The following is a 72,089-nucleotide window of genomic DNA, read 5'->3' on the forward strand; positions in this document are numbered from 1 at the left end:
GGGTTTTTACATTAGCGGCGTAACATGAGAAATTGACCCATTTTCTTTAACCTTTGGTCGTCGAGTTAACGTTACAGGTTATACTCAACAGTGGCTTTAAATGTAACAGAAAATTATACTGCAGGGGAACAACAATTTGTGCTGATGCTTTATTTGAAAATGTAACTAATGGGAAACATTAGGCACAAGTATCCCCTATGTTTGAGCACTGTACTACTTGAAGCAGCACTGCATAACATTGGTATTTTTTGTGACAACAATTCTAGCCAGCTCATATTACTTACTTATACAACAGCAAGGCGGCCAAATTGGCTTCTGTCTTGCAGCTACTGTAGTTATGGGTAGTATGACCAACATATTTTATCCTGATATAGCTAATTTCATATGTTGATATACAGTATATCACAATAAAGCATGTTTTCTGGTATATTCCTAAATGAATAGTCTATGTAAAATAAACACATGATACCACCTATAGTGTGTACTCATGTGTGAATTATCTACTTGACCAATGAAGTACTGATTTCTCCTCATCTTAGAACAAAACTTTCAAGTGAAGTTATAGAGAAAAAATCCGACTATACTCTGACTAGGTTTACATGCAGGCACACAAATAGTTGGATGTAATCTTCAGCTGGCAATCGCTCAAAATACTTTATAACTGATTTTCTGAGTAATTTTAATTAGCATGGGCTTGTTATTATCAATGCAGATGACGTAATTGTGTATTACGATATCTTGATATGTGATTGCATCATGACACAATTCCACTGAAAGATGATAAATGATCTTACTGATAATTAGTTCTGCACCACCAGCACTGCTCCCCACCAGCATTCACCTCCACCTCGGCCTGAAATCACCAATACTGTGATCTGAGCTCCCATTTGTGCAGCTAACTGAGCTAAAGGCAGCTGAAGGCAGCTACAGTTAGCAGCAGTTAGTGGTTAGCCTTGCCTTAGCAAAGAGTGGCTTTTTGTCCATCAAGAAACTAAGTACATTACAGAGAGTCGAGGCAGAGCAGCTGGAGGACATCAGAGGGAAAACCAGAAAACATTTTATCCATAAGATATGATCACCATCAGTGGCAGTGGTAAAACATCCCTAGGATATCCAACCCACTCAACTAAGTTACATAGTGGGAGAACAGGTGACAGAGGCACCTTTTACAAGTCAGTGTAACATCAACTTTATGCTGAAGCTGTTATTTTAAGGTACTCAATGTTGCATTAATATTTTCAGATATTAAATGTATTAAGGCATTAGTGACCAATACAGGGAAGGATGACAATAAAAGCAAACTGACTGAAACAAAACCCTGATTTATTGTTTTACTTATTAAGTTTACTTCTAGCTGTCAGCACTTCCTCTGCAGTGAAGAGCACATGGCATCAAATCTGCAGAGAAAACTAAACAAGAGAAACATCTTTGATCTACATACAAACCTTGAATTGTTGTATGTATAAACCCATTTCACTTGGGGTTATTTTATTTGACCAGTTACTCTTCCGACATGTTATTCTATAATTTTCTTGAAGAAGTAGTAAGGGGGCCTGCAGATATTTATACATGTTTAAATAACTTGTTACATCAGACTAAGCACGGCAAATGCACGGCAAATGCACATAAATGCGTCAGTCATGTGAGTTCCAGCACACAGCAAAGACCTTCAAAACATCACCTCCCAATGATGTGATGCTTCCACATATAGATCTTATATAATAAGGCAATATGCTGCATCCACAGTCACATGATGTTATCATACATAACTCGATCTCATGATACATTCCTTCGCTTGCTTGTGGGTAACAGAAGCTGTTCTGTGTAACTGCTGTGCTGTATGATAGTCATTTTCGCGGTGGCGCTCTGCTCTCTGATTGACAGGCTTCTCAATTTTGTCAGCAAATTGTGGAGCTGTCAAATATAAATGCCACAATGTATTTTGCTTTGCATGTCAAAAAGCTGTTTGGACAACTTTGTTTGTGTGTTTGGGACCAGTCACTGGAAAGATTGTCATGTACTATGTCAAACAACTCCATTTTTGATTTTCTAGCTTCTATTATTTCTACAATTGAGTCCAACACACTGATACCAACAGTCTTCCAGAAGTACCTACCAGAACAAATTAAACATGTCTGGTTAAAAATGTATAACTCTGCAAGATCTAAATGCCTGTGGTGCTAGCTGTCACTTGCTAACCTTACTGTGCCAGATGGATTGATTTGCATGATTCACATTTGCTCAGCATATCCATCTGGGAAGTCTTGTTTGGAGATATTTTGGGAAGGGGCAAAAATACTGGTTGCTGATTGGCTAAACCACTCGTCTATTGGGCCGAATCAACCAATCAGATCAACTCAGTGTATGACGTAGTAACAGCATCGAGGCAAGGCTCAGAAAGTAAACAACATGTCAGTAAAGGATATATTCCGTTTGTGTAACGCAAATTTCTGGCTAAAAGGCACAAATTCAGTTGCCCGGTCCATATTCCAACAGAAAGATCCAAGAGAAAAAAGCGTTAGCAAGTGGCTAACAGAATTAGGGCTATGGCTGTCTGAAAATGTGTCTCGATCAGGTCCGATCTGCATGTGTTGCGTCACACTTAAACTCTCCTTAAAACCATCGCTGAATTTTCTCGGTGGCACGTTGCCAGACTGATCTGTGAAATAAATACAATAAAGCTTGTGAGATCAGGATGGTCTCGCGAGGCTCCTCATTTGCATTTCTGTGGTCAAACCAGACGTCACTAAAGGTGACGACCGATACAGGCAGAGCGGAGTAAGTAATATAATTATATTATTTAAATGAAATAAGCTGGTTTGGATGGAGATATAAGAGAGAGCTAGCTTGAACGTAGTCAGAAACATGCACTTGTCACACCTCTAAACCACTAGAACACACCTTTGTCCTGTATTTACTTTCTTCCTCCCACCGTAGACACATTTGAAGTCGAATGGACGTTCTAGTGATGCATTGTGGTTCACTTTTACTCAGTGTAAAAAGAAACCTAGAGGAAAAAGCTCCAAGTTTACAAACTCATCAAGTGATTCAGACAAGAGGAAACTACAAGTAACTTCTGCATTGGTTTGAAAAGGTCTTGACATCACACTTCACAGGACAATCACATGAGCTCTCATTTGTGTCTGTCAGATAAGAGAAAGGGTGATGGCAACACGAGGTCTTTAACTCCGTAGAGGTAAATCCTATTTTCCCTGTTTTCTGGTGAACCCAGGTAATAATTATTAGCTGTATTGAAATTCATAGCTTTACTTATATGACATTGTTTGTTTTAGTTCCCCCTTCTTTTCCTGCTTCATATGTTTCAATTCCTTGTAGTTGTTTTTTCCCCCCCCTTGTTCCTCATATCCTCTTTACTTCCTTTTTGCGTCTGTGCTGGTTCATGATACATACTTGTGCTGCAACCTTGGCCAAAGTTCCTTCAAAAAAGAGATTTAGATCTTAAGAGACCATGCTGCTTAAATAAACATCAAGTAAAAGATGTTGATATTGATTTTCCTCATGCTAGTATCAATCATGCAATTCTTTTGCAACGGAGGAATGTGCCCTGCATATTAATCATGTCCACAACAGCCTATCCATATTTCACATTTGGAGGCTATTTAACAAAATTTTCTGATACTGTTGAATCCCAACCACTTACTTGGAGTCATAAGTCAGGTCATTTAGGTCACAGCTTTTGACAAATCACCTGCCACGTAAGTCCCAATACCTGTCTTTCCATCAAATCCGGTCATTTGGCCCTTTATTTAAAACCCATTCAATACTGCAGCCAGTTAGTCACCTCATGCACTTAGTCTTTACTGAAAAATACAGAGCAGTCACCATCTAACCGAGAGGCTATTGCTGATTACAAAATCTATGGAGAAAAGCATTTCTCTCGCCTTCGTCTGAACCTTTATTGATCGAACGAGGGACTATTTGTTTGAAATGATCGAGAAGATTACATGACCCCGATCATGCAGCAGTATTGCAGAGTGTGATTTATGGATAATCCATCCGCCTACATGTTTTTACAAGATAATATTGGATTTGGGAAGCCCTCTCATATTGGCAAGAGGAGGAGGGGCAGCTGATTGAGTTCACAGTGAAAATGTATGTATGGTACAATGATTGCGTTTTTAAACTGCAGTTTCAGCTGGCCTCTGATGGCAAAACCTATCCCAGTTCATTTGTCATAACTGCATGACTCCTAAATGCATTATTTTGACCATAAACAAACAAAATGCCCTGTAGTGTGCTTTGCTAAATGAGGTGAATTACCATTAGGAAATAGCCTCCTAGACACTATTGACTGGTATTATGGAGTTAATGTGACAAAACATCATACAAGCAAAAGAGCAACACCTGCTTTAGTCACACCCACAGTGCTCTCACATTGTTTCTCATGCTGAGGCATTTCATGGAGCATCACGCTTCTGTGTTTTCTTCCCTCAAGGATGTATGGTTGTATGGTTTCTCCTCTCCACTAACTAATTATCCTGAGACCAAAACAACAACCAAAGCACCCCTGGGGGTAACCATACCCCCAGGGGTGCTTTTGAGTATTGCTAAAGTACTACTAAATTTGAAAAATATATCAGTCATGTGTTATTCCTAAAATAATACAAAATGTAAACGTGAGTTTGGTAAACCTCATTTTACTGACGCAACACACGCAATCACGTTGCCATACTTGTCGTTTATTTATTTTATTTATACACAAGCGGTTATTGTTTGTTTGTTTGTTGGAATTGTTGATTTTGTTGAGCGTATTAAAATTTTTTATAAATAAATAAATTAATAAATAAACACATTAAAAAAAATGTAAAAAAAAAATAAAATAAAATAAAAGAAACAGGATAAACAGGAAGTAAGAAAACTTATAGTATAGATACTAAGTGGAGAAAGGGTAGGAATGAATAAGCTTATGCTTCTTCCTGCTCCTTTTCAAACATACAAAGTGTTTTTAATGACTCGTGTTTCAAGTGTAATTTTTTTTTTTTTCATATGTTTGAAATAAAGCATTCATTCATTCATTCATTCATTCATTCATTCATTCATTCACAATAACATTTTCTTCACTCTCAGCGGGAAGTCATTTTTGTTATTGGATGAGAAAATGGATTTGCGGATGAAACGTAGCAGCACTACAGCTGAAAACATGGAGAATGATAGAGATAGCGCCAGCCTATGATTCTCACTAATTGCACAACATATCATATACAGTTCATTGCCACTACGATGCTGTCTTACGTGCCCTTTTGTAATGCTAAAAATACCTGCACGATGAAAAAACAGGTGCAGCGCTGCATTGTTCCTCTTCATATAGGCTTTTTTTCTACCAAAAATGTTTCGCACTGGTCAGGGGGTACTTAAACAAAATTTCAAAGAACCACTTTTGTTACTAATTGATTGTACCAGGTAGCTGTCTGGCTCTGTTTCATGTCTCATGGCTACTGGTAAGAGCCTCATATTTACTACATAGACATGAAAGCTCTCATATAACCCTGCAACAAAGTGAGGCATATTTCCCAATTTGCAGCACTGAATTGAACTGACTCAGTCCAACTCATATTTTGTAACGCTCAAATAATAACTATAATCAGCCTGACAATCATGTGTGTCCCTGCCATCTCGTCTGTGGTTTTTCATGATAACAAAGATTTCTATGTGCTTTCTCTTCCCATTATCAGATGACCCTGAGACTACAACACTCTAAATGCTTTCCCAACTACATGGAAATAGCAGCTTGTCAGAAGTCTTTCAAACATACTCATAGTTTTGCTATTTGGCAATGTATCTGAACTACTGAGGAAATACAACATGAAAAATGTTGTAGAAATATGTAGAAAAAACAGGTGGAAACATTCAAAAGTTTGCTTTCACGAGGCAGCCAGGTTGTGCTGGTAATTCACTGGAAACTAGTTGTGCATCTAATGTTCTTTAAAGAACAAAAGGAAAGAGCCACTTCCTCTGGTAAACTCCTGAGTGGTGATGATGATGACGGACCAATTAGCCTGACTCATTAGCTTTCGGAGAGCATTAGAAAATAAAGCTGTGGCAGGATGGACTTCGCTCTGAGTGTTTTTGCATTATTGATTGAGAATTAATGGCGGAAACAGCTGTCATTAAAAGGGTAAGGGATGGCTCCAGAAAACCTTAGTAATGGCAATCTGGGCCATTTAAGAGTCAGCTAGATGGCTGTTAACCACTTAAGGGTTGGAGCAGAGCACGGGGTGGAGAAACGGGAGGTTAGAAAGAGCTGCAAGATGGATTATCTGATAGTGTGGTGACAGATTCGAAAGTTCTTTGCTAAATTTATTTGTGTTTTTTCTTTTAAATTATTCTTTTAAATGATTGCAACAGATACTTGTAGCTTTAAATAGATAGATAAAGTTTTGAATACATGTTGTATTCACTTTAGTTCTGTGATTAGATCTTACTAAATCTGTGTTTTGCATAGGTTAAAACAATATCTTATATCACTGGTAACAAGACATATGTGATTTTATGATGGGCTAAACATAAAAACCTTATACCAACAAAAAAAAAACTGCAGTCAGAAACTTTGGTCTTTGGCAGGAGCTGGGCACAGATGCAAGAGGGACCTCTGTGGTTACAGATGGCTAGAAGTCTTATAATACATGTATTAGGGGTTTGGGGTTCGGTGCCTTGCTCAACAGCACCTCGGCAGTGCCCAGGAGATGAGCTGGCACCTCTCAAGCCACCAGTCCACACTCCATTCATGGTCCACACAGGGACGGCAGCAACCCTCCAGTTCCCAGCTGAGTCCCCTATGGACTGAGCCACTGCCGCCCCAGTGGACAAACGTGTAAAACCACAGAAGTCTTTTTTTAAACTTAGCGTCCAGTGGCCTCCGCACAATAACACACTAAATTTTCCCGGGGCTGCTCAGATTCCATCAGGCTTAAAACCCAAACCTGTTTTTTGTCTTAGTGAATATAGTTCAGTTTGCAACCGCACCACCCACGCATTGCTCTAACATTCATTTGGTTTACAAGTTCAAAGGCGACAGTGGGTGGTTAGCTGTGTTAAAGGTGTGTTTTTGTTTGTAAAGGTGTGTTTTTGCTGCACGGCAGCAGTGTGCACAGTGAGGTATAGAGGCTGCATTGAGTCAGTGGCCGGCCCCATTGAGAAACAGGAAAAACAAAACAGGCAGATACTTGCAGAGGAGGAGGGCTCTGCAGGCAGAGGTATGCACCGTAGTAAGGCACATTTTTAGGAGAGATTCACCTGTAAGGACATGCTTATACACACAACTACGCACACACATACATCAACATCAGTGCATGAACCCAAAAAGAATAAAATATTCACACACATGTTTTCACAGTAGAAAATAGTGCCCAACTGCACTAAATTACATGCTCTTATGCACACACCACACACACACACACACACACACACACACACACACACACACACACACTTGCTCTGTGTACACAACATCCTTGATAAACAAAGTGCTGGCTTGTATGACATCTGCATTTCTGACATTTTCTTGTGCATACCAGCAGCATGGCTGTCATTTACTCCTCCATAATTACACAGCTGGCGGAAGATGCAAAGCTGTTATTTATTTATTTATGTTTTTTTTAAAGAATGCCAGCGTGTACCTGAGTTAGACAACAACAAACTCTGGAATGAAGAGGAACCTCAGTGACTATCATAACAAAGAAGGTTATAATAATAAATTTGTCTGCCGTCATTCACCAATCAATTACTCTGTTTGTCAGTGCCATATACCAGCCCATATATAAAGGTAATAATGTGTGACATTTCTTTCAAAGAAATGTTTATTAAAGTCTGCAACACAAATGTCAAAGCAAATGTCAATGCTGACATGTCTGGGGTTAGGCTTTGTTTCGTTGTCTATCTGTCTTATGTGGCCTGTTTAATGCTTATTAGCTTCATTTATCATTTAGAAAACCAATAATAAAGCATTGCTAAACATAAAGGAAATTGTTTTACTTTTTAAGAAGTGAGCCTGATGTGAGTAACATAGGTGAGTCATAATAGTGACAATTCTCACCATAGATTTCACTTCCTCCACAGTTATCTCCTTAACTGTAGTTAACAACTACTGACAGAATCATTGTGACTAACAACAATGATCACTGTGAAAGAGCTGGGAAATCTGATTTCTATTGTCATTTTCAGCCGTAGGGTGGCGCGGTGATGTGGTGGTTAGTACTGTCGCCTCACAGCAAGAGGGTTCCAGGTTTGAATCTCTGTTGGGGCCCTTCTGTGTGGAGTTGCTGGTTCTCCCCGTGTCTGCGTGGCTTTTCTCCGGGTTCTACGGTTTCCTCCCACAGTCCAAAGACGTGCAGGTGTTCGGTTCATTGATGACTCTAAATTGCACGTAGGTGTGAATGTGAGTGTGAATGGTTGTCTGTCTCTATGTGTCCTGTGATAGACTGGCGTCGTGTCCAGGGTGTACCCCGCCTCACGCCCGATGTCAGCTGGGATCGGCTGCAGCCCCTCGCGACCCCGTTAGGGACAAGTGGTTGAAGATGGATGGATGGATTTTCAGCCGTAAATGTAAAATTTCAAGACATATAGTTAAACACAGTCGTCCGACCTACTGTGCTTATTTTATGGACTTATGGATTTGATGGTTTTTTTAACAGCGTCTTTGAAAAACCAAATCTATCTTTACGAATGGCGTGGCAATGACATCTCACCGGTCGGACTAACTGCTGGTTTTGGGTGGTGTCATTTACTTAGGCTGTCTCTAACCTAACCTTAGTCAATGTGTTGTTATTAAGGAGATTGGGTCCATATAATTCTGCTCTCATATCTAACAAGCAAAATAATTTCAGATGGAGGTTCCTGAGGCAAAAATAGTCTTGAATGGGTGTCTGTGACCTAATAATTTAGGGGTCCTTGACAAGAAAAAGGTTGAGGATCACTGATCTGTAGTACAGTTATACTAAAGCATTCCTATACTGACCCAGGAAAGCTAAATTGGCAAGCCAAAGACCAACAGTTTAGCTAAGGATCACTCCTACCTTCACTTTATGCTACAGGCTTGCGTGTGGCTTTGTTGTAATAAAAGGCACTAAAGATTGAGAAAAGGCAAATAACACAGACACATACATTTGCACATAACTGTCATTTATTTTCTGTCTGTCATGGCTCTTTAGTGCTCTGTCAAATGCTTATTTGGCCTTGATTTATTTGACCCCCACCCCCACTGATGCACCCAACATCAATTCTCAGTTATTTTAAGTACTTGGGGTCTGCCATTGACATTTGGCTACAAATAATGATGTCCGTCATTCAGAATGTACATCCATCTGCGACACATGATGAATTCCTCTTTGGCACACCTACGCCCAGTCACATGGAAAGGACAAATGCAGCAGTATGTGATCTCTCCACGACTTGAGTAATGGCTGATGAGCAACGTCCTCACTTCTCACTCCCACGTAGGACACACACAGAAACACACACCATATCATCCCTCTTCTGCTCTTTTCACGTCTGCTCTACTACCTCACCTCCCTCGTCCTCTAATTTACCCCAACCCCTCCATCCCTCCCCCATCTCCCCCTCCATCCCTCACTTATTCCTAATCTCTCAACAACCCTCGTCCCACCCCGACCAGCGGGTGCGCCCTCCAATCAATTAGTGAATGTTCTGTAATGACAGCAGCTGTGGCGTGGTGGGGCTCCTTCATGTAAGAATGTTTTACTGCCTGCGAAAAATCTCCGGATGGGTTGCCTCCCGTTTATTCGCCCTGGGGAGGGATAAAAGGAAGCTTGCATATGTTCCATCTCTGTGCTTATATTTTTTACAGCATCTGGTCTGTCTCATTGCTGGATGGGCACTATAACTAGATCAGTTTGAGAGAGAGTAGCAAGAATTGAAAACTTAATATTTCAATTCACCTTTAAAGGTTTTAGATCGTCTCATTCCGATTTTGGGGGATTTAAAAATCAATGAGAACGTGTCACATGATGCAGTGTGATGATGAGAACAAGGATAGTACGACAAAAGTGGCAAATAACCACTAAAACTCAAATATTGCAGCAGCAAAAATCACTGATATGCAAGGTCTTAACAACTGACAGATGTTGACTTGGTAGTCAGTTGTACAGGAGAACCAGGAAACATCACTGCCAGAATCGCTGACCTGGTAGGATGACAAAACTCTTTCCAATATTGCTTACAAATTCAGTACAGCAGTGTGAACCTAGACAAAACAACAACCTAAGCAACAAATTAAAAGATAAAGACAAGTTAAAGTTCTCCACTAAGATCTCTAAGGAGCCTTAATGTTTAATGTTTAATGGTTTGTGTCTGTGGATATGAGGAAATGGTCCGATCCTCAATGGTGTGTCCAGGTCTTCTGCACAAAGGACCTGCTGATGATCTGACCTGCTCTACTGGCCCCATTTGTCTCTTTCTATGGTGTGAAAGCATGTCCCTCATAGCAGTGACCCTACTTGAACCTGATTTGATTTGGGCAAATAAGATGGATCTACAGGCTCTGAGGGGGTTGTTGGGGTTGAAGCCGATGGCTTACTTTCCTCTGCTACAGACCCGCTTTGTGATTTAAGGTCATAGACTGTAAAAAAAGAACTGGATGTTCTGTAACTCTTGGTCCTGAAAACTGAAGCCAATGGTGACGTGCCTTAAACCTGCATTATGTTAAATGTCCAGCAGGGGGCAACTCGACTGGTTGCAAAAAGAAGTCTGATTGTATAGAAGTCAATGGGAAAACGGCCCTACTTCTCACTTGATTTGTTACATGACTAAACAGTTAGTAACTTGTTGTTACTAACTTCTAATGGATTTATGGTCTTAACTAGTTTCAAGGCTTCTTCAGCATGATGTTCATTTTGTACATTATGGTCCCAGTTAGAGCAAAACAGACAGTAAAAGACACATAAAGCAGTACTTAGTACTACAATACTTTGTGATTGGCTGGTCGCTGTGTACACAAAAGGATATAGGCTTAATGTGTTTTGACGTCACTGTGTACATTAAAATAGCCTTAAGCTTGTTTTGACTTCAACCCTCCCACAGTGTGTTTTCACTTCAATAAAGTGTAACTGTAACATTTGGTCACCTAAAAATGTCTTGTTAGCATTGAAATGAGACTGGCTTTGTGCTCAGCTCTGCACTCTAGTTCAAATGTGATCACATCCTGGTAAAAAACAAACAGGATGAACATGACCAGATTGCCAAACTCAAGGCTTCAGAACCACAGTCCACACACCAGTGGATGACAACATGGTAGATTTGTCCATTTCTGTTAGATGCAAAGTTGCATTTTTCACATTTCATCACATGCTTTTTGGATGATCTGATATTTTTTGTCTGCAGATTCTAAAAAATGCAATGCTTAATATCTCTGGTACCAATAGAAACAGCAGTCTTATGTGTTTTTTTCCAGCTCTCCTTTTTCATGAGCCACAACACATCTGAACTCTGGTCACAGCACCAAAACATTCTCCCATTTTTACCGTTTCAGCTCCTCTCTGTCATCCTGCCTCTGCGGAGATAGGTTGATCCATCATGCACACACACTCTCTTTCTCTCTCTCTCACACACACACACGCACACACACACATGCACACGCACACAGATACAATACATTCACATATATATACAGATATAAACACAAACACACAGGTAGTCGCCCACCAGAAGGTTGATAGCTTGATCCATCACAGATGCGCCTAGACATACAGACATGCTCACACATGGTACACACACTTACGACACAAGCACGCTTTTCCACACGTACTTTCCCACATGTATGTAATTCCAGCAGCTTTATCCATCACTCACACTCTTAGTTATTTTCAGACACACACATACACACACACACACACACACACACACACACACACACACACACACACACACACAGCAGGTACGGTGGATAACAAAGAGTAATTGGGCCGTATGTCAATAGTCGGTTATGAGTTCTGAAGGAATGTCAGGGGTGTCACAGACTCATCAGTCTGAATCTGCTCATCAACTCCCATCAACTGCCAAGAGGACACAGTTCAGCCTGATCAACCCAATGGAATAATGTGACGCTTTCATTAAAATGTATATTTTTGGAAGAAAACATACTAACCACCAACCTGACTCCTGCAGCATTTGACAAAGACTGAAATAATATGGACTCAGCCGGACTACCCTTCTAATTTGAGTCTAGGTTAGGAAGTATCACCATATTCTCTTTAACTAATATTCGCTCTGCATTGAATAATTATGTCTAAGACCAAGTGTTCACACTGCCCAAGGTGTCGGGCAGTCTTTCCTTTCTTCAAATTCTCATCTCTTCATTTGGAAGCTCTGAAGCATCCAAAAGGAGCATTTACCGTGGAGCACACACAAGGAGGAAGTTACATGAGCTGCTGCTTCCCAAAGGCTCGATTCTCCTCACCTACTCTGTTCCCATGAGACCGCTCACCCACTCTTTAAACCCTCCCCCCACATACAAAACTCACCCATTTCATTTTTCATTTTCAGCAAATGTCTGTGGCTTTGCAGCAATATTGATATAAAAAGACTGTGGGCTTGTGAGCTCGGGCTGGGAATGAAGGCACCCAGCCGTAGTGCACCAGGGAGCTCAACGTTCAACCTCTGAAAAAAAATATTACAAGGTCCTTTGACAATGCCAATACAGCAGAGAGGTGACACAGTGGCAGACGTGATGTTTAAATGTCTGTTCATGCGTTGCGACAACGCGGGTGTGAGAATTCAGCCTGGCGGTTTTGAGTCGTTTTGATTGGCTGTCTAAAATTGAAGCCCCCTCCGTGGTCAATCACAATTTGTTTATATAATTTGCAAAAATATAGCGTTTTGAAGCGGGGTACCCACTGCGAATTTTGATGTGAAGTCAGTGGTTTATCCAGCGCTTTAGAACAGCATGTAGCCTCCATGAACAGCATGTTTATATGGTACTAGTGCACTATGGTATCCATACAGTATAGATGATTTTTCATGACATTTTTGCTTCATTTGATAGCATGCAGTGAAAAGAGAGGACGTCAGGAGAGGATGATATATAAAAGTGATGAAAAACACACAGGTTGCCTTCTGATCTTCATCATTTTTGCAAACAAATAACAATTTCAGATTCACCACCAAAGATCAGTTGTTGAGAAAAAAGAGAAGATGCTGCTTGAAGCTTGGTGACATAGCCGTGTTTCCAGTCATATGTTTAAATGCACATTTTTGAAGTACTGCATTGGAAGGTATCTGCCAGCGCCCCTTCCCTACACACATACAGATGTGTTGCGCTCATAGACTGTATAAAACATGGATGTAGCATACCCGTCGGGGTCCGTTCTTTCAACTTGAGCCATTCATACTCTCCTATCGAAGTCGCCATCTTGTCAGACTTTGACTCTGCCTTATTTCCTCTTACCAAAAAAGGGCATTGATGTGACGTTGGGGGGAGGGAGATATGTCTACCTCTGATGAGAATGGAGGGCCAAGGGCTAGTTGTCACTCAAGAGGCCACTTCCCTAGTTATTCATAAACTTTAGCCTCCAATAAAATAAAAATTAGCCTTGTACAAAAAAAACCCACCCCCCTCAGTGTTGTCATGGAGATATGACATAAACATACAGACTAGAATGTTTTCTTGTACCAGGCCTTAAATAGGTTTAATTATGCTGTGAAAACGGCCTATTTAACATGGGGGTTAATGAGACATTGCGCAAACTACTCTAGTGGCCACTCAGAGAACTGCAGTTTTTGGCACTTCCGTATTGGATCAACAGGAAGTCGCTGTGGTGGGGGCTTGGTTGCGTTCTGCTCTCTCTCACACACACACACAGAGCAGCCCTCTGTTTGGATTCTCGTGGGAGGTCTTACAGGATGTAGAAATCTTTGCGTTCCCCAGTCCATGTCCGAGCGCCAAGAACGAAACAACGCAAAAAAAAAAAATAGAAAAAACATTGGACACAATATTTTAAAAGTCTAAGGAGAAGAGTTGTGTCTCTGCTGGAGCCTTGCACTGAGCCCTTACGGAGATAGGTGCTACGCTGCCCGAGTTGTTTCACTGCAGCTCTTTTTAGCTGCGCACCCTCCTTCTCCGGCCCATGATTCGATTTTGATTGGTATCCAAAAAAAAATCGGAGGTGATCTGCTATTACCCGCATGTATGGGAGTGAAAGAGTGAATGTGCTTCCGGGCACAGGACAGCCACACAAACAGGCAAGTGCTGCAGTAGCGCGCTTGACCGCTAAGCCCATGGTGGCTCTCCCTCTCTCTCTTGAGTATGAAAATTGTTGTTCATTGCATTTTACTTCATAATTGCAAACGCATGTGTTGTATTCATTGTTGCAAAACTTGTTGTGTACTGTAAATAGTTTTGTGTGTTATCGTGGTCAAGACCATTGATCTGAAGCTTAATGCTGATGCTGTCCTATAAATAGTTTTCTAATCAGCAATAAATATATTACTAATTTCTGATCAACCATATCAATTACATGCTTAAACTAACAAACAGGTTAAAGCCCCGCCCATTTCAAGACAAGTCGACCCACTTCTGCGTTAAGCCCGCCCACTTGAAGGGTTAGGTCCCGCCCACTTCGAGTACAGATACGGAAAACTCATATGGTTAACAGATACAGCTATATTTGATAATGCTGTATTTTCTCATCCCTAAAAACGACATAATTCAACCAAAGTTTTTTCTGCTCTCTTGAGGTGGTTTTTGCGTGGGTGTTGTTATTGGGATATAGAAACACCTTTTCTGAAAAAGTTCTGATGTTGCGGACATTTAACTCATATGACTCACATCAGCTATTTCCACTCTCAGCATCTTTTGGGATATTCCATAATGTGTCTTTGTGTCCAGACAGCATGAAATGTAGTCAATACTAGCTGACTTTAAAGAACAATTCCTGAATTCCTGAAGACTTCTCCATTTTTCACTCGTAGATGGCTAGATGGCCAAGCCAGGGCCCTAACTGCAAAAGCCTGGTCACCATTGGTCTTCAGTCTAGATCCAGGGATGGCCATAAGAACTCAATTCAGCAACAACATACTGAATGGCCTTACAAGGCAGCGCATTCCAGAAGAATTAAACACAGATTGATACTACTGAAACACTGCCTACTGTTTCTGTCTGTCATTAAAACCAGCAGTTAAACAGAAAAAGGAATGTGAAATTTTACTTCAGACGGTTAAACAGCTATCTTGTAGGCTGTAAAATCTAATTCCATGTCGGATTCATAGCCCTACTTCACACGTCTGGTTCTCTGCAGTCAACAGGCTCGATGCCAAATTCCCACAGTTGGACTTCAGCAGTCCCTTGATGAAAACAGATTAACCTTTAATGCAGAGAATAAGAATACGGAGCCATATATCAGCTGTATGAAGAGAGTTTAAATTATGAGCATATTAGTGGAAGTTCATAACACCAGTTTGCATTGCAAATCAGATGAAATGGATGTTTTTGGTTATGCAGATTGCCAGGTTGAGCAATATACAAAGCTACAGAAATTCCATCACAGTATTTAAAACCTAATATTCATTTTTTTTTCACTTTGAAGTCTATCTGATCTGATTATGATTATTTTCCTTTTATGGTTTGTAGTTTAAGTAGGTTCATTACATCAGGCTGCTCTGCTGATAAGATGAAACAAATCAGATCTTTTAGTTTTTCAGAAGAAATGTTTTGCATCAGATATGTTGAGCTAAAGTTGCTCTCTTTGTTGTGAAGAGATGTTACTTTACTGGGAATTTTTTTTTTTTTAAATGGGATTTCTGCTCAGGTAAGGCATTGGACAAAGTTAAACACCAGTGATTGTTCTTTACAGCACAGAGACAAAAAGGCATTTCTGTGTTCCAACTCTGAATACTTCAACATCACCACAACTAATAAAAGCCCTTGTTGTGATGACCTCTTCTTCTGAAGTATATTGTCTTATTTCCTGTGGCCTAGTCAGCAGGAGGTATGTCCTGTTTCCTCCCTGAGTGGTGGTGAAGTTTTTTGGGGGCAGGATCTATGTTCCACTGCTTACAAAAAGAGCCTCGAGTGTCAAAATCAAATACACTGACAAGGAATGAATCATTTTTTTTTAACTGTAAATAATTCTAACCTCTCACAATGAAGACGATCTTGTACAAAATATCCTGCCTTCTTGTTAGCACCAAACAAAAGTCCACAGCCATGCTAGTGAATCTGACTGCAGTGCTTCAAGCTGCATACCAATGCATATGATGCTAACATGCTCACAATGACAGTGCTAGCATGCTGATGTTTAGCGGGTATACTGTTTACTATATCAACATATGCATCATTTTTGGTGTCTGCCGTATATGCAGGGATCTTAACCAAAGTTCAAAGTTTCACCTCCATTATTGTACGGTGTAGGCTGCAGTATGAGTTTTACTGATGGAAAAATCACAAAAATAAAATAAAAATCCTTGTGAAAACAATAGGGTTCTCAGCACTGCTGGTACTAGAAGCCACGCTGCTGCTTGCATCGCATGGCCCTGGCCCCCTAAGGCTTGGACCCCAACTAATTTAACAAATTTGCTCCCTAGAAACATGTAGCAAGGATCTGGCGTAATCCAGATCTTCTTTAAAGACACAGAACCTTTTGGATTTGGGAATTTGTGTGAAAAGATTGAACTAGTGGTAAACTGGGAACTATGTGTATTATTTACAACAAAGGATTGCAAAAGGGATGTGACAGGAAAATGATCGAAGCAGCGTTTCACATTTGTTAAGGAGACTGTTTGTATCTCACTCCGTAGCTTTGATCTATCACTTCCTGCAGATGGTGAAGATTTCCTGCCCTCGTCCATATCTAATATGAAAATTTCATTTGGACACATGAGGAAATTCATCCAAGTTTTTCAGAATGGGAGGGGTTGTAGCTCAACTTCAAGAAAGGTTTGCATACTTCTGCATAAAATCCCTACAAAGTGCATGTGGCAGACTAAGTGACTTGTTCTGAAGGACATTTTTTTTACAGTTTGTGCAGGGAATGAAAGCCATGAGGGGGCGTGGGTGAAAACTGTGCACACATTCTGCAGGCTCTGTCACTCTGGGACCGGGCTTGTCTCATCACAGCTGTTCCACGCCCACATACAGACAGAGCAAGGAATATAAAGTATTCAAGCCAGCTACAGTACCAGCAAACTTTGGCTAACTTCTCAGCCATGTGTTGCTGCAACAGGAAGGAGCATCTGCGTTTAAGTGTTTGATGATTTTACACTCAAGGTTTGTGTAATGTGCAATATGAATACTGGTGGATGGGTGGAGTCTGTTGGACACTGGCAACACTGCAGGATTATAGACAATGTTTTCAACACAATGTCAGCTGTAAATGACTGCAACAGTTGAATAAGTGTCATGCTTTCACTTTACTCTATTTTTTTATCCCGATTTGCTTCCACAAATTGGTGACTGCTTGTCTTCTTTGGTTCCATATTAAACATCAACATAAAAAACAAAACATAAACAAATGTAAATTAAACAACAAAAGAAACTAAGCAAGAACAACCTGGTTTTATAAATGTATTGTTCCTCAGTGAAAATGTATAATTTGAGCAGCACAAAAACATATGTATAAGAACTCAATAGAGATGAGCACTGAAACAAAGTTTGTTCTAGTAAGTTAAACTGAAAACATAATATAGTATATCAATATGCATATGAATCAATTGCAAAGTTATTAATAATAATTACTTACTGTTTAAAAAAAGACACCTAGAAGAAAGTCATGACATCGAGTATCTGAATGGAAATGGGTTCTATGGGTACCCTTGAGTCTCCCTTTACAGACATGATAATCCAGTTTTTCTTATGCAGAAGAAATGTGTTATTTCTGCCTATTCTTACATGGATTATTTGAATATTTCGGCATTTTAGGGTCCCTTCAAAGTCTTGAATTACATAAATTGTGTAACCAAAGAGCTGATACTCTTGTGGATTCAGTGAGCACAATTGTATTCATGTGTGATGAACTTAGTCTCCATAGTAGCCATTTCCTTGTAGTGAGACAAATTGTGAAAAAACTGAGCTCACTGTATAAAATACGCTGTTGTGACCTTTAGGATCACATCCCCATGAAACTGCACAACTACAAAGTTGTCATCAGATGATGGATGGATGTCCTAGGTATACTGACAAGGGGGTTTCCGAGCAGTTTACAGAACAGAAGTGCTCGCAAAAAAAATCGATTCTTGCAGAAATCTCCAAATGTCAAAAGTTTTTGATTCCACATCTGCATGGATTATTCTATGGTGCTCCTCAAGGTCTGGGTGCCTTAATGTGGCCTTAAGGGGTTAAAAATGGCAAACAAATGGCATCTCAAAAATTGCTGCCAAATCCGACATAATAGAGCATGAGAATGGGAATCATAAACTCACATTACAATATTCTAAGCCCTTTAACACTTTTTTCACAGTTAAGTTTTAATGATTAATCCTTTTTGTTCCTGATTTATGGCCAGAAGAACTAGACACAGTGCTGCATCTCCAATTTATCTTCAGGATTACAGCTTTCAGATGATGCCACTTCTATGTGGCATCTACTATCGATCTCTTATCTTAGGCTGGACATCCCCTGTATTCCAGCTCATCTCTTTTAAAGAAAGGGGGGCAGCTGAATGATATTACAATGACAATTGATGATGACCAAACTGATCAAGGTCTGTTCTTTACATACATCTGTTGAATGTCTGTCATGGAAAAGGGATTCCTCCTCTGCTGCCACTCCTGAGGTCTCTTCCATCTTTTTCCCAACATTAAAAAGGTATTTTTAGAGGCAGTTTCCTTTTCCGAATCAAGGGTCTAAGGACTGAGGGTGTATATGATACACAGATTGTAAAGCCCTTTGAGGAAAATTTGTGATATTGGGCTATAAAATGAATTTATTGACTTGATTTTGAAGTTTCTTATGTTGTGTGGCATATTCCAGGCAGAACAGGCTATATAAAACATTCCTATCCTACAAGGCACAGGCACAGCACAGCTTTATGAATAATGAAAGGTTAAGGCTGAAGCTCTCCAAAAAATAATGTCGAAATCCTCCTGTCACTCCATCTTGTTGATGGATGACAGAGAAGTGCCAGGTTTAGAAGTCAGAGTCAGGCGGAACAGGAATGCCTGTCCTGCAAGTGGAGACCTCACATAACTGTCAAAACCACAATACCTACACTTGATTTGTGATTTAGTCAAATTGTACAGCTGGCTAAGTGGGCAACTCATTTTCATTTTATCTTCAGAACCACTTTGCACAGGCTCTCCATATTCCACCCAAACTACTGACTCAGTAAGTACCAATCAGCTGCCATTGTGCTCCCAACGCACCTCCCTGCCCCACCAAGCTGCCTCATTTGTCGGAGCAACTGAGGTCTGTGGTAGCTTAAATATGAGTCCCTGTACTGTTGCCATTGGACTGGCATGGCTCTCTAAAGATAGCAGTCTTCTGCTTAATGCTGCCGTTGTGGAAAATACATGTAACTGCAAATTTGGTGTTTTTTTTTCCTCCTGTTTAAGAAATTCAGCTGGCACATTTTTTTTTTTATTCCAAAGTGGCTTACAAGGATTACCTCAAGGGCTGACGTCGACCATGTTGTGGTCTCCAGAGGGAAATAAACTCAGCAAGCATTTTAAAGACAGCAACAACAGTTCAGGGAGCATCCATATTCACTCTCTGCCAAATGTCGGTATAGTATTTTATGAAGTAAATTTCATAAATTGAAATCTAAAGTTCATACCAAGATGCAGGCAATATAAAAAGTATTTTGCAGGACATAAGAACATAACTATGCCAACATTACTGGCAATGTTTTGTTCCACTGTAGTAAGTACTATGGCGTTCTTAAACAGTACAGCAGTGAAGTCATAAAAATGTACAATATTTATATATACATTTAAATATATTAACATACCATACTTTCAGAATTAGGGGTGTGACAAGACCCTCCGCTCACGAGACGAGAAAGAGAAAGAGATATTAACACTATTTTAAATGTCAGTATTTTCTTTTCAGGGGGGGTAATTTTAGCAGAGAGCTCTGGTGGTGTTACAGGTGTCTTTGTATAGTACTACTTGTGTTAGCAGCAATGTAGCCTACGGCACTCACGGCGGTAAAGCTTGGGAACAGCCGACGGAGACCGTCACATACGGAGGCTTCAGGTCATGTGTTACATGTTTGTGTTACGGTGCTGACGGCACTATCTTCTTACAGTACTTACAAAATATTCCTGTCTTTTCTGTCACTCTGTTGTTGTTTATCCACTTACATATTGAAATGGAGAAACATCTGGTCTCAGTCTGGAACCCTGTGTGTGCTTCAAGAGTCTGGAGACGAGTAGAAAGCATGGACATAGAAAAAGAACGGACAGAGGAACAAAAATGGTGCCCCGTTAATTCCTATGGAAAGCTGCTCAGTGGTAGAAGGAGGCTTAGTCACCAATCAAAGATGGCGGTAGCTCTGGGGGTATGGGTAGGCACATGCGAGTAAAATCTGGCGTGCTCTATGAGTAGCGCAGCTCCATAGCCTTGGTCTATGTGTTGAAATTTGCAGCCCGGTTACAGCAAAAAGAGGGTCAAAATTGAAACTTCTAAAGCCACAAATGCAGTATAAACCTCCTTCCTGCCAAACGCATCCAAAATGGCATTTTTAAACCACTAATGCTGCTCAAAATAGCACCAAACCTCTGCAGTAGCACGATTAGGATCCCTACACATAAAACAAAGCACCAACAATGTAGTTATTGAACCTGGAATTTATTAAAAAAGGCTGTTTTAAAAGACTTACCAGCTCCTTTCGTAGTAAAGTATGTACAATTCTATTATCAAATGCATCCAAAAGGAAGGCAGATTGATGATTTGTTCCAGCAAAACACGTAAACTTTGTGGTTTGTGGCAGTTTGGAGAAATATAAACTTATTTTCAATTTTCTCCCCCCGCCCAATAGATGTTAGAAGGTTTGGAATAGTTTGTAAAAACTTTGTACTTTCTCTGCAGCACTGAAATGTCACGTGGGATCTCAGGGGTGGGGACAAATCTGTTGTTGGTAGGGGCTTCAGGTAGTGTTAGGTCACTATAGGTCGTGGGGTCGTGTTAGTGTCCAAGCATTACTGGACAGCAAGATTGAACACTTATACATAGGAACCGAAATGGCTACAGATTTCGATCAGACTTCTCTGATTTCAATTGGCACCCATACTGTACCTTTTTGAGCCAGAATACACAGTGGAAGAGCTGCAGGAACAGGATGAAAAGAGGTCGGAGGATAGGTGAACAGCCAGCAGAGGAGGTCGAGCAGTCTCGGTGTGCAGGCATTTTTTGATGTGCCTGTGGGTACTTTGAGCCCATCGGCACCGTAGAAGAATGTTTATGCTGCCAACAGAGTGACATTTTTCGTCAACTTTTCTCCTTGGACTGAACTCCAGTGCATTCTGTAATCGACCTGTATGGACTACCTGTCAACAGGGACCTACTGGTAAGGCACATAAACTGTGGGTTCGTTGTTACGTTGTTGGTGCTTTGTTTTATGTGTATTGATCCTAATCATGCTACTGCAGAGGTTTGGTGCTATTTTGAGCAGCATTAGTGGTTCTATGGGTACCCTTGAGTCTCCCTTTACTCCTCTTTGGGGCTGCTAGTGTCTCTCCGGGCATTGTCTATACATGGTTGAGCAACAAAAAAAACTGTCTCAACGGCTTATGTTTTTTCACGCCAGACTTACACTTTAAGGGAACTTTTAAACATTATAGTGCAGGCTGTTTTTGCACACAGCCTAGATTTATACGTTGAATAGGTTAGCATTTTTCTTGGAACCTTGAAATCAGCTGACAGCTCCATTGTGTATCATCAAGAACAATAGATAAAAGCTACATAGCAACAGCCTTACATGGGTGGTCACACAGCACACAAAGTAGCACACAAACAGCCCTCCAGGCTCCCCCAGTGTCAGTGGTGCTTCAATGAGACTCTCAGACGTGCAGACCATGGAGGTTAAGTGGAGCTCAGAGGGAGAGCCCAGCTGTGATGAGGGACCGCAAATCCCATAAGCCACCAGTCTCAGGGCAGGTTGGCACCACGGGAAGCTTTCACAAGAGATGTGGCGAGAGTGGCTCTGTGTGTCGAGCACAAGGGAATATTGGTTGTGAAGAGAGGAATGTCTTGGCTGGCCTCGCTGACGTGAGAAGAATACCGTATTGTCTTGTTTTGAACAAGCTGAGCACTGTGCAGAGCTGAGAGTGCACACAGTGACATTTCACTGTGAGATATTGAATTAAAATTTCTCAAATTGTACAGTGCTGAGCTAATTCTGACCAATGTACCCACCTCATGTAATGTCTTGAACAACATCAGATTATTTTCTTCCCTAAAATCAGAACATACTGAGAGTTATAACACAGTAGAGTAAGTCGTCTTGTCTTAGAGCTGGCTGCTTGTTTGTTTGCTCCTGAGTTATTAAATCAAGAGGAATGCTGACTTAGCATAACCATTATTGATTACCATAACTTTTGTTTAATACCATTGAGACTGAGATCTCTTTTGTAAAACGGGCCTAAGTACAGAAGGGGAAAGGATCATCATAAATAACAACAAACTTATCTATATTTATTATATGCTAAATCAAATGTTTATATTATCAAATTGAATATTCAAGGTTTCTAATGATTTTTGCTCCATTTATCTCTCATCTCTCTCATCTTCATCCGCTTATCCGGGGTCGGGTCGTGGGGGCAGCAGCTTTAGCAGGGGACCCCAAACTTCCCTTTCCCGGGCCACATTAACCAGCTCTAACTGGGGGATCCTGAGGCGTTCCCAGGCCAGTGTGGAGATATAATCTCTCCACCTGGTCCTGGGTCTTCCCCGAGGCCTCCTCCCAGCTGGACGTGCCTGGAACACCTGCCTAGGGAGGCGCCCAGGGGGCATCCTTACTAGATGATCCTGAACCACCTCAACTGGCTCCTTTCAAAGCAAAAGGAGCAGCGGCTCTACTCCGAGTTCCTCACGGATGCTGAACTTCTCACCCTCTCTCTAAGGGAGACTCCAGCCCCCCTCCTGAGAAAACACATTTCAGCCGCTTGTACCCGCGACCTCGTTCTTTCGGTCATGAAAGACCGACACCGTTCCCGGTGTCAACCTCTTTAGTTTAGATATTTTCTGGTTTCTTTCCAACTCTCTGACAGAAAACTGAATATCTTTGCAGCCCTAATATCAATCTCAGCGGACAAGCGTCATAGAAGGAAGTAACACTGAAAAATGTCAGCCTTACCAATGATTTAAATAAATGTGTTATGGTTATGTTCAAAGGATTCCACAGCGGTCACCTCTTCAAAGTTCTACCACATCTATTAGTCTATTACAGAATCACTTTCCTCATAAAGAAATTGTTTGTTCAGAGGAATCAAATTTGTCATCATCTAAAGTGAATCCACCAGCCGATCACTTTGAAGGCCAACAGGCTGACACTGTGACACTGACTCAGTTATTTGTGGCTGAGCAGATAGCAGAAGCAAACTTTTCCTCCACCAAATGCCCCTGGCAAAGACAGCCTCTGTGTACAAATGCTTCATTATTCACTTAATTCCTGTTGCACTGCATCAGGAATCATTTCCCTGCAGACTGATAGAGCAAAGAATGAGTTCAGACCAAAGCTGAGAGGCATGACTGTCTGAGCTTTGTATTTGAACAGCAAACAGCGCAGCAGGGGACACAATTTCCAGCCCGCAGGCGAGGAGGCTAATCTCCCAATTAGGTATTAAATGTGCTCATTAAAAACAGCAAAGGCAAATGTCCTGGAATAATACGCAAAAACAAAAACAAAAGATGTCTTCTCATACGTCTTTGAGGCAACCAACATAAATTGAGCAACATTACTACTGTTTGTCAGAGACTCTTTGAAGTAGCTGTTTGCATTCGGCACAAGCACTGCATTGTGTTTGTGTATTATTTTACAGGCTGTACTTGGCTCCTGTGGTGCATATTATACTTGAGTGGATAGTTTGTTTGATTCTCAGAATTGAACTAAAATGACTCTTGCCCTACTCGGCACACTGAAACAATCCACCGTGGAATAAGCATCAATGTGTCACATGAAGTGTTTGGTTGAAAGTTTGAATGGCAGTATTTCTATATCTATGGTGTATTATTTCCACAGTTAACACAAGAGATGGTAATGACTCATTTCTAATAACTGTTAAAATTTGACTTACTTTCATACATATCATTTAACACGAACTGGTAAAACTTTCCCACGGGTTTACAAGGTTATACAACAGAGGAAGGTAGAGAAGTGTTTAACAGAACAGTATGTGTTTGCGAGGTAAAGCTATCCCTGTAGAAATTGTTTCTTTTACATGCATTTTTGTTGTCATTGTTTTTGTCATATAATCTGTACATATGACATCATGTCCATCCTAAAAAGACAGCTATCTCTGTCACAGGTTTCTTTCTTTTCAGCCAGAATGCATGTCTAAGGATAGAAGGTGTTGTACGGTATGTTGTATGTTTGGCTATATAAATGAAATTGACTCATAGGTTTTATATAAACTCTGTTATGGAGGAATCTTATCTGGCTTTGGTATCATGTAATGAAATGACCACATTTGGCATGATGGATGGATATATGAATGGGCGGGCGGGTCGGTGTGTACTTAGATAGGTAGGTTGAGACACTAATACATGCAGAATCTTGCTGTGATAACATTTTCGAGCTAGAAAGGCAATCAGAGAGCCAGACCTCCACCAATCTTGCAATGTTGACAATAGTAAAAAATGATTTGTATATCCAGCCCGTGATTTGGATCCACTCCAAAACTGTACAGGTTCTTCCTGGGCCCATGTTACAACCTTTCGCCAAGTTTAATTGAAATCGGGAAAGTAGTTCTTCCGTTAGCCTGCCGACAAAAAGACAAACAAACCAAACCGAAAAAACCTATAATTATCTTCATCGCCTTGGTGGTATAGCATTTATAGTATTTAATGTTTTTGGACAAACAATAATGGCTGAAATTCAATTTTGACTGTCCACAAAAATAAATACTTTTTTTCATGTCTGTGCAATTCTACATACACATTGAAATTGTAAGGAAATTGCTGTTATGATGTCAACATGACTGTCAAAAGACAATTTCACTTTTTCTTTTTGTTGCCAACCATGCAGCACATGGAAAAAAAAATAGACGAGACTTTGAATCTCTAGGTGTTCTGCAGCAGAAGCAGTCCAGCCAGGGAGTAAATGTATTGTCTGGACCAACGGACCGACAGACGTTTTACATTTCCAGAAAATGTAAATCATCTAAATATTTCTCTATGTCACTAAAGGTAAAGCAACATGAAGTTGAATATCTTGCATAGCACAATGAAAATGTTAATATCACAATGTTTACAAAAAAGACCTTGTAAGGTTTTCTCTGCCATCCCTGTAAATTGTGGAAATGAAACATGTATTAACAAGAACTGATCTTTATTTTAAGTCACTCAAGGAATGATGCTTCATCCTAGCATGGAGCACCCAGAACCTGTGTAGATTAAGGCAGCATGTCAGACAGTCTGACTTGTAGCTAAACAGGACACGGTGGTCAACAGTGAACCAACAGAGTGCCAGATCAGATTTCAAATGTTTCAAATGCGTTGAAAGGAGCCAGCTGAGGTGGTTCGGGCATCTAGTAAGGATGCCCCCTGGGCGCCTCCCTAGGGAGGTGTTCCAGGCACGTCCAGCTGGGAGGAGGCCTCGGGGAAGACCCAGGACTAGGTGGAGAGACTATATCTCCACGCTGGCCTGGGAACGCCTTGGGATCCCCCAGTTAGAGCTGGTTAATGTGGCCCGGGAAAGGGAAGTTTGGGGTCCCCTGCTAAAGCTGCTGCCCCCACGACCCGACCCTGGATAAGCGGATGAAGATGAGATGAGAGGAGACGATCTTTATTTTGAGTCACTCAAGGAATGATGCTTCATCCTAGCATTGAGCATCCGGAACCTGTGTAGATTAAGGCAGCCAGCATGACAGACAGTCTGACTTGTAGCTAAACAGGACACGGTTGTCAACAGTGAACCAACAGAGTGCCAGATCAGATTTCAAATGAGGCCGATCAGGTGTGGAGGACCACAACATATGTTTGAGCACGTTTCCATGTCTTGCCACGCTGCCATGTCTTTACAGATTACCATATTATGATAATCACATCTCTTTCCTTTACATCTGCATTTTTCAATGTTTTTTATTACAAATATTTCACATACATGTAACCGAGTTGTGTTTATATGAATACCAGTAAAATGAGTTCACATGCAGCCAAAGAAAGAGGTTATACTTCTCTATGATGCATGATGTGTGTTGGTATCTATACTATGTGAACTTTAAAGTAGAACAATGTACTCATCATTTTGACATTTCAACCAAAAGCCAAATGCATTGATGAAGAAAGTTCTAACTGTCAAGTTCATCACAGGGCAACGGAGGACATAAATAGAGATAAAACCAAGGGGGAAACAAACATCAAGATACGAGGCTGGTCATTGGAGATATCACATAAATCATGGACGAGATGTGATTACTAGGAAAAGGACAAATGTAATTCTGCTCTATTTTCTGGTCTGTTTTAAATACCGTTTGTCCCTGTCTGTTATAAAAAATATTTTGCTTACAAATGAAGAACAACTCCGCATTTAGCATCAGTTATTGCATTTACTTTCTAGGCATATAGGCACATCAAGAACATATATCACATGATTTTGCCTCAAGTAAAACAATAGCATGACATGACAATTTCTTTTGATTCAGATTGACCAGCAACCTAATTTAACTGTTGGACATGTCCTGGGTGTGTTTCCTGTGAACCCAGAGTAATCAATCACAAATAAGAAAAAGATAATGATACAAAGCAGACCAGAAAATCCAGAAGAAGTACTTCTGCTTATTATTTTTCATATGGAGAGCCATCAGTTATTTATGGTTCTTCAGTAGTGAATTGCAAGACAATTTTCATTTTGGAGGAACGTTTTGTAGGAAAACGTGTTGAATAATTTCTCTGTGCTGAAGCATGTTGCACAGTAAGCACATCTAAAAAACTTAGTTGTATAGTGCTCACATCTGTAAATGCTCGATGCCATATTTACAGAAGACTAATGGGTCCTCTGCTAATTACCCCGCAGATGTTGTGTGCCATAAAACACATTTGCACTAGTCTGGTTACCAGATCTTATGAATCACTGGCAGAATTTTTGGTTTTTCCCAATTCATGGTGTCTGGCACCTCTTCTCTGACTTAATAGCTTTTGCTTGCCCCAACGGATTGGTCAGTGTTGATCCAGTCACAGAAACAAAGAAATCAAACCAAAAAACAAACAAGCACAACCATAACTCTGTTGCCATGACTTAACCAGACATCTCAGTCGCATCCTGTAAACTCCCAAGAGCAGCACTGAGCTGTGTAGCAATTTTGGCATAATGGCCAGAGCATGTGAGATGTTACCCTCCTTGCTTGTAAAGAGGTTTGTTCCCCCCACTCAAAACCGCTTCAAAATTGCTCACTACTTGCTCTTAAAAAAAGAAAAAAACGGTGTCGTATTCATCAGATGAACAGCGCTCGCTGTGAGTGAAGGCAGAGGTGCTGTTCCTCTGCTGTGACATTATGTACCTTAACTACAGATTCTATGGACAGAACAACAGCTAGGTAAGCTTATACGAAATACAATATGCATTGATTTGCACCCAGGTGAGAATATTTACACCAGACCCCTCACTCACCGCCTTCTAGTAAAATTCAACAATGACTTGTTCACAGAACGTACTTCGTCTACGTCACCTACATAACATATAATAACATCTAATATAGAAGAGAGTAAACCTGCGTCATGTAAAAGGCAGCGCCCCCTTGCCGGTGAAAAGAGCTCAGTGTTGTATAGGCGCTAATACGAAAACCGGAGTGAGTACTCAGATGACAGAATAATGTCAAAAAGATGGCAGTGAACTTGCCATAACTCAATTTGACCTGAATACCATACAAAGGTTAGCCTACGCCTACTACTACCTTCAATACAGCAACAATTTCACAATGTGTGTTGGCCACTGGAAGATGTGTTTGCCTCAAAACATAATTAACAGTGTAGTTTTTTTGTGTGGGAACATCATTCTTAGAAGACAGGGTAGGCCAAGGTTGGTTACATGATGCCATTGGATCCAGAAGTCTGTAAAGATTCCTATTCATCCAGTTCATGGTATATCAAGACGTGCTTAGTCGAAGGTAGGATTCTTGAAAACATTTCACAGATCCTTGAATCTTTAAATCATCAACTGCTAAACCATGAAGTAAAAGCCATGTGTGGAGGAGGAGGAGGATAAGAAGCATGAGATCCAAAAAACAAATCACATCTGAAATTAGTTTTCATTCACACAACTGAGTATTGTCAGTATTATCAGCAACAGTCTGTCTTTATCATAATGCAGTAGTAATCTGTTCTTTTTTCATTGCAGATTTTATTAAAATGACACTTGTCTATTGAAGAAATGATTAAATATTCCCAGACTGATAATATCGATCCATTGTGAATGGCACTCAAGATGCAAACTGTAAATGTTGGTTGTTCATACCAAGAGGTGACAAGACAGTGGGATTCATGTGAAAAATGGAGGACGTGTGTCGGGTGATAGAGAAAGAAAGAAAAACACCATGAAAATAAAAGCTGTCTTACTCTTTAATTTAAAGGCGTTCTCCCGTCTGTCATGACCCTGCCTCAGGCAGCTTGGGGTCAACCTGCAGTCAGGGTCATAAAAAGCAGAGGTTGTCACTGGCCCGCGGGCCTGTGGAGGAGGTGACCCTGCAGGCGAAGCTAACCAGGTGAACAGAAAAAAAAACAAAAATGCCAAAGTGATTCAGTCCCTCCTTTGTTGCAGTCACCTCGAGCAGCTTTCAAAGCCGGACTGACAGCAGTTTACCTTCCTGTGCCTGACACATCTGTCATCTTCCTGCAAATTCCAAACCCCGATTTTTATAACACCACCACGACAGCCGAGTTTACCCCAGCAGAGTATCAGTGACGGAGCGTCCAAGGCCTCGTCTCTGCATCCGCCCTGTAATAACTGTTCCTGACAGGCACTTTGTGCTGCTGAATAGCTTGTCTGTTTGACTAATTCTACAGCGTTTGGCGTGTAAAGCAGCTGTCAGCAAAGCCTTTCTCAAATTACATATCTGTGAAGTAATTGATAAGAGCCGTTTGGTTGTGGTGTGTGTGTTTTCAGGTGTGTGAAGAGGTCATTGTTGGCATATCTGAGAGTGTGAAACAATGATTGAGTGTGTTGTGGAGAGGGGATGGTTGCTTTGAAGAATTTAATTTACATAAAAAGCTGTAAACTTTATGATTGAATTGTGTAACTTTGTAGGTGAGCAGTGATTCTTTGCTTTGAAAATGTTGTGAGTTATTTTACTTCGATTTTGACCAAGAAGGGAAGAGAAATAGCTCAAAATAAGCCAACAGGATACCTACCACAATATCTGGCTCTGTAGCTGCCAGACGTTCCTCTTTCTTCAGCCGCCAGTGACTTCATTTTTCTTCAGAACCTGAATGTCCTGTTCAAACATGATGCACTGGGCTAAACTAGGTTAAAAACGCTCTGTACACCTGCAGGGTTGGTGATAGTTATGTTACTTTAGACGTACAAGTGACCACTTTAACATTCCAAATTCCTTGTGTTCATGTTAGTATGAATGCGTTGGTAATTTCACTCCCTAATGCTTTGGCAAATTACATAGTGCACACAATGATGTGTTGTTGTTTAATCTTTGTTATATTTGTTCAACAAAAGACAAATCCTTCAGCATGTTGTCATTAAACACCGGGGCCACTGATTGCCTAGATTGAAGACACCTGTTGCAGTGATGTTGAAACAGCACCACATGGGACATTTGTAGAAGCTCCATGAATGTTTAAGTCTGCTTTACCTTTTTTGTCTCTTGAACACATAATTACCAAAACCTCCTACTAAATTAAATTATTATGGCAAAGGTAATTTGTCGACAATAATATATTTATACTAAATCTTTTTTTTATTATTTATTATTTATTACTTTGAGGGCCAACTCTTCAGTCAGCATCTGGACCTGCATTTCATTGTATTGGACATAAAGTGAAATGATAGTTGTACTTCCATGAACTCATTTTGAAGCACATTGGGAAGATAAAGAAGCATTAGAAAAGCTTTATGTGACAAATCATAGACTGTGAAGATGGAAAGTTTGACATCTCCCCAAAAGTGAGGCCAAAATGTTTGGTTCGCCCTCTGGCTGCAGTATAAGTCAAAAGTCCCGTCCTCCAACTGAACAGATATTTTTCCCATAGATGGTTTCTGTCGATGTAGGTAGTTTTTACTTTGTTGACGTATGCTAAAGTTATCATTTTTCTGATACATTTTGTTTAAATTTGATGTTATAAAAATGGGGTGAAATGTCACGGTTAATAGCTGTGATTGGTCGGGTTGGTGAATGGACAAGACTTCAATGACGTGACTGTACAGCGGACTATGGTTGTAAGAATGCAACTTGCAAAATTACAACCATAGCGCGTATACGGGATAGTTTGGTTTAACTTTTGTACAGAGGGAGGAAGTGGAGCCATGCCATCCATCCACTTGAGGTGTGTTTTGCCTTTTCTAAAACAGGGTTGATGCAAGAGCCCCGGACAAGATGCACATTAAACGTTTCCTTTAGTAGCCAAAGAACAGATAATGATCCTTCATCTGAGCCAAACCACCAGCAGAATATTCTGACCGTCCTTCACAATTTTCCAAATCCAAACACTGCCACAAAGCCTGCCATCAACAGGCTGCAAATGTCCTGTGTTTTAAGCAGATAATTGAGGAGTGGGGTGCATGTGGTGGCTTATGGGGAAATGGAAAAGGCACCCAAGACTAGTAAGGAATGTTCACGTATGCCCTTCAAAGTTTTTTTTCATTGTTTCTCCTGACACGCTTTTGTAAATCCCTCGGGGTCTCTTTTTATCTCATTTGCACAAACTGTAAATATTTTATGTTGTAGGATGTTTTATCATTTTATATGTGCAAATTAATAATTCAACAAAGCTTAGGAGAAAGTCTGTTTGTCTTTTTGAACTTTGTGCCCGTATGTGTGTTCATGTATCTGTATGACTGTGTAAATCGCTCTGTGTGTGTGTGTGTGTGCGTGTGTGTGTGTGTGTGTGTGTGTGTGTGTGTGTGTGTGTGTGTGTGTGTGTGTGTGTGTGTGTGTGTGTGTGTGTGTGTGTGTGTGTGTGTGTGTGTGTGTGTGTGTGTGTGTGTGTGTGTGTGTGAGCGCACACATGCCTGAGGACTTTGCAGTGATACCAGTCTAAACTGTTGAGGTGTTGGACATGACCTCATGACCCTGTCTGCAGCGGGTTCAGCCGCCTGTGGATTGTTGACCCCATCAGGTAAAAACCTGTGTCCAAATCTTACCAACACAGCTGTGATCTTCAAACCTCAGACAGAAAAACAATAAGTCTGAAAGTCACAAAACAGCCCCAAACTTGTTTAAAAAGCATAGAGGTATATATTTTGATGATGGAGATTTTTAGTTGTATTCAACGCAGCCCTTGCATCTTCATACCACTGTCAACCACTGTCTGTTTTATTACAGAAGATAAGTTCCCGACTTACCACTGTGATTTATGTCTCAAAGATGTGTCTGGTTTTTAACATGAACATAAATGTGCTGTGTTATCTGTATGACTGCATTTACATCACTTGCCTGAGTGCTTATCTGTTTGTTACATTGAATGACTTGGTTTAGAAATATATAGCATAATGTCTTACCAGTACATCTCTTCCCTTGTATGAACATCTGTACAACAGTATGTTTTAATGCATATAACTGTTGTAAGTATGTCCAAAACTGGAGATAATAACACAACACTCCGCATTGTACGTCTATGTTGAGACTTCAAGTCCGCTAGATTTTGCGGATAATCCATACTTTTACTAAAAAACAAGTAACGGGTCGTCAGACTTATGAGAGTATCTTTAAATTGGGGTATTACTAGTTTACTTAACTAAAAGTAGTTCTTCTACCACTGAAAAAAAAAAACCATAAAGTTCTTCTATTAGGACTTTGATTTATTGTAGAGCATAAAGATCCCATTTCCAGTCTCTCCATCACCAGAAACTACGACAGCTCCAGAACAGTTTGGAGGATCAGTGTCCTCTCTTTTGATTTGGTCATTAAAGCAAACCAACAGATTTACCTCCAACGGTCCCGAAAGCACAAAGTGTAAATCTCAATGTAAGAACTGCTGGAGGCCCTTTGGTGATGGTCCTGCATGTGTGCTCTAATTTAATGTCTAAAAACAAGGTTATCAGGTCAAATGAGGAACAGCTGGGCCACAAGGTCAACGTCTGACAGATATTTCACATCTCGAGGCAGGAGAGTCCTGACCTTATCTTCTGAATCTGCTTCGATCTGTTATGCAAGATAAGGAATATAGCTACAACAACGTTTTTCTCTCTCAGTCTCTCATGGTTGTAGCTATTGATTGATTGAATGTGTTAGAACAGGAGAACAGCTGGTTCGCATTGTGCCCTGGCGTCGAGCCTGCTCTCCCAAGATTGCGTACGTGGGTGTAAGGCTTGTATGACCCAGTCAGGGTGGTTGGCCGGGTCTGCAGCTTTTGGTCCAGAAGCTGGAAACTGAAAACAGATGGGTGAAGAGCCAGGACTCAGTCTGCAGGGATTCACTTTGTTCTAGTTTATTGTTCTCAAGTCAAATTGTTTGTTTTCCTGCTTGTGTTGTTTTCTCAGTAAGACTTGATTTGATTTGACTCCTGTCTTGTCTTTTGCTCTCCACACGTCTTTTTTTTTTCTCTTACCTTATTTTTTTACACTTGGACTCTCTTCTTTTCTTACCTTCCCCTCCCTCCTTCTTGTCTCAGCTTACCTTCTCACCTATCCTTCCACTCACCCGCTCCTCTCTCCTGATTTACCCCACCACACACACACACACACACACACACCTTTTTGCACTCTTTTTCACCTCTCTTCTCCATCTCTTTCTTTTCTCCTTTCCTCTGTCCCTCTCATCAATCGCCTTAATTCCTCCCTCCCCTGCCCTCTCCTCCTCCTTGACTCTCCTTCCTTCCTCACCCTCTCCATCCTCTCATAACAGCTCATGGTATGACAGGACAACATATGAAGCCAATCATTCCTGGGAGCGGCTCAGAAATGTTTTCTATTTTCTATTTCTATTTTCTCCCCACCCTGATTCTCTGTCAGTATCTCCAACAACTTCTCTGTTTTCTGAACAGAATGTTGCCCAATTATTTTCATTATGAACATTTGATGCATGGATATTAATTTCAATGTGAACAACTGTCAAATGTACCAACATCAGGGATGTAGGGCTGGAAAAGAAAGGTGCAAAAACTATGAGCTCTGGATGTCAATTTAAAGAGACCAATGTTTAAGAATGCACTCAAAGACTTGATTATCATTAAAGGTTCTGTGATTAGCGACACCGGTGGCCGTTGTTTGCAAAACACTCCATCGGCCAACTCACAGTTTTGGGTGAACTAACATTAAAAAGCCAGCTAGCTATATCTTAGTTAAGCGGCACTGATCCTGCGTCGCTTGCTTTGTAACGTTAGCTGATAAAGTAAGTTTTAAGTGGCAAGCTAGCTGTTACAGGCAACCGAGAGAGTTCAAGTCAAGTCAAGTCAGTTTTATTGTGAAAAATTGCAATATGCATGACATACAAAATGCAAAAAATGAAATTACAGTCCTCTCAGACCCAGTGCAATTGGTGTACGTCTCAATTTTTAAGTTACGTAAAAACCTTATATTCCTTTGGCTACTGTTATCACAGGATATATACAGAGCACAACCTAAAATCCCAAGGGAAATTGTGTTTTCAAAACAGCCAGAAGCAAAGTCATTGATTTTGTCTTTTCATCTAAATTCATCAGCATCTAAACAAACTTTCAGAGCTGTCACACTGTGACTCATCATATTTAAATCCTAAATCAGATTTTAAACCTGACTGTGTTTCACATAAGATGCGTTTTACCTGAACAATTGTCAGCTTTTCATCAGTCAGTCAGAGGAGATCATGTCAAAGTCTTAGTCTGTTGTATAGTGTTTCACAGCGATTGTCATGTACACCAAACAACTTTTAAAATGGAGTCAAAGAGCAAGTAAACTACTGCACAAATGAAAAGACGTGGGCACATTGAATGGATTCATACAGATGTGTTATATGGATTCATCCTGTAATAGTTTCTGACTTACATCAAAATGTATTTGCCGATAAAGGTGCATTTCTACTCTGCTAGAGAGTGTGCGTGTGTGTGTGTGTGCGTGTGTGTGTGTGTGTGTGTTTGTGTGTTAAAGAGAAAGAGAGAGAGAGAGTAGCCTATTATCTGGGCCAGGAGTGTGTGTGCATGCTGCAGTACCTCTTTAATGAGAGATCTGGGTTGCTGCACGCTCACCCTCCATATGCAGACCACCCCCCCACCCCCCCTCTCTCTCTCTCTCTCTCTCTCTGTTTCTCTCCCCTGACAGGTCTGGGTAGCAGGTCTTAACAGGGGTCCCTGTTGCCCAGCAATGCAGGCGCTTCATATCGGCACTACTCTGTCTTTTCAAATTCATATCTCCCTCGGGTACCGTGGGTGGCAGCTTTGGATGCAGCCTAATCAGAATTCTCCTCCTTGTGAGTCCATGTTGTGTGTGTGTGTGTGTGTGTGTGTGTGTGTGTGTGTGTGTGTGTGTGTGTGTGTGTGTGTGTGTGTGTGTGTGTGTGTGTGTGTGTGTGTGTGTGTGTGTGTGTGTGTGTGTGTGTGTGTGTGTGTGTGCGTGCATGTAAAGGATAAGTATAAGAGGATAGAGCTATCTCAAAGGTCTCACATGTGGGAGCTGAGACTCCGCAGAGATAATTCTTGCTGTGTTGTGCAAGAATTCGTCTCGACAGAAAAGGTTGGGATCATATATTTCAGAGTGTGTGATAAGCAGGGGTGTGGCTGATTATCGGCTTGTAGGTGGGAACAGCAGAACCTGAGCCTTGTGAAACACGTTTGTAGATGTTTGTTATAACCTGAAGCATTTGCCTCCTAAAGCTCAGCCCACCAATCATTCATCCTGACACCTGAATATGTAAGTCTCACTTTCATGAACTGAAGTGTGGTTCATTAAAAGGGAGAATGTAAACCAATCCCTCTGCAGGAGATGACCCTCAATTGAAATATTTTAGGAGACAGATGTTGACATCTGTTAGCCTGTAGTCCCAGATACCATAAGGACGCAAAAATGAATTAAAAGCAAACTGCAGACATTTCTTCACCTGATACCTGCACCAGAGAAGGTGGTACACCATGCTGTGAAATTCAAATGTAGACTTGAAGATTTTAGATGGTTTTAGAACAAACATCAGTCAATTTATCAATTTATCAATCAACCAATCAATCAATCAAAAATGTTGTTATTGTACATTTATTTAAACCACAGAGACCTTAATATTTTAGACGTATATTTGCATTTTGCATTCGTATTTGGAACCCTTTACGACTGTATGGGACACACCAGGCTTTCAGATAACTCCATGACGTAGTATAACAAGCCCCAAACTCCACTTAGGGTGGAAGTCAGGGTGGATGATTTGGTCAAACACACACCAGACTTTAGCCCAGGAGACTGCAGCTCACCTCCTGTCCCATGAGAAAGTAAAACTTAATTATATGACGATCATACTTATTTTAACCCAAACTACAATCTTTTCCTTAACCTAACCAAGTTGTTTTGATGCCTTAACCTAAGCAGAGACTGTTTAGAAGTAGTTTTTGTATGAATTCACAATGGTAACCATGCGTTTAAAAGCGTACCGTGGACCACCAAAAAGGGACTGAAGAGGAAATGAGAACAGGTTGCAGTGGTTTTTAAACATTGAGATTCAACATATCTGTGTGTGTTTGCGGAAATGTAAAATGCCAACATTTTGTTCTGGCGAGTGGGTTGAGACGCTCGTCCACGTGCACAGTTTTTGCTAAAAATGTGTCCAGTAGATGCTTGATACCCTGCTACGTATCAAAACATAGTAACTGAAATACTTTCGATAAGTTTTAGCTTGTGAGCCAAGTCGTTTAGGTTATGAGCCCTTATTGGGAAATACGAACCTTAACCACCAAATAGAAACATACAGAAAAACGAATTTCCAGATAAAACCGACTGTAGGTCAGATACCTTGGGAATATGTTCTAGCAAATATGAATAGATAGTTTCTGGAGGTAAGCAGCCTTGAAACAGCAGAGCACATAGTGAACTCTTTATACACAGAATATTATTGAATATATGAATAGTTTCCTCTCCATTTTGTTCCTGAAGGTGATTGGTGCACATATTTTAATCACAGATTGATTATTGCAGCAAGCTACATACAAACGTATTCACTCCAAAATGAGATGTTAAATGAATGAATACATTGATGTTACTTCATTCCGAAAAAATAAAATAGTTGCTTATTCAAATTAAGCTTTTATTTATTCCTTAATTTGCAGGTTTGGTTATGAATCCTGTGGGTCTTAGAGTGTTTTTGCATTTAAATTTTGGAGTGCCTACACAGTATAACTTTTCTCATTTTATCCATTAGTGCTATAAGATGAATAATGTTCACCTTGATATTTTACTTATTATAGCTATAGTTATTATAGTATAGTTATAGTTTTTCTTCAGTATGATGCCGATTTAAGTAGTGATATGTCCCTCTCTGCATTCTGTACTACACACACACACACACACACACACACACACACACACACACACACACACACACACACACACACACACACACACACACACACACACACACACACACACACACACACACACACACACACACACAAACACACACACACACTTCATCTGAGGGGTCAGAGGTTCTTATCTGAAAAACAACATAGTCATTTGTTGGAGGGCTTAAAATGAATGTTCACTTTTCCTTGACTGTCTCTCTCCAGAAAAAAAACGCAGCATTGGTTGTTTATTCAAATGACATATGTTTGCAAAGCGCATATTGAAAATGTATATGTTTAGCATAGGTTGCGTGATGTTATACCACCGTAAAAAGTCTTAACCTTTGAGCAAATTGGTAAGTGGCATGATTGCGTTGAGAATAACAAGAGAAATAACATTTCTCACAACAATTCACAGAAAGAACTTGATAATGATAATTCAGTGAGAGCCTGAGTCATGTTTAATATCTATGGTCGGAGCAGTCACACAAACATATACACTTGTTCTACTACACTGGACTGGACTACATTAAGTGTGTGATTTCAACATTGTTAGCCTCACATTGCCAGACTTTTCTCCAGTGCTGACAGTATTTAACATGCTGGTATAGGGTGAAAGTGTTCTGAGTGGTTTGTGTATCTTTAAACCAATTTTCTGCAGATGCATTAAAAAAGATAGTGGAATGAGAATTTCGACTGAAATAGGCGACCAATGGAAGGCTTTGAAGAAGAGCTGCTCTTAGGGCGCACTTACACTGTCCTTCCGCACTGCGCCCCGTGTTTTGGGGTACTTGTCCCCCCCCTCCCTCTCTCCCCGTGCCCCAGGCCCGTTTGTACTCACACTGCCTGGGCCTCGCGCAAATGCTTCTTGCTGTCCATACGTCATCACGTCGTAACACGTCACACGCATTGATTGACGTCATCGCGATGCGTCACTTTGTTTACAAATCTTTCCATAGACCTCTGAGTTTTTGTGCGTCTTGTCGACTGTTTTTGAATATTTTCATCCGACCAAATCTGCAGTAAACACTCCACCTCCGCATCACACCAACGTGAACCTTTCGCCGCCATTGTTATTGTTGTTAAATGTCCGCGCATGGGCCGTCCTTCTATTTTCTATGTCCGAAGGCATAGAGGCGCACATAAATGACGTCAGAACCGTCGTAGGCCTCAAGCTCGTACATGTACAAATGCGCTCTACAAAAGCCGTGGACGGCCCGCTGTCCGCAGTTATGCGCGGAGCGGGTGCACTCACACTGGTCGAACGCACTAGGCTTTAGCTGAAAAACCGTCCTCAGCACTGATGTCCTGGGCACCAGCTCTCATCGTGAGCACCCGGTCATGAGGCTGATGGTCATACACTCTCAACCAACTCTAAGTACTAAAGTATTCCTCAACTGGATTGAGAAAGGGTGATTAGGCTGGCAGGAATTGTACAATCATCGGGCGATGTGCTGTGAACCATTTAGTGATTAGACGCAAGTGGAACGCCACATTGTCCCATATGACGACATACATGCCAGGCCTCTGCTGGTCTTTCTCCACCATGCAATTCATAAATCCTATAAGGCGCTCTGTGCTGTATGGGCCAACCAAAGGTAAGTTGCAGAGGACACCTTGGCTGGAGATTGCAGCACACATTGATGTTTGCACTAGTGGTGGGAAAAAATCTAATTAATTAGAGGCTCTGTAATTAATTAATCACGATTAATGGCATATCAATGTTTGACACAAGTAGCAACCTTTTTCCGGTTAAAAGGTCCTTACTTGCACATACTGAATCTAGCCTCTTTCACATTACCAGCATTCCTTATGAAAGCAAGGTAATATCAATCCAACTTGTTGTAGTCAATTACAGCATGGCGTGAATGTGAAAGCATTGCCAACAATTAAACACTTACGAAGGGTTTTTCGGCTAACTCTGCCGCTATACAGAGCGTTTTAACTTATTTTAGGGCTTTATCTGGTTATACAGCATGTTTACTTCATGCTTGCTAATTAAAATAAAATCTCACTGTACTTACCTTGCATAGCAGCTGAATCCTTGCAATATCACAAGATGACACTACTGGGGGGAAGGGGGTCGTGCGTGACGAAGACACGGAGGCCACAACAATGGAGTATTAATTGAAGAAAGGAAAGACAATGAAGATGAAAAAAGGTGTTTTTGCTCTTCTCCAAACTGACTTCACAAGAGTTTGATAGACTGATGGTTTATCCAATGGCATGCCAGGTATGTTTTTAATGCATCTTACCTTTTTACAAACAGTTTCCAATGATGGCTTCTCAAATGGTTCTGTGTAAAACACTTCTCTACCTGCCCAGCAACTAAGCAGGCAGACAAAATAAGCCAAAGAGTCAGTTATTTATTACACCTTTAAATATGATCTGTAGCCTACATCTTGTATTGACTAGGCCATCAATATTAAGCGTTTTTGTTTTATTATGGCTAGAATCCGTATTGGCATATTGAAAGCCTCTGACTGTCCACATGAGCTAATTTCTTTTTACAGTCATATGATCAGATGATCACACTCTCAGTTCCCAGCGATGATGCTCCTGGCATTATTGCTTCACAGTGATGCCAGGCTCTGGCTGCCCTGATAATGGACAAGAAGAGAGTAGAAAAGACAGGAAAAGGGGGAGAGGAGTGTAGGATAATGAAAACATCATTGTATGGGAGGAGGCCCTGATCTAATCACTGAGGAAATGAGGCCTGTGAAAGCCCAGTCGTTTGGACTCATTTACACATCTCCTTTAATGCAGCTCACCCATCGATTAGCCACAGAGGAGTTCAGGAAAAGAAGAGGGAGACAAGTAAATCCGTTCCCTGTTTGAGCTCTTTACTTATGCTCTGAGTTGAGGAAACAATAAAACTCACTGATGTCAAAATTACTAAGAAGAAGTCAAGGAGACAAAAAGGAAGATATTTGCTGGTAAAGTTATGTATTGTTGGTTGAATTTGAATTTATGTTATGTTTATGTATGTTAACACATACTGTATTTTTTGATTGACATCTAAATGAGTGAATCAGCGATCTTGAAGAATAAACATCCATCGGAGCATTTTCCAAGTTTTTCATTCTGTTGTTCTGAACTGATTCGGAGACTTTACCGATCTCCAGCGACTTTGTCTTTGTTAAAAACGACTAGCGTTGTGTTTGGAGACTCTGTTCTGTCACTCTGCGGCTTCTTTCCCCAACGAGCTGCGGCAGCTGCGGAATTTCTCCCCCCATCGCAATCACTCACACTCACAGGCGGTCACACTTCACAGTAGCCTGGCGCAGCAGCTCCAGCTGGGCCAAGGCCGTTTAAGCACTCTAGCTCTGCTGCCATTGAGAGGACACTGGTCAAGTCCCTGGGAAAGACGCCTAGTTGGTACAACAAGGTCACAGATTATTTTCTGAAAAGGAACGAAGGGTAGAATTTACATATAAATAAACAAACACATTTATGATGTAGGCCGGAAAAATCAGCTTCCCCTCCTTGAATACCAGCAGCCGCCACTGATTGAAAAGATGTTACAATTTTTCCCGATTGCTTTTTCCTGCTTATTGAAACACGTCGTCCTCATCATTCCTTCCAAAGCACAACTGAAGTGATCCCTTGCAAATGCATACATACTTTCTCATTGGGTTCACTCGTTTTTCACAGTCTTCTGAAAAATATTTCACACAGATGTCATTCGAGCAGCCCACAATCCATTGGTTTCACTATGGCATACAAAAGCAAACAATCTGCTCAAAGCTGTAAGAAATTACCTGCATTAGTGTGAAATCACTAGTGACAAGCAAGAGGTCCCAGGTAATAGGGTGAGTACACGCTCTATATTAGACCATGTCATCAGCCACGGTATGTCATTCAGAGGAGCTGGACAAAGAGTCCAACCAATTTTGAGTAGGAGCACTGTTGCCTCCATCATCACAAGTTTTCAGAGAGAACAGGTACATAAATCAATGTTGCAGTACTGTGAACCAACACATATTGCTCTGTTGGCAAAGAACAACAGTATAGAGTATTTACAGTACTGTAATTGTAGTGTTTTCTCATTGTCATATTGTTATTCTTTATAGAACCCAAAGGCCCTGACCTAGAGGTGGCAGATGAAAACTCTTTAATGCTCAACAGGAGGCTGCACTTGTGCCATAAGACAGCGCTGAATACAAGCAGCACTCACAGCAGATCAGGCTACGTTTCGAAATATCAATAATGTCAGTTTATAAACTATAGACGGGGCACTCAAAGGGACCATATGGCCATGAAACAACTTGCATAAAAAAGAAAAGAGATTTATTATCAAAACAACCCAACACCAATTTGATTGATATTCCCTGGATTGGACAAAAAAAGAAAAAACATGATTTAGTAAAGTAATTAAAAAGATATCAGTTTTTGCAAATTAACTTTTCAAATTATGAATTCCCCACTCTGTCACTCCACGCATCTACAGCAATAAGACACATGCACACTCAAACAGAATGAAAATGTCAGGAACATAATCAACACCTTAACTCACCCAAGTATAGGAAACTGATGTAAGTATGTACAAATTTCCACACATTATTCACAAGAAAGCAGTGAGAAGCTCAGCTATTAGATAACTTCTTCTTGAAAACTGTATTTTCAGAGTTGTTGTTTTGTTGCCAGTGTTGTTTACTTCCTTCGCTCTCTATCTTTCATCTTCTATAAATGTTCAGCTCAATCTCTCCCTATGTCTTTTACCCAATTTAATATCCTTTATTGGCATGAGCGTTATTATATAAGCAATACTGCCAAACTCTCTGACTGTGTGTCCCCAGCCACGCAGTGTTAGTTCCTGTTACAGACTATATTTACCTGACTGCACCACAGAAATATCTGACAGCCTCAGATATCTTCCGTCGGTAGCCGACCTGCTCGTTGTAATGGGGAGATTGTTCCTGATTGCATTGATCTGAAATTATATTTAGAAGCCCACAATGTACAAAACGTTTATTAGTGTCTGCGAGCTTCGGCTCTGGAGAATACTCTGATTTATTTTTTTTCTGCTTTTGGCATTTGTTTTCTGCCTTTTTTATGTGTCTCCAAGGAACAGCAGTGATGTTTTTGTTCAGTGGCTGTGTGTTGTTTTAGGTTTGAACCCAGTGACTGTGGGAAAAAGGACGAATCCCAATGAGTTCTTGTTCTGATGGAGGAGATGGGAAGCTTTTAAAGAGCATCCACGTGGGCTGCTGGATTCAGTTTCATCAAATATCAAGTATCAGATATCAGCCAGTCAGTGCAGCTCTCTGCTGATATGATCAAGGTTAAAGATAAAAGCAGCCTTTCAATCTTGGCAGTGATTATTTATTTAATTTATTAACCATTTTCTAAAATGTATTTACTCCATTCCTTTAAAGACCTTGTGTTGGTCAGAATGGTGTCCCATGATGTTTTAGATGTGGATTCCCTGAGAATCTGGGGTAAACATAGAATACTAAACACACACACACACACACACACACACACAATTATTTGAGGTCATAGTAAAAGATCATTGTTTGGGCGGTCAAAAATGTCGATTACTGCCATCTCTAACATGAAAGAAGTCAATGTCTGTCTTTAAAAACAACAACGATCGCCTGCACGCACACATGCAAAATCAAACCAACTTGCACAAACATAACCAGTCATACGCAGATACATACACACAGTCATAGATTTCAATCTAAAAGGATTAAGATGCCGGGTCTCGTCTATGCACATTAAGATAGCATGAATAACCTAATCTCATTCTAACTACAAGAGACTCATATAAATGAAGACGTCTGCCTGGACTTCTGTCGCAGCTAAACTTGTACATCCTAATTACTGATTTCATCTAGCGATGAGCCACAAAGTCTAATCTTTGTAAAAACAAATAAAAAGAATTTGCCAGTGGGGGTGAGATAAATGTGCTTTTTCTGATGTAAATTAGCAGTGCAAACCAATTTAAGTTTGTTGGTGAGCAGAGTGACGCCATCAAGAAACAGCTGGAGTCATTTGTCGTCTGATTTGGAATAGAGGTAAAAATGACCTCTTTTTGCATTTTCTTTAGCACATGTCTAGGTAACTATTGTTATTTTTTTCTGTGTGCCATAACCTCAGGTCAGAACATGTCATCCTACCTAAACTATGTGGTTAGCTTTAGAGTAAGATCATGGATTGGCTTGAAATTAGTCGCTTCCAGCGGAAATTATTTAACTTAACCAACTTGTTCGACCCATTAACCATGCCAAACTTTATTGTTCCCGATATAATTGCTATGGCCACTAGAGGTCGCCATCTGACAACAAACGTAAATATGGCTCGTTACGTTGCTTGCACAATCGCTGCTTGCCCAGTCAACCTAACCAAAGGTCGTTTTTGGTCAGAAAGGAGCTTATGTCTGTTATGAACAACTGCACTTCTGTTTTATGCATTAGCTTTTGTGTTGCCATTAAGGCTGCGCCTCCATGGACATGCGTTCCTCATTCAATGTTCACACATAAACCCCCGGAAATGAATTCACTGTCATTTGGACATCACTCAAGTTTTCATTATGACCTATATAGACATTTGTTGTTAGGCAGCAACTTCTAGCGGTTGCAGTAATTCTGACAGGAGCAAAGGAGGTAGTCAGCTGATGTAGTATAGAGTATGTTTGTGCCCCCTTTGAAACCAAAAGTCAACGTAGTTATTTCAAGTGACGTTTGTAAGTTAACTTGTAAGTTGTGTGTAGTACATAACTATGTCACCTTCAACACCACAACATGAAGTGGTTACGTACAGAAATACAGTACTTATTAGAGCCTGAATCAAATCAAGACCTTTTCTCCAACCTTGGCGGTAAGTAGTTTTGGTGCTCGGTCACATAACGATAGTTTTGTGCCTGAACCTAATCGCCATATACTGATCATTGTAATGTACCGGTTGCCATTTTACAGCGTTGAATAGCACTATTTTGTAATATATCATAATGAACACCTTTCAGATTGCAAAAGGCTTTTCTAAATCCAAGTGAAAGACACAACCAGTGTAGCTTTTTCAGCCCTCATTATAATCCTTAATGCACCATGAAGTCAGTTGTTTAGTTTAGTGCAGCTTTGAGGCGACCCCTGTCAATTCTTAAAGTCTTAAATAACAAGAGGCTATTATGTATTACCAAGTATTTGCCTTCAGGGGGTATGTGATTACTGACTCACTTGAAAAGACAAATCAAAAAGCTGCTGCAGGATGTCAATGCTGCTGGAATAAACTCTCATGTTTGTTCTTGTTAGCATCCTAAATGTTTGACAGTTGATCATCATATGTAGAAGTAACAAATCACGACTTCTGCTGTACTCTGATAAAGTGGGTAGCTGCTTATCACTGGTGATTGGTTGAAAAATCTGGCGGGGTGGCTCACATTCAAATTAGGGGCGCTTTGTTGTTTTGTTAGCCATTTGAGTGCAACTTCCAGGTGATACATTTTGTGATGTTTGGCTCTAAGAGTTGATGAGGAGTAACTGAATGCATCATTAATGTTGGTGTCTGTGAGGGTAGAGCATCTCATCTGGGTAGGATGTTAAACCAATCCTTCAGGTACTGAAGGACTCACTTTAACGGACTGCCTGCTTTGGAGGATTCAGCCTCTGGATTTGGACATAGAAGCTGAAAAAATGATTTACGTTTTATATTACTAAAAGTGAATATTTCATTTTTGTTTATTTTTTTGCCAGGATGAATTTACTTCATAGGCTTTGAATCTAACTATTATTATTGTACACTAAGTTGAAACTTCGTACAAAAGCATGAATGCACACAAACAGAGATGAACATATAAACATGGTTTGTGTTCTGCTTGTGTTATTTCATTGCCACTGCCTTTCTTTGTACATTATATAATCAGTATTTAATAAACATATGCAAAACATAACATCATTGTCTTCATCCACTCAGGATATTTCTACATTTTTCAGATTTCTCCCTTTATAAAATGGTGCTTTAGCAATGGTGACCTTCAAAGAATGGCACAGTCATGCACATTGTTTGGTTGCGCACACTTACAGATACACACTGTGTCCGTGCAGGCGAGAGGAGTGAAATTTTTCAAATTTGAGCTCAAATGCAATAGGGGGTGGTATGATGTCCTCGGGGAGCAGAGAGGAGTTGAGTTACATGCAATTTAAGTGTCTCCCTGCTGCATGGTGTGTTCCATAATGTTACTCCTGCCAACAATAAAGAGAACAGAGGCCTGGCATGCTGAGCAAGCACTTCTAGCTCCCCATTTTCCCTGTATTAAGGAAGAAAGTTATAACCCAGAGATGCACTCAAACACCAGCACACATCAGAGAAAATAGATGCAGATAACTGATTGGTAGAATTGACGTCAGTACATGTAGACCTATTGTTGACCTTATGTTTGTTTGTGAAGTATCAAAATACCTTAGTAGAGTATAATGTGAACCTCCTTCACATTACCAGGTCTTTTAGTTCTTGGTTACATGTGAACACCAGGCTCAGACAGTATCATCCATCTGCAGAACTGAAAGCACCAGCAGTTTCGCAACCACTGGTGCCAACTACAGGAGATGAAAGTAACAGCAGCAGCGGCAGCAGTTTAAACCTGCAGATGACTTATGCAGAAGTCACAGTCTACAGGCAAAGACAGTAAAAGCCTCTCCAGTAAAAGCACATTTCCATTGGGGTAAAATGTGGCCGCTGGGAAAGTTTTAGGTCACGCCCTCTCAAATGTGCTCTCACTCGACATGTCTCCATTACAAAATAATACCCCAGAGCGATTTACCAGACACAGGAGGTGATGTTTCACTCTCAATGGGTTTTGATCATCGGCTGATCAGTGATACAGGGGAGCAGCGCTACGCACTGCTTTCTCCAATTGAGAAATAGTTGCAGTTTAAATAATCTGACATTCAGACAGTTTTCGGACCATTATTAAAATGTTTTTAAATTTAAGGTGGCTCATTTGATTCACGACAACTCATCCAGTCACTGTTAAAGTGTGAGTTAGTGACAGACAGCGTGCACCGGTACTGACTAGAAGACATCTATCCAAGAATAGCTCAGTATGGTGTGTGTGTGTGTGTGTGTGTGTGTGTGTGTGTGTGTGTGTCTGTGTGTGTGTGTGTGTGTGTGTGTGTGTGTGTGTGTGTGTGTGTGTGTGTGTGTGTAAATGGGAGAGAGAGAGAGAGCATGCAGCAAAGGGCTACCGGTCAGAAACCAACCTGGCCACTGCAGGTCACTCATTTTAACAAGCCCGTGCTGCTTTCTACTACACCACTGGATAAAAGTGTCTACTCTACTTTGCCTTGTTGTTGAGGTGTCGGTACTACCACACGTCACATCCTACTTAGAGTTATATCCAATCAGCAATCAGGATTTTTTTCAGGAGAGAAAATTGGCCCTTCTCTGCAACAGGGCCAACAAAAGTCTGGCGGGGCGGCTCACGTTCAAATTAGGGGCGTTTCAACGAGAAGGACCAACTGCAATGGAAACACCACTAATTATCACACTTGCGCCTCCTGCTGGCAGACAGTTTGTTAAGTTCTTTGTGTTTTTGAAGTTGTTACATTTCAACTTGCTATAATCAATGTTTTTCTAACAATAAAGCAAGGAATTTGTCCGTGCTTGTGAAGGAATTTTCTTATGTCGAGAAACGTTCATCTGATCTACCTCATAATAGACGGGTATTGCTGGGGAACCATGGGTATGCTGTGTCGTATTTGGTGCAATTTGGAAAGACAGTGGTGCTATTACAAAAAATTTGTCAGAGGAACCAAATTCTGATTCCGATTCTGTGGGTCAGATGGATCTACCCAAATAAGCCACACCCATTTGCATCTCGACTTTGGATTTTGCCCAAATCGGTTCTGTTTTTGTTTTTTGATATTCCTCCTACAATGAATATATTTATATGTTTTCATATATACATATATACTTGTTCAGACGTTTTCAGATTTTTGATGTTCCATACAGTTTTGCCATTGCTGGCCCTCAAAGTAAGCTCAAATGCTGTAGGCAGGGCTTAAATTGCATACTGTATCTCTTTGTGCTTTTGCAACCACATTTGGTGAACGTGTAGATATGATGTCGGTGGCGTTTAGCCAATGGGTGGCGCTGTAGCGGCAACTATAACAGACAGATTTTTTTACCCTTTCCATATGTCAAGAACTGTTCATCGAAACAAAGCTGCAACCAGCTCTTTCAGGAACCAAGCAATCAGCCTGCACCAGACGTCCACGCACTCTGAACAGGCACGCCTCAAAGGGCATGGCAGTAGCAATTCAGAAATGGTCGCCTCATAGTGTCTGAATCATAGCGTTGATAATATTAATTTTGAGGTATGTGGATTGAATAACAGGTGCTATTCAACTAATTCGCACCTCTGTTTGGTATTGTTGAGTCACTGTGGGAAGCTCGACCTTGGTGGTTGATATCTTAAAATGTAAAATATATGTCAGTGTGTGACAAAATCCATTTTTGAACTGAATTGATTTTCATTCTGTCCATCGATGTATCAGCCAAACATTCAGTCATCAATCAAACAATCTGTACTGCTGTTTAAAGCGCTGCAGCCTCAGCAGTCTCAAAGTGAGAAAATAAAAAATGTTGGTTTAAAAAGAACAAACTGTATTTAAAAGGAGACGCAAACACTGTAGCTCTTCTGTGTCACAGCAAGACAATATCGACGACTGTCAGTCCTTGAAAAAGATTAATAGGGGGTGCCCTGCAGTAAAATATTGAGGTGAGATGATGTTGCTATAGAAACCAATGAATGTTTCCGCCCTGCACTTACAGTACTGCAGTTAATGAACCTGGATGACAGCATGGGTATTCCCATTGTTAAACACAGATGTTCACTTTAAAAGAGACTTGAATAATGTCATGAACATTAACACAACACTGTGGCTGCATCTTTTTAATGTGGAGCGCATGTGATAGGATACAGTGTGATGTGACATCCTTAACTGCCCCCTGTGGGAAAACTTGTCTTGGTGCTAACCCTAACCCTAACCCTAACCCCTGATCCTAACCGTAAGCCAAAACCCTAAAAAAATGCTGAATTAAAGAGGCATATGCAACTAGGGAACATAGGACCCGGGGAACATAGGGATGACCCCTAAAATCCGTTATCCTTTTTACAGTATGTCATCTGTTCACATTGCATTTATTTTTCCAGTGTACATATTCAAATGGGGCGGCATGGTGGTGTGGTGGTCAGCACTGTGGCCTCACAGCAAGGGGCCCTTCTGTGTGGAGTTTGCATGTTCTCCCCGTGTCTGCGTGGGTTCTCTCCGGGAACTCTCCGGCTTCCTCCCACAGCCCAAAGACATGCACGTGTTAGGTTAATTGATGACTCTAAATTGCCCGTAGGTGTGAATGTGAGCGTGAATGGTTGTCTGTCTCTGTGTGTCCTGTGATAGACTGGCGTCCTGTCCAGGGTGGACCCCGCCTCACGCCCGATGTCAGCTGGGATCGGCTCCAGCCCCCCCGCGACCCCGGTTGAAGATGGATTGATGGATGGATGGATATTCAACCGGCAATAAAGACATACTGCACAACCTCTGCAGGTAATAGTGTTAGTTAGTCTTTCTGAAGATAAAAGATGGAATTTTGACAATATGGATCTAATTATTCCCAAAGCATCTTTCTGGAACCTTAGAGGTCAGACATCACAAAAGTGCTTCTTAAAACAGATATATAAAATACTTTTTGAACGTTATTGTACATAATGAATCAAACACACATTACATTTACATTTACACATTTATTATTATTTTCATCCACACACAAACTGTGTTTTCAGACACTTTGTTGACGTCTAGACAGGGAAAACAGAAGTGTCTGCTTTTTTACCAGCCGCAACAGCAATGCTGGTATTTTTTTCACTTTATGATTCTGTGTGTGTGTGTGTGTGTGTGTGTGTGTGTGTCATCATGGCAAAATGTGGTCTTGGAGACACCTTCTGTAGCAGAAACTACCACAGAGGGAGTTTTGAGTACTTTGCTAGGTGTTATATGTCTGTCTGTGGCCATATTTTATCACTGTGACAGTATCACTGTACAAGAAACAGCCATTAAACTTTACAGGTGTGTAGTTGAGATCAAAATGAAGAACACGTTTAAAGAAATGGGTGTGATCGGAGAAAGGGGGCAGGAGGTAGGGCCTTGTCCTCACTTTACACCCTTGGCCAATGACCGAGTAAAATGCTGTGATGAAACTGTACAGGTTTTTAGTTGATCAAGCCCTTTTTCTCATTCAAAGATCTTGAAAAAGTCATCCACACTTTTATCTCCTCTTGTTTGGACTACTTCCACTCCCCGTAAATTGGGACCATTAGTCGTCCCTGCCCAGCCTGCAATTGGTCCAGAACGCCGCAGCCAGGCTCCTGACAGGCCCTCTCCCTGTCACCTGTATTCTGGCCTCCCTCCACTGGCCACTACAGGTCAAACTCAGACTCTTCATTTCTTTTCCCATAAAATCAGGTTTACTGTTAGAATTACTGTTGCACGAACTTGATTAGATTTCTGCTCTTACACAGTTTAAAGGCAGCTGATTTAGGGATATGGAGCTTTTCTTGTTTTGTTTTTTTACACTGCAGCAGGCACTGCAATCTGCTCTGACAGATTCATGCAGAAACTTCAGGGCCCCCAAAAATATGAAAGTGCAATAAATTGTTCTGCTGTTGTGCACTCCCGAAGATTATACACATTGTAAATCCTTACAGTAAATCATCAGATCTTTGGAGCCAGATTTACTTTTTCATCATACTCTATTGTGAAATCATTTTCATAATTTCAAAATAGAATTTTATGTGAAGGTGAATGACTTCAAGAGAGTGTAATGACGGAAAGAAAAAGTTTCATACTCATATCGGCTTAAGCGTTTAGATATTTTGTAAAAAGTTGATTGATGCAAAGTGCAATCCCTGGCGAGTTCATTATTGCAGTGTTGGGTTAAGATGATTCAAAGACTAATGTCAGAGTTTTCATGGATGAAAACAGAGAACCTTGAATCATTATTTAGGTATTCATGTTTACTCCAGTGACTCAAAATGCAACACATAGTGATCTGCTTAAAGGCCTTCAGAAACTCTAACAACATGCTCAGTAAAACTCTCCAGGACTGTAGAACGGTGCCCCCCGGTGTGCAAACACACAGAGACACACACGGTCGTGCAGAGTGGCCAGATATTATGCAACAACCACAGACGACATGACATTTGAATGGGAACTCAGTATGTAGAAGTGAAACTCTTGATTAAGTGAATGAAAAACAACATGGTACAAACATAGGGTGTCATTTTAGATCCTGGCAAGTTACTACAAGTCCATGAGTACGAGTCTGCCTGTCTCTATCTCTGTCTTATCCAATCTGCCTCTGTACAGTATTTCTAATCATCTTGATCTTCACTGTTTCCTCTGTATTCATTTCTCTGATGTCTGACTATCCACTTAGAAGTACTTTCAATCTAAACCAGGGCTGCTCAACCCTGCTCCTGGAGGGCCACTGTCCTGCATGTTTTAGGTTTCTCTCTGCTCCAACACACCTGAATCTAATGATGTGCTCGTTATCAAGCAGCTGAAGCTCGTCACCGGTTTGAAAATCGTTAGACTCAAGTGTGTTAGAGCAGGGAGAAACCTAAAACATGCAGGACAGTGGCCCTCCAGGAGCAGGGTTGGGCAGCCCTGATCCAAACCCTGACCGTAAACTAAAACTTTTCACTACTCTTGCCTAACCTGAATTTCCAACCCCTTAAATCCATTCTGACTGAGCAGAATACCTTACTTGAGATCTATCCTCATTTTTCAGCTACAGGGAACATTGGTCCTCTTAAGTATCGAAATACAACACACACACACACACTTTTTTCTGTCTCTCCCTTTTTTCTGAACACCAGCCAACGCTGGCGTGTGCAGCGCTCAACCCTTTCGTGCTTAGTCAGCTGAAAGTATGGATGCATCGCCTGAACCAAAAAAGCCTCTCTGCATTCCTGTGGCAGCATCTAAAGGAACATTTCAGTGAAAAAAATCAGCCGTGCTTTCCTAATGAGATCAAGATGGATTATGAGCTGCACTCTGCAGTTAGCTGCCAGAGCCTGACACGGCCCGCCGTGTGCGGGGCTGCTGTTTCCTAAGATGTAAAAGGGCAACTTTTAATCTCATTTCTCCCCTCGTGGAAAGGCATAATGAGTAATCATGTTACCCATCAGCCCCGACTCTGTGCTTGGGTTATGTGCATTACTGACAGTGAGAAATGATCCGATCTGAAATTTAACCCAGCACACTTACCCCTAAAGAGATATACTGTGTGTGTGTGTGTGTGTGTGTGTGTGTGTGTGTGTGTGTGTGTGTGTGTGTGTGTGTGTGTGTGTGTGTGTGTGTGTGTGTGTGTGTGTGTGTGTCTTTGTGTGAGGAAGAGAGAGTAAAAAGGATAGGATAATCCAGTGAGATAGAAAAAGTGAAGTCAAAGGGCATTCGTCTGCAATTTAAAGACAAATCTCCTCAAGTCTGCAGAGTAGAACAGCATTTACTCATCTGTCCAGATCATCTTCACACTGTGTTTCAGACAGAGAAATCAGAAACCTACACATGAGAAAACCATTCGAATCAGATATATTTATACTGTCAGTTTGCTTCTGAAGCTTTCCAACTGTTTTTTTTTTCACCCACACAACAGTACAGCCTCACAGCACCTTAAAAAGACACAGGAAAGCGTTTTACAGTTAACAGTTAACTCTGATTCACAAGCTTGTTTCTGTAAACGGTCTCATTTATCCTCTGGAAATCGTTGTCCAGATAGTGTCACTTCCGGTATTGATTAAGTTGTACTGTAACAATACAGAACTTAGCCCTATTTGCAAAAGACTATTACTACTTGGGGACCTCTAGTAACTTGTAATAATTGTGGAGGTCATCTCTTATCTTAATACTGTGCGTAATTTGCCAAGTTAAAAATGCCACCGCAAGTTACCGCACATAGCTCGCCAAACACAGAGGTCGAGTGATAATAGTCTGTGTGAACTGGCGTTTCAGTGACTTAGGGTCGTGCTGCGTTTGCAACTGATAAATGAAAGATTTGAGCCTTGCGTTACCTTTCAAGCTCTGGGCTCTGAACCATAGTTAGGACACCTAGTCAGACTTTAGATAGTCTAAATACTAATAGCATGGCTCTTAATCCACAGTTAGCCTGGGGGCAGGCCGGTTAACGTTTAAGGCTTGAAACAGTTTAAAAATGTTAAGCAGCAAATTTACTAGCCAGCAACTATTTTAGTGCATCATATACACATTAGGAAGGATTCACATCGACATGAATATTAAGTAGTATATGTGATTCCATCTGACTTTACGGTATATGCACACTGTTTAACCCATGTGGGCACCTATGCACAGTCCCATTATGTTTTACAGACATTTGTAGTTCACAAATAAGGTAAAACATGCTGAACTTTCACTTCCCTTTGTATTGTGCGTCAGGTACGGCTTTCAAAACAGACAAATGAAGGATTTTGCCAACAATGCCCGGAAAAAAGAAATTGACCTTGCCTTTCATGGCTTCAGTAGTTTCTTATCTAAATATCATGTCAATGTAAGCAAAAGAAAAATACAAATAAATTATGCACACGTCCATTCACATACTTTGCTATTCACCATTTGTCCGTCACGTTTGTTGACATGCTACTTCAACCCCTCAAATCGAGACCAACCTGTGACGCTGCCACTAGCAGCAGATTCATTTGGTAGATCAATCTTTTGCCAAACCCGGTCGGAAGAAGGGCCAAAACCACGCTTCCACCAACAAAAGCCTTCGGAGCCGTTCTCTGGTGTGTTTAAAAGAAGAAATCCTCTCTAGATCGGACAACATGGATGAAATAACAGCATCAGTGTTGACGCCTGCTTCCTCAAGCGAGCCGCCATTGTTGTCTGAATCAAAAGTCGCCCGGCGGTCCCAGATGGATGAGTGGAGCTAGTTGGAACGAAATTCATCTGGTGTGATATTCACTTTAAAACAAGGCTGCACCCACTTAGATAAATATGTAAAAATCTCTTATTTACTGGCAACGTTTCACGAGGAAAATGAATGAACAACAGTTATTGCTGAAGAGTAAATGAAGAGCTCAATATTAACTAGGGATTTTAATCAAGTGGCACTGATCAAGCGACATGTGCTCTATGATCTAATTGATTCATGTTGCATTATCATATTGTTTTTTGGTTTTTATTCCCAGTGACAGCATGTGATACTGAGTAATGACTTCAGGAAAATGTCTCTATCAAAAGGAAAATCAGAGAAACTAACTAACAGATTCATTTCGCACCGGCTAATTCAGTGCATGGACGGAGTTGAAATCAAGCGCATCAGTCTGTGAACACCATCAGATGAGTCAATGATGGATCAATTTTTAATTTTTTCATTTTTAATTTTCATCTTCTCTCGCTCCCTCGCTCCCTTCCTCCCCCACCACGGTCCAGTCATCCCTTCTGCATCCAGGTCCCAAACATAACTTCCCTGTCACACGCTCATAAAGCACAATTAACTTCTTAACTCCGTCTTATACATATTCATTAGCTCAAGTATGTTGTCATTTTGTTCAAAATGATTGTAATCGAATTAGCATAATTAAACATTATCTATGGTAATACTGGTGGACGAGAAGCCCCGGCGAGACTCCCCAGCCGTGTTTCGATGTGTGTCAGTGCTGCAGAGAAGCATGATGGATAATATAATTATGTTTGGGAGACAATGGGAGCCCTGCGGTATTGTTATTAATGTGCTCTGTTAATAACGCCCCCTACATGAATAGGCATGTCTACAAGAAGGTTTCTGTGTGAGAGAGAGAGAGAGAGAGAGAGAGAGAGAGAGAGAGAGAGAGAGAGAGAGAGAGAGAGAGAGAGAGAGAGAGAGAGAGAGAGAGAGAGAGAGAGAGAGAGAGAATGTCTGAGATAGATTTTCTGTATGTCATACCACCACTATGAATGTGTGTGTGTGTGTGTGTGTGTGTGTGTGTGTGTGTGTGTGTGTGTGTGTGTGTGTGTGTGTGTGTGTGTGTGTGTGTGTGTGTGTGTGTGTGTGTATGTGTGTGTTGGGTTCAACCACTTTATGATATTATATAAATACCAACCACTTCTGATATCAGAAAAATAAACTCTCACACATTATTTTTTATGGACATTGTCTGTTTAGTGGTGCCCAGTTATTTTCAACATTTTTGGTTACTTTTGGTTACTCTTCTTCTTCTTCTTCTTCTTCTTACTTGAGCAACAAGATGGCTGGGGAACTAGTGACAACACATACTGCCTACAAGGTATGAACATTTAGTGATTTTAGTAATTGCATTAGTCTGTGTGTCCTCCCTGTCAATGGTGGTCATGATTCTGGGAATAATTCTACCTTCTACCTTAAAAACCCTTCAAATCTTTTGTGTGAACAGTATTTTTGCACGAGTTCATACTTGCCAGGCTGACATTTGCATATCTAAAATTATGCCTCCTGTTGCAACTGAGTTAATCCTGAGATGAACCCGTCTACAAATCCATGTGTTTCTCCATGTGTGTTTGGGCATGTCTGTCTGACGAGGACACTCCCTGCACGTCTGTAAGCAGAGTAACTAAACAGAGACGCTGGATGAGTCATAAGGGTGTGTGTGTGTGTTTAAGTGTGTGAGTGTTCCCATCCATTCCCCACAATAACACAGACCTCACAGGCCAGCGGCTCCGTGCCCAAACCCATCCATCCTGATGACAAATATTGTTTACATAGTGATGGTTACTTACGGACAGACAGGCTCGCACTGAAGTTTGATCTATGTTTTCTACTTAGCAGCAGCAAAAGCTGCGATCCACAGTGGAGAAGCCGACGGCCCCAGTTAATCTTTTGATCTACTATTGAGTCTTGTTGCTCTCATCACTCTTACTGCAAGTGGAAAAAAGATATCATGTCACTGAAACTGTTTCAAGAGTTGTCACGGATAAAACCGCAGTGTGTTGAAATAAGTGAGACCATTTGCCTTTGAGCAGTGAGGCGGAAACTAAAGAATGATGGCAGCTGGAAGTAACTTTTTAGAACTTCAATACCCATAATTCCTGGCAATTAAGGCTATAACTGTCAGCACAATGCCCTGGAAAGACCACATTATTGATATCTCAAAGTTTGCACAGTTGCACTTGTGAGGTTAGTTATCCAGGTCATCATTTTTAAACCCATCAGGTTGCTTAGCTAGTTCAGTTCAGCTTCGCATTGTGCATTAACATACACGTTTTGAACTTTGTCAGTAAGGACATGCTGCATTAGTTAAAATCCCAGCAATCGTATTTGCATTCCCTGTATTGCCTTCCTGACGAGGAACGGACGTCTCCTCCTGATGTTGTGGAGCAGGAATCTGAAGAAGGCGGGTCATTGTAGTGATGTTGGCAGTGAAGGACAGCTGGTCACCTGGTGTCACCCACAGGTTCCTTGCAGTCTGAGCTGGAGTCACCACAGATATCTGATTGGTGATGGAGAAGTGGTTGATGGAAGTTAAATAAAAGTTTTCCCACCATTTTCTGTTTGGCTCTCACTCCAGGACAGCCCCTGAAGACAGCAAGTGCTCCCTGTATGGAACAACAATATGGCTGTGTGATAGAAAGAGCTGTCCTTGGCGATTAACAGGTCAGTCATGATGACTTTCCATTAGCTACATCAGCACATACGACTGTGTGCGACTGTGGCTCAGTGGAAGAGTGGATTGTCCTCCATTCGAGAGATTGGTGGTTCGATCCCCACCTCCCCCGGTTCACATGTCAAAGTGTCCTTGGGCAAGACACTGAACCCCTGAATTGCTCCCCGTGCTGCGCATGGGTGTGTAAACGTGGTGTGAATGGTTACATTACATTAAATGGTATGTAGATGACCACTGCCATCAGTGTGAATGTCTGTGTGAATGGGTGAATGTGACATGTGACAAAACTCTGTGAAAGCGCCTTGAGTAGTCAGAAGACTAGAAAGGCGCTTTATAAGTACAAGTACACTACATATAACAGAGTAGTCCGTTCAAGTCCATCCTTCCAGAGCCAGGCATCACATGAACCTGAACATGATTAATCAAAAATGTTTATCAACAACATTTGAAGGAATGACAAATGTTTTATAGTTGTCTAAATGATTAAAGTATGTTTTTTTCCATATTATCGGTATATACTTTTTACCAGACGCTTGGTGGGCTGCCCCAGTAGCTCAACTGATAGAGCATGTGTCCCCATATAAAAAGGTTGAGTCCTTGCTGCATCAGTCTGGGTTCAACTCAGAACCATGACCCTTCGCTGCATGTCATCCCCCCTTTCCTGTCAATCTGGAGCTGTGCTTTCCAATAAAAGGAGAGGTTCAGGAGTGGTTCAGGGACCCTAGTGATACCGCAAAATAAAAACTCCCTAGCTCCCATGAGATTAGGTATACCTATATAATGTATACACTGTACCCTAATTGTTAAATGCACTTATTGGAAGTCGCTTAGGACAAAAGCGTCAGCTAAATGAAATGTAATGTAATGTAAATTACATGTGTGATATTGACCTATTTGTCTGAAGTTTTATTTAATTCATCCTGGACGATCAGTAAATGCTAAAAACGTTTTCTCCCACACACAATGAGCAAGGATTTTACTGACATATTGGCTATGTTACGCTTTATAACACCACTGCAACTTCTCTTTAGTCATCTCTTGTAATGATTTTGTTTTGACAGAAAAGGCGAAGTGGTTAGCCTGACATGACACCAACCTTATCCAAACACAGAATACAGATCCAAGTTCCAGACTCAATGAAATGCTAAGCATTTTCCAAAAAAGTGTCACCTTCAATCCTCAGCAACCAAAAAACCAGACAAGACAGGATGCGCTTCTGTAAATCTCAAACTACTCCCAAGCTGGGGAGCAGGATTTAGGCTGATAGATGAGAAGATTTTTCCATTTACCTCTTAGTTTTGAACCGAGATCTGGTGACTTGTTGGAGGAACATTTCTGAAATAAATCATAATGAAAGAACTAAAATTATCTCACTCCTCAGGCAGATGCTTTCACTCGTTTGTAGAAGAAAAAAGACACTTTGATATTTTTCCTTCACTGTGCGAGAACATTAGGTACAGAACATATTGATCTGATATTATTACTTCTCGTAATAGAGCTTATTTTACCTCAAGACAGATTGCAAGACGTAAGAGATAGAAAAGACAGAATCACGCTGTCATTTCAAGTCATGCAATTGTCACAGTTAAACGACTCTGGCAGCTGTAAGTCTACGAAATCACAGGTCAGGACTTTAATACTCGGCAGTGAGAAAAAAGTCTGTCCTATTTCGTGACCTGCAGCGCTCCGTCGGGGTTTACAGAGGGCATCATAAAGGAAATTATACTAATAAGTGGCAGGGGGATATGCATAGCGGGTTATGTAATTGTACTCTATATCAATCAATAAAGTCTTGACCTGGGAAATGTGCCCAGCATTAAGTCTGGGAGTCTGTTTCTTGGCACCTGCTGTGAGCGCTGAAATGAAAACCAGCATGCAATGAAAGGGGGAAAGGGAAGAAATGCAGCAGTGCAGAGGGTCTGTGTATGTTTAATACACTGACTGACAGGACTGCAGTGCATGTTGGGGAGGGGGCAGTCATAATAGATTGTCATATTTCTTCAAAATACGCTGCTCACCACGGGCTGTCCAAAAAGAACCTGCACCAAATTATACACAATAAAAGCACCAGCTTTATGATCAGAGCCATAACTCATGTGAACTAATTTCATTATACAGATCCTCAGCCCCCAGTGACAACAAGGTTATTATGCTACACATAAGCAGCTGGATACTTAATTAGTATACTGAATTGTACTCTCCTCTTTAGAAACATAATACACCAGAGGATGTCTGAGTTGCTAAATGGAAAGTTGGCAAATCAGTAAAGCACTCCAGAGATGGAAAACACTGAACATAAACATGCCATATGAAAATAGAAACAGATAATGACTGTTTTTGGTGTTTGCTTCCTGCTGCTTGAGCGCAGCATATGAATCCAGTCACTACATGTTTACATGTTGCAAGCAGCAACCTGCCACAGTTGCAGTTTCACTACTCTGACTTACAAGATGTATAGTGCGGGTATAAAGGCCTTCAAGCCCCTTCCACTATCTCTGCAATCTGTTTTGCAAGCACCACCTTGGCAAGACAATGTTTAAAGAAATACAAACTCTTTTTTTTACCCCTATAACAGAATGATAACTCATGCAGCTAGACCCATACTCCAGTACATACTCCTCCTGTGTAGCTCTGAGAACCCACACAGGTGTTTTCAATAATTAACCTCTGTTTAGGATGAAGCCAAAGCAATGATGAGTATGATCGTCAAACATAAATAACCATAATGATGATACAAGTGATGTCAGGTGATGTCTGGTGATAAATCCAACCAATCCAAAAAGGCCCATAGGTGGGAAAGTGGACGTGTAGGGTTACGTTACTGTCAGAGCCGTACCAGAAGCCTATGCATGTGCAGATATGGTTTAGGTAGGATGGTTAGAGTCAGGGTAGCCCGTTGGTTAAGGGAATAGAACCTAAACAAATTGGGTATGAATCAGGTAATGACTTAAAGGCCTGAATACAGTTGTTTGGTGGCTTGTTTGATTGACAGGGTTCTCTGCCAATCACACTCATGGCACGGTAGCTGCTGCTTCACAGCTCCTTGACACTCTGGCGAAACACAAACATTTGGATGTTGTGGCAGCAGGCAGTAAACCCAAACAGGCTTAAAAATGTCCCTTTAGAAACTTGTCAGTGATGTCAAATGCTATGTCTTTGTTTTTATATAATCCACAGGATTCAGAGAGCGACTGTTTGCAGGGATGGAGCGTATAACCTTTAGGTGAAAGTGTAGTACCTCATCGTAACCACAAGGGCAACTGGACTCCAACTAACATTCAAAAACTTCAGCAGGGAAGGTTGAAAAGGTCAGAGCTGAAAGGCCCGGTCAAAAATGATTGTCATAGGTTTGCAGGGAGAAATCTTTCGCTTCTTTATAGGTTAATTACAGTAAGTGTTTCTTTTAAAGGTCAGAAATGTATGTCTTTTCTCCCTTCCTTCCTTCAAAACGCCAACTTCCTTTTCTGATCTCTGTGACACATAAAGCAGCGATAAAAGTTTCAGCATCATAAACTGCGGGCCAAGTTTAAACTTCATGCCGACTGGAGACTTTGGGAGCTCATGGTGCAGAGATACGAGCCTTGCTTCAGCCGGACGGGCCGCGATGTCACCATTACACAAAGTTTAATAATCGCTCCATCAAATAAAGGGGGGGGGGGGGATCTAATAAGCATAGTAACGATAGAGAAGAGTGAATTTTAATCACGGATAAGGATTTTATCAGCCTTTTGTGGGCATGAATCTATTCCACACTTTAGCCTGTCTGGAAGATATTACAAATTGGGTTAAGCTCGTATGAGACAGAGTGAAAAAAAGTCAGTTCATTATGACGACATTAAGTCTGAATCCATTTGTTTTTCACGCTAAAATGGGTCCGGAGCAGAATACTAATTCAATCTGCTCTGAACAATGAAATGTTTAACATTAAAATGTGGGAGTTATCCTATGTTTCAGAATTTTTCATTTTTATATTAGGCTCCCCTCACCATACGAAGAAGGCCTTAAGAGTCAACTCTGTAATTAAGACACATTAACACATAACCCCTGGCAGACTGGCCCAATTACCCCAACGGCTATTAAATTATATTGGAGTGAGGCAAGGGAAACGGTGGTGTTCCTTATGGAAACTGCACGTTTCCTTCACCTTTATGAACTTTTAAAAAAGACGCCAGGAAGAAAAGACTTATATATGAGAATGTGTTTAAACGCTTGCTTTGAACTGAGCGACATCATTTGTTTGACGCCTGTCAGGGTGGCATGGGCTCGAATAAAGACCTATCTGAAGTAGAGTTAACCCAGTGAATTCACAGGAATGAATTACAAATACAACCAGTGGTGCAGAGACATATCTGAGGGTGATACACTGCCTCACACATAGAGGACAGGACTTCATATTCAGTGAAGGACATGCGACAGAAAGCAGACTATTCAAATCCACAAGCATTCAGCCTTCTGTATGTATTCAGGCAGTAGAGCTACTGTTTCATTTCAGCTGTGGAGGAATGAAGGTGGTCCAGCATTGCCGTGAAGTTCTGCAAGAAAAACATTAATATGCACTTAAAATTAAAGTTTCCCTGGAACATTCACACTGCTTTCATTTGGGGGTTTGAAGCATATTTGAGAAGCCTCAGATGTGATGTCCACACAGTATGTGAGCGTGGAAGTGTTTGATGAAATGAAAAGTCATTATTGCATATTTATAGAGAGCCTTTCCCTGTGCTGTGGTGCCCCCTGCTGGAGAATTATATAGCTGTAGTGTACAGCATTGGTAGTCAACCATTGTTTCTTGCTCGTGTCCTTGAAAAAGAAAGCAACGACTCTTTTCAAACCTTTGTTTAATGATATTTCAACCTGTCACGACCAGTTAAAGGTTGTCTTCCTTTGCACTATGTCTGAGTCTTGAAGAAGTAAAATTATAAGGTAAGTTGAAATTTAAAAAAGTGGTGAAGGTAATTCCATAATAACTACTATTAAAGTATCACCTGGCTCCATTTACCAGATATAATTTGCAAAATGTGCCAAATTTTCCAAAATCAAGTTTTGTAAAATAGCTTTTCTGTCTGAAAACACAGTAAGACGTTGTCTGCTTTCAGTCTCCAGGGAGCGTCCTCTTTTTTTAATCCATGGTCAGGATTTGCATTGTTTTACTTCTATCAGGAAAACGTTAGTTAAAGATGTTTCACTTCCCCCCATCACTTAGCCCTCACTTATACATTCACTGGAACCTTTTTACCAATAACTCCACTGATCAAATCAAGCTCCATCTGCCAAAAGCAACTTAACTTGATGCATTTTCACAATAGACGTGAAATACCTTTAAAACAACTGCAAACACATTGTTATCACTTTATGTAATTTTAAATATTGTAGGGTTTATGGCTCTAATGACATTTCCACTGAATGACCATAAGAGGGCAGCACTATACCATGATGTGAAAATTGGATTCAATATATATTTTCATATTTAAACTAAGATAATCGTGTATCTACTTTCCAAAAGATAAAAGAGGCTAAGAAAATATTGTTACAATCCTAAAAAATACTCTCTCTGTAACTCTGACATGACATCTAATTTAAACAACCACACCATGCATGACCGTACACACGTTTTCAGATTCATGTAGTGATTCAGCCTTACATCAAAACATCACATACTGTATTTTGGGAGCACTGACATGACCTTGTTTTGGAAGTGAGACAGGTCACCTCACTCCGTTGTCATAAAAAAGAGAATTCAGATTCAGCACAAGGATACATCACTTGAGGTAATTTCTGTGTTCTTCATCAGGGGACGCCGTGGGACTCTGGGTACTGGCAGTGTCGTAGCTTCCAGCAGTTCAAACTCCTTAATCATTCACAGACGGATCAAATCAAATATATTGGACTCAAGTGCAACAGAACGGCTGAGTTTCTTGACTTCTTTCTCGACTTGATGTGTATGTTTCTGAACAGGACTGACATTATTTTTCAGTTTGGTGTACAATATGAAATGTAATATGAACCAAAAATGACCCCTATATTGGTTTCCTATCACACAATACACATTAAAAAAAAACACTACAACAGAGCATTCTATTAGTATACCTGCATCATTTTTATTATTTTATTAACCTTTATTTATACAGGTAAAGTCTCATTGAGACCCACGGTCTCATTTGCAACAGAGACAGTAGCTCATCTCATCTCATGGTAAATTAGCAAACTATCTCAGTAGCAAATTCCACGGTCCCTTTCCCTCACTTCCAGCAGCAAAGAGACTTTGCAGTAACAAAGTAGACAGCCACTAAATAAGTAAAATGACATCATCTACACACTCTCGTCAGCTCACGCAACTAATAGAATCTAATTCTCTGGGCCACGCTATGGCTATTTCATTAGAATAACATGTCATAGCGTTACTCAAAGTAAAAACTTGAGTGCACTTTAATAGGTTAGGTCATACGTGAACATTTTCTGCCCGAGTCACGTCAGATAAGCACTACAATCACACCACACTACTTGATGATGTCATCAAAGCCTGTCTTTTGTCATTGTTTGATTGAGAGATCCCTTTTTCAGCAGATAATGACACACTGTCACATGGTGACATAATGTTGTGACATGACTGTATCATGATGTCAACTTGTGAGTTTTGCACCTCATCGCTGAAGTTAAAAGGCAGCATCATGAATCATTTTTGACTGAGTAGTAACATACTTCTCCAGCTTCTGGAAGAACCTTTTGGAAATTAAATAGTAAAATTATTGCGGGAAGCGTGGAAACATCATCACTTTGTCAGCTTTCCATCCAGCACAGTTTCTGCTGCGTTGACACATGCCAAGACTGTGAATGTGTTTGTGAAAGGAAAGAGAAGTAATAACAAAACTCAAAGGAGACATATGTTACATAAATAACAATGTCAAGGAACAACATCAAAAAGAACAGAAATAAATTAAGATATGAAGTAGGAACTTCCGAAGAGAAGTGACAAAAGAGAAAGAAAGAAGCCACAAAGAAAAAGAAAGAAGGAGAAAGCCTGGATTCCTCGTGCTGCGTCTGTCAGCTTCTGTTTGAAAGGCGGCTCAGTATAGTTAAATGCTTCTAATTTACGAGCTTGTGGTCTCAGGTGGGCTGTATGTTAACGATTGTCTGGCTGGCTGCGGAGAACACACTGGCTGGCTGGCCTGGGTGCCAGCCAAATGCTATTCATCACACACTCCCTTATAGAGAAACACACATTCTCCTCCAGTCGACCTCCTCACTGTAAATCTACCAGACACTAGAGACATCCAGAAGCTGTGTGCCTGTGTATGTGTCTGTGTGTGTGTGTGTGTGTGTATGTGTGTGTGTGTGTGTGTGTGTGTGTGTGTGTGTGTGTGTGTGTGTGTGTGTGTGTGTGAGTAGACTGTATGTCTCCATAAGGCTCTGTCTCTATTTATATTGGAGATCAAACTTAAAGAATAAATTATTAATACTTGATTTATTCTGAAATATTGTTATTTTTTTATTGTTCAGAATTTGATAGAATATCAGTGGCTTTACCACTGCTGTACTAGCATGTTTTTTAAATTACCAACGTACTTTATTTTGTATAAAAATCAGTGAGCAAAATTAGAGAACACTTTCAGATTCCTTCCAGTTATTGGTAATAATCTGGCACTGGTGACAATTTACTTAATTGTTGGACACACCCTTTTTATCTGCGGCTCTCCTGGGGCCTCATTTATCGAACGGTGCAAATTGTGTGTAGAATCCTTCCCATTAATGTGCTGCGCAAAGAACAATTATATAAAAAAATATATAAAACTGTGCAGCACACATTTGCAAGAAATCCTTCCTTTATAAATACCGATTAATTTCCACCTGCGGTGAATTGTGTGGGGATGATCTCTGCCTAGTGTCATCCCACTTTTCCTCCCACTATCTTCCATGAATGGCATATATGCTAAACAGCTCATGAATATGGACGCTATCTTCACGAGGAAGTGACGTGAGGAAAATGACACAGAAGAAGGCAGGAAAAGCAAAGTTCTCCGAGGAGGAATGAGGCGCTTTTCAGAGGGGGAGCACCGCAAAAAGGTTTTATTTGGAAGCTGCAGAGGCATTAGAAATAAATATAAACAGAGTGAGTGACAACATGTAACTGCAGCTGTGAATCAAGTTAACTCCACGGTTATTATTTGTAATAAGTTTAGCATATTCATATATAAAATATCGCGGTCTGTTTAAAAAATGGGAATAATATGTCAGGTCTTTTTTTTTCGTCTATATGAAGTGAGAAACGAAATAAAGGATGATATTCAAGAGCATTATTTGTGACACGTGAGATCTCAGCAGGGTCAAATGTTACTGAAAAGAGATGAATGTAATCATTTCCTTAATTTAAATAATGAAAATTAAAAAAAACAAAAAATCACACTGATCATAAAAAATTTTAAGTTAAAAAAAGAAAGTTATGTTAAGTATGAAAACAATTAATCTGAAGTTAAATGCTGATGCTGTCCTGTAAATAGTTTTGTAATCAGAAATAAATATAACTATTTCTGATCAACCCGTATCAATTGCATGCTTAAAATAACATACTGGTTAAACCCTATTTCAAGACAACTCGACACACTTCCGGGTTAAATACCACCCACTTCCGGGTCAGGCCCCGCCCACTACGAGTAAGGATACGGCTCATTCATATCGTAAACGATACAGATACAAATACAGATCATGCTGTACTCGCTCACCCCTTTATCATACTGTATGGTAAAAAAAAAAATGTCAAACCTTTTTGGGTTTGGGAACTTTGCCATTGTTGCCCATTCAACTTTTTCAAAAAATATAAATGGCTGTTGGTGGATTGCAGACAGCTTATACGATCCATATTTACTTTACGGCAACCTCTAGTGGCTGTAGTTGTTATTGTGTGAGTGAACAAAGTAAGGTGATGTGGTTATAGGAGCTCCAAAGTCTGCAGGGAGTAAGGTCGAACTGGTGAATGGGTCAAACAAACCCAGCTCTTTTTTTGACCCTACAAATAACCCCAGCAATCTCTCCCTCAGACACTTCAGTCCACTGATGATAGAGGTAGAGCTGGCCAGACATTGCCCTTGTGGTATTTTTAAGTACTAAACATCTGTTGCCAGATTAAAGGTTTAGCACTGGTGGTTGTCCAAAATGAAAGCAAATAAAAAGCCCAGAGCTACTATTGTGTGTTGTGTTGGCATTAAAGAAAATGTCCCTGGTTGCTTGGTACTTTGGGCTTACATCCATTTAATCCTACTGCTTGTCAATTACAGCATTACTGTGAAAAAGGTCACAGCACAGCAGCCACAGGAGCCCTGGTTGAGACAAAAAGACTGCTGCTTTCAGACACTAGGTTAATAGAGCTGCCACTGATAAAGTAGCTAACCAGTTGATCTATGGGTTCAAGGTCTCTGCATGTGCTCTGAGTTCACAAAGATGGGTCACAGCTGGAGCAGTTATCAGCCAAATGGGACCTCAGAGGTCTGTGGGTGAAAAAAATTGAAACTATTCATTAAATTACTTTTATTATTTGTCAGTCAACACCAAGTAAGTAGCAGTTAAAATCTTTAGCAGATCCTCTCTGTATATAGACAGCACACGCATGCAATTCACGGGACAGCGAGGGATCATGGCACAGCACTGCTGGCACAGTTTGGTTCGCTTCCTTTAGCAGTGCCCAAGGGGCAAACTGGTACCTCTCATATTGCCAGTCTACACTCCTTCTTGGTTCTGTACATGGACTTTAACCGGCAACTCTCTATTTCCCAATCAAGTCTCCACTGACTGAACTTCTGCCACCCTAAAGACTCTTCTTTGTTTCTAAAGGTGTCTTTGGAGGCAGACTTAGGCAGATGTTAATATTAGGTGCTTGTTAATTGTCATTGATGCATGAGGGAGGGGCAACCCTAACCCCAGATCTGGCTACAACACCAGGGCTTGGTGCAGGGGAAAAGACCCTTATCTGGAACATTTTCAAACGTTTAGTATTACAAAAGGTTGACAGGGTAAAAGAATATTTTAATTGAGGTTTCCTTTTCATATCAACCTTCGTTAAAAAACTACTGCCATGTAAAAAAAACTCTGATTAACTGGTTAAACTTATTATGTTGTTGTTTTCATCCTATTTTTTAGAGAAAACCAGTTGACCCACATTTAAACTCTGCAAACGTATGCCCGGCTTAACTCTTTGAGCATGTCATCGAATCCCCCAAAAAAGCATTATTTCAACACGTTTAATATTGCAATGCTCTCGACAGTCTCTGTAAGTTCAACAGGTTTAATTAAAATAAGTGCTTGTGGTAGAATTGCATTAAAACAAACATATTCCTGTAATTTCTGGTAGGAAATACAGCAAGAAAAAAAAAGAGTTTTCCAAAAGGGGATCCAACTTGGAAGAGAACAGCCACAATTAGGAAGTTATAATTACATTGACAGTCCCATCCTCTAATTGCTAACCAGAAACAACACAACTTCGAACTTGTGCCAAGCATAAGGGAAATTTGTACTTTCCCTGATTTTGTTTAGACTCTTACTGCACATACGCCCTGCCCACTTGACATAGTGTTTACTTATCTAACCAACCCTGACCGAAAACCCAACCCGAGCAGAACAACTTCTGCCAACCTGCAATCTTCAACATCTCATGTGGTTTTAACCGCATGGTTAGCTACGGGCTAACGGGGAATGCTAGGCTACAGGAGGCGCAAAAAATGAGTGTTTGCCCGCGAGCGCTTATAATTAGAAAATGTTCCACTCGCTTGCAATTACAAGGCCATCCGCAGAGTGTTATTAAAGACTCATTTTGTCTTGTTGTGCCCCTGAAATGGCTCCCATGTGGTGTTTGTTTGCCTTGCTACATGACTGGTGTGGACAGCACACTTAACTACTGCCAGCAAGAAAAGGAACGTTGACCCTGAGGATTAGCTCTCTTTCTCACAGAGGGAAAGGGGTCACCAAAGTACAGAGGCTGTCACAGAAAATTAACTTCTTGGGGTTTTTCAAATGGGAGTGCCCAGCAGTGATATAGCTTTTCACAGTAAGCTAATCAATAAGGTTAGGAATTATGTGAACGCTAGCACAAGCTGGGTCAACGTTAGCTGTGGTAAATTCGGAAATAATGTTACAGAGTAATTTGATGTTACTAAACGGCTGTGGACGCCACGTTAAGCAGCGGTAACACTGTAACTGTAACTATTTTTGTCAAAGGAGTCTGGTGGCTTTGAAGAAAGCAATATAACGGCTTCACTTCCCCACTGGAAAGGGCTGTACAATGGGAGGGTAAAATATGTATCTATGTAAGTAGAGAAAGACTGCAGATATTTTGCTTAATAGTTGTTTAGAAGGCCCCCAGTTTGTTTAAGGAAAGCATGTGGTGGATTGCTCAGATGAGCACAAAATGTCCAAAAAAATAATCATATATTCCATTTTTTTGTCCCAGACCTTTTTCTCGTGGCCATGTAAAAATAATTCATGTTCAGTAATTATGCACAGAATGATTACAGAGGTTTTGGACTGACCTTGTCCGGAGGAAAGAGGCCCGTTTAGTCGGTGGCCATCTAGTAAAGCAAGAATGCCATTTTTCTGTCTGTACTGTAACCTGCGGTCAAGAGTTTATGTTAAAGATTATGGTGAAGCCATAAGTGCTTCAATTGACTTCATAAATAAACTGATGCTGTACACTATAGGTCATGTTTATTTTTGTAATGTGATGAGATTTGATGTATTGATGTCATGTGATGTTTTATTTGTGTTTGGTGAGACCAAAGGTGACTTTGGACAATAAAGTTGTATTCTATTCTCTATTTTTAAAGAGGTTTTAATGGGGAAAAGGTTTACCCATCACTCCTTCCTTAGGCTCTTTGTGTAGAGGATGCAAACTGATGGTTATTAATATAAAAATTAATAAGAATGTTTTCTTTTTTAAGCATTTGAAGACTTATTTTTAAGATCAAATTCTTATATCATACCATGACACATGTGCCAGGGAATTTTTATTTTAATGGTGACTATGAATTTGTCCCTATGCAACAATTCCAGTGTGTGTTGCCCTCCCTTAAATAAGGGTAAGGGATAGGGATAGTTCTTAAGATTAAGAGTTCATCCAGGAGGCCTATCACGCCTGAAATATGACCACCTGTCCATTAGTGTCTACACAGTGAAAGCAGCAGGATCCGCCACAGTAATGCTCTGAGCTCGGACATTTTGGCAGTGTTCACAGCCCAATACAGTCACTGTAGTCACACGTGAAAAGAAGCCTCAGGTTGTGGTTACAGGTGTCAACCATGACCTGTGCAATCCGGTGTATTTGCAAAACACAAGAAAGAGACATGATCATCTCCACTGATCACTGCCATACATTACAAATTGATAGCGGATCCATGTTCTGCGTTTGGGCCCCACACTCATAAATCTGTCACTTTTGAGTCAGCATTTTGTGAAGCCTCAATCATGGAGCAGCCCAGTGCTTTGACGTTTATACACCCTGTGTGCCTGTCAGCGGTCACAGCTTAATCCAGGAAGGTGATAATGGAGCTTCCAGCTCTCGGCCTGTGGAAGGAATCACCATAAAGTGCTTCCCCCTGGGGCCCAGAAAATTCATGGGTACGGATCCTATCATTTCCCCTCCTGTTTAATGTCTTCAGCAGAGCAATCTGTCTTTCATTAACTCACGCACACTTGTTTATTATGGAATAAATCCGGAGTTTGGACATCAGACAGGATATAGGATTACCTTAAAACAGGGCTCCCTTGTAGGTGAGGGCTAAATTAATTTTACCAGGTTATAAACTTCCATGATGTGGCATAAGTAGTCACTGATTTCAATTATGGATAACAACCTGTGTGTGCACAATCTTTTACACAGAAGTTTTTATATTGACTTACCCACTAGAGGGTGCTGTATGACAATACAGTGGTGGCTACCAAAACTGTGCACTGTTGGTCTTTCCTATTTTGCCTCCTATAGTTGAGTCTGCATCACTAAGAATTGAGCCCTGTTCTTGTTTTAGCCGTTATCCCTGCATGATACTGGTTTTGCAGTGAATGCAGATGTCCTACTTGTGATTGACCAGCCTTACCCATCACCTTCAGGGATTAATAACACTGGAAAATAGTGGTCTGACATTGCTCTCCTCAGTGTTGATGTCTGTTCATAGCAGCAGCAGCAGCAGCATCTGTTTTCCCTCTCCACATTGGCCATCAAGGGTCACAGTCTGCACAGTGTAGGGTTGTTTTGTCCCACTGTGGACCTTGACAGGGCAGTGGAAAAGAGTGAGTCAGTACAGCAGAAGCTAGGGGAAGTGTTGGGGCTCCCGTAGTTTCTGTAGGTTTGAGTGTGTACTTAAAAAGCAGTTTCCAAAAGTTTATTTCCAGAGACTGTACCAAACTTTTGTTTATTTGTGTATTAACCTATTCTTTACACCTTTAATGAACTGGCATAGGGTTTCTCTTTCAAAATAATATTCTGCTATACTCTATACACAGTTACACACATCTGTATAACCACAGTCAGATCTGTTGGCCACTGAGCAGCTGGAGTTGGGGATTAAGGGTTTTGCTCAGGGGCACTTCAGTGGTAATGATGGAGGGACAAGTGCTGCTCTTTTCCCAGCCACGTTTATTTTGTCTGAAACTATTTCTATTTGGACTAGAATTATAGTTAATTCATTTGTTAACGATAGATCATGTCAATACCTGTAGCGCTTTTCAAAACGAGATGTTTAACAAAAACAGGAGGTAGAAATACAGAATACTTTACAGAATACTAAAAAAAAATACAACAAAAAGTAAAAATAGAAATGATAATCAGATAAAGTAACATAAGTTAACTTAAAAAGGACACATTTAAAAGTACATAAGTTATTGTAGTAGGTTAACAGCTCTGCTATAAAACCAGAGTAAAGACCCATTAGAAACTAAAAAGTTATCAATACAATTTCAGAATATATTCTATTGAATCAATTGAATCTCAGCGTAGGCTCATGGACATGTGTTGGTCTTTCTTTGCTCTAGGATTTGAACTGGAACAGAGTTTTGAACCAACTACAGACATGACTGTATTTTTTACTAATGACAGTGAACAGGTCATTACAATAGTCAAGGCGTGATGTCATGAATGACAGTTTCAAAGATTTTTTCAAGTCATAGAAATGTTTCTAAAAAGCTTAAACTACTGATTTCATATGTTATACCATCAACAAATCTCACGAAAAGACCCAAATGGACAATGAATGTATTCTGTACTGTGCAGCTAGTCTCCTCCTAAAATAACAAAAATCCAGTCACAAAGTTTTTTAAGGGTAAACTACCATTAGAGGCCGAGACCAAGATAGTAAGTGGCACAGCAAAAGTATCTGTGCATCCTCCCGAACAAGCTGAGGCTGCATGCTTGGTGACATAGTGTCTACTTGTGGGACTTGCAGTGGCTTCTTTTGGTCACGGCTAGTTTCGTTTGTGGCAAAATGAATGTTTCTTATTTGGCAGACCAGGGTTATGTTAAATTCGATGGTGTGACATAGGGAACATGACACCCCCTCCATTTTGAACAGTGTTTCTCTGTTCCTTAAAAATTGCTGTGTCCAAGTCTACCAAAGTTTATTAGCAGCACAATTGTGGCAATTCCATTTAAATAAACTGATTTCACTCCGTTTGCTGTTTTAAATGCTGTTGTAACAGGGCCCTAAAAAAGCCAATTCGACTATTTTCAAAAGGTTGAATGGGCGTTAACTGTTTATGACTACCATAGATATGAGGTAGTATGGTCCTTCTCTACTTCTAGTTGACTCAGTTGGCGGCTTCTCATCCATTTTAAAGGTAAGCTAAATCACCCAAGGGGCGAAAATACTGGTTCAGATTAACAAAGCGTATGGCGTACGAACAGAGCGTGGAGGCAAAGCTCAGAAGACTTAGACTTCTCTTTGTTGATCCCTTTGGGATGACTCCCACAAGAAGTTGTTGTGATTGGTTGACAATATATCACTATCACGTCATACGTATGCCCTGCATCCAAATAATTCTTAACAATGGCGAAAGCATCTTCATAAGTATTCATGTTTTCAAAATATGCGCTTTTCCGTGTTTTTCACCTCTCCTCAGTCCTCAGTCCGTCTGTTCAATCAGAGGGATCCTCTGATAGATAGGCCCACTTTTTCCCGTCGAAGTTAATGTTGTGTTTTATGATTTGCTGTTCTGTTTTCCTATTTGCAGTTGTGTTTTATGATTTGTTGAAATGTTTTCCTATTTTCCATTGTGTTTTATGATTTGCTGCTGCGTTTGCTGTTTTTATTTGGCCACCGTATGTAAGGGTTGGGGTGATGGGTCAAACCCACACAGGACTTTCCCCAGGACAGTGGAGCTGGCATTTAATGTGAAACCAAAAGTCTATGGTGGCAGAGAGACAGATGCAACGCAAGTCCCATTCTACAAAGCAGCACATCTCTAGGAACCCACGTTTACAGGACTCTCCTGTTAATAAGTACAAACTGAAGTTAAAACAAATCTGAAGCTGAAGAAACTTAAAAGTTAAAGGAAAAGACCCGCGAGTCTGAGTGAGGGAGAGACAGAGCGCGCACCTGTTTGTGTGTGTGTCAAGCCTATCACAGAAGGCAGATACAGTCCGCTAATGAGGATTTTCATTCAATCCGAGCACGGATATTGGCGCGTATTACTCGTATCATACTCGTACTCGGCAAGAGTGCTTTATCAATACCGGATACTGCACTCCTTTCAGCCGAGCTGAGTAACAGTTTTGTTGCCTAAACTAACCGAGTAGTGGCTGTTTTGTTTGAATTCACGACGGGAAACGCAAACTGTTAAAAGGAGAAGAATAGCTAATTGCCTTCTGGACCTACTGGCGGTGTAACAGGCACCTTCTAACTATGAGGCTGATGACCACTGCTTAGGATTATTCAATGGGGTGATAATGACCAAAGCGGGTGCTCTAAAATCAAGAAAATGTTTAATGCCTAACTACAATCCAAAATGCAATGTGCAAAATGATATACAACAATAATGTACAAATGCATAGGTCATAAAATGGGTGACAAGCCAAACCAGTAGATTGACTTTTCTATCTAACTTTTTGCTCAGGAGTAGTCTTTTCTTTTACCCATAGTTGTAAAAAAACAAAACAAAAAAAAACTGTTTTGGACAGATCCTTACTCTGTGGTACTCCGATGACGAAGCAACACTGCATTGATTCTGTGATGAGAAATTCTTTTATCAGCAAAACACAAGGAATACCAAATGTAAAATGCAATGGGTATTAGCATGGAAATGGATATTCCCTCCCTCTGCCGCTTCACTCACACACACCATTATGATCGCTACGTCTCATCTTGTTCTCCCCATCAGCTCGACTCCCTGCCTGGGTCTTATTTTCATTGCTAGGCACAGCCAGCGGTCTCACTCCATTTACAGCTCACTGCTGTGAAAAAAAAGCCCTGACACTGTTACGCTACAAATGACATTGACGATGTTATTGTGAATTTAAATGCCCCACCTTGTTATTCACCGTGTGTATCTTTGAAATCATAATATATAGAAGTATCTGTGCTCTTTTACATTCACACACAGTGGAGATCAAAATTAGAGAATGTATTAATTCTTAATTTATTCTGAAATATTGTTTTTTTATTGTTCAAAATTTGATAGAATATCTGCTGTGGCTATACCACTGCTGTAGTTGAAGTTGGTGCGAGAGTAGGTGAGCACGCATGAC

Source organism: Echiichthys vipera, assembly GCF_963691815.1.
Source record: "Echiichthys vipera genome assembly, chromosome: 15".
NCBI classification, from domain to species: Eukaryota; Metazoa; Chordata; class Actinopteri; order Perciformes; family Trachinidae; genus Echiichthys; species Echiichthys vipera.